This window comes from Metopolophium dirhodum, chromosome 1, assembly GCF_019925205.1.
Source record: "Metopolophium dirhodum isolate CAU chromosome 1, ASM1992520v1, whole genome shotgun sequence".
Lineage (NCBI taxonomy): Eukaryota > Metazoa > Arthropoda > Insecta > Hemiptera > Aphididae > Metopolophium > Metopolophium dirhodum.
The window spans coordinates 21,730,741-21,802,829 of NC_083560.1; the positions used below are offsets into that span (position 1 = coordinate 21,730,741).

Consider the following 72,089-nt stretch of genomic DNA (forward strand, 5'->3'; position numbering starts at 1 on the left):
AAAAATGATAATTTTTTGTATGACTTTTAAAGCACGTACGACGAATACGCTCCACTATAACATTTATGATATGTTATAATTAGGTACCTACAGAACGTAGCCCCCCCCCCCCCCATCCACGAAATGTCATCGACGACTTTTTTTTAGAATCTGAGTGGAACGAAATTTATTAAATAGTAGGTACCTACCTAAGTTAAGATACATTTGCTATATAATAATCATGATTGTCCTTTATCAACTGACTAGATCGTAAGTTTTATCTTTTATTGTTACACTAATCGTATCGCGTATACGATTTAAAGCAAAATGTAATATACGATACTCGCCTGTCGACAGTCGATGTTTGTCTACTTTCATAAAAACGTACCTACGGTAAATTTTATTTCGAGTCGATTTTGGCAACCTTTCCAGTACCTACAATTGAAGTTAAACGATCATTTTCAACTTTAAAAAGAGTAAAAACACTAATTCGAAACCAAATTTAAAATTACTGTTTAACAGGGCTGGACTCTTATTTTATCCGCTGATTGGGAAATATCAGTTTCACCAAAAGACGGGTTGAATATTATAATGGCAAAATCAAAAAGAAAATTATTATTATAAATTATAATTTTATTATACCTATGTTATATTTTATACCTACTTTTTTTTTTTATTCATACGTTATTTATATTTGTTATAATCCAATAATTATGACTTTATAATACTTACATATTTCACCCATTGAATAGCAATAATATTTTTTTATTTTTACAATATAATATACACACTATAGCAAAATATTCTGTACGTCATTTCGAATTTAATTTTTGCTTAATTAATAAGAATGGCTAACATTACTTATTATTTTTTTTTTTAACTTCCTCTCCCTCTGAAATAAAATCCTGGGTACCTATGCATAATACTATACAAAATATATTATATTTATTGTAAATATAAAATACTATTATTATATTATAATATTGTAATGGTATTAGGTATATTATATTATACCATTATAATCAGCGCTTGTAAACGTTATATTTGACGTTATATTTGAATGAAATTAAATTTGTAAACGTAATTATAACGGATAGCGATAGTCAAAAATAATTAAACACCGCAAAATACAACGCAAAACATAATTTATAGATTATCATTGAACAAATAATATTGCAAAACGAAATAATTTAAAATCTATTTATTTAAAAGGTCTATTGGTTTCTTAGAACATTAATTATTTCATGCAAACAATCTAAGAATTGATTATAATATTATATTCCGTACCTGGTCTATTACCTACCCATATTAGTTATTATTTTTAAATTTAATGGGTATTGACACAATTTTTAAAAAAAAAAACGATAAGCGCATAACTTGTATAACGTTTTTTGTTCTAAATAACGATAAACGCAAAAATCGTGTAATGTTTTAATTATGTAAATAATATAAAACGGAATTTTTTTTTTCAAATGCAAGCAGTAGTATGAAATAGCTGGTTCTGGCTCCCCCCGCTTCACCATCCTCCCGCCCTGTCAAAGCGCGCTTCCTCCTCCCCCCCACTCCCTCAGCCAATACTGCACTTCTCACACCACTCCCCCCATCTACACTGCGCTTCCCTACGTCATCCTACGCTTCCTACCCCACTTCCCCCACCTGTACTACGTCATCATTCTTCCCTACGTCATCATGCTTCCTTCCCCTCCACACTCTCACACCTGCGCTACATCATTCCGCCAATCCTCTCCCCCTCCCCTCCAAAACTACGTCATCCCGCGCCTCCTACTTCATCACCTATATACTCTATACATACTATAGTATATACCTATATATACTAAAGTATATACTCTATACAAACTATAGTATATACCTATATATACTAAAGTATATACTCCATACATACTATAGTATATACCTATATGTATATACTCATGTATATACTCTATACATACTATAGTATATACCTATATATATACTAAAGTATACACGGTATACCTATATATAGTAGTACCATTTATATATACATACTACTTAGCTTTTTCCCCCTTCCTCCCTCTTTCACGCCTACACATACTCCTCGTATATATATGTATATATGCTATTATGAAAGCATTGAAAGCATCACCCATATATTTTGCGGAATATTCGCGCTTACCGCGGACGATCTATTAACTAAGATAATTATTATTTTTAATTCGCATGCGAACGTCATATACACTGCCAAGATATATGATAATCGTAGATTATGTTAACGGAAGGTTAATTATGACGGAACGTGACGTTCAACTGCGACTAGATAATCGATACCACTGATTTTGTCATGGACTTTTTAGGCCGCAAGTCTATCAGCAACGGGCTCGACCCGTCTAAAGATTTTAACGTATCTATCCGGATAATCACACCATCGCGGTTCGTATGTATAACAGCCGATTTTTTACGTCGCCTTTACTCGTTGATGGGACATATTCTGTCGATTATAACCGATCCACCGGTTAAAAGCCGCAAGAAACTGTTACTCCGGGACGAGACGATCACACTGTCCAAAATTAGTTATCGCGGCAATAATATGCTGGTAAACGAATCCCACCACCAACAAGGACGCCGTTTATTATTGATCAGACGAAATCTATTAAAGCTCCAAGACATGCAATGGATTATCAACGAGGGTATCGCCCAAAAATCTAACATTATACGTCACGTCATGGTGATGGGACAAACTGATCTTATGGCCGCATATTTATACGCAAATGTACCCGTGGAAAAATCCTCGTCAGTTGAAGAAATTACAGCGATCATCTGCAATATCCACAGCGATTTATCGACACTGAATATCGTCCCGAAAAATGAATACAGTTTCACGAACCAGACCAAATTCTTTGCACACAAACAACTCACCGAGTGTTGGCACAAGAAAATGCGTGAAAACGGTACAGACTATCCGATCAACGGCGATGACACCGCCGCCGCCGCCGCAGCCACCTCCGCTGACGTCATCGAATATATTAATATATTATTTTATACTATATTATAATTTATAATATATCATACGTTATTTTTACAGCCGATCAGACTCGAAGAAATTGACGGGTCAACGATGTTTTCTTATACAAACTATTGATGTGCTGCTGTCCACCGAATTCCACACGGTGCATTCAACCGCCGGCCAGGGATATAGGAAAAATAGTCGACTAGGCATAATATAATATATTATATACATATATATATGTATATTGTATACGTTGTTATATTATTACATAACATTGCATTCATATTATTGTACGTTACTTGTATTATTGTGAAATAAGATTTCTATACCTATTATTACTATACACATATACACTGTCAAAATCACTGTATAATACATTATGATTGAAGTGTGATCCACCGTCGAATGACGTTAAACCGTAGGTATTGGTGTTAAATAAGTAACACGTAGATTACGTATACTAAGATTACCAATTTATTAAATTAGACACTTGTTGTAACAATGTATATAATGCTTTTATAAATTTATATTAATACTAAATATTTCAATTGAACACAAAATAATTAATGTATATATAATTTAGGTAATGAATCTATATAAATACTGACACTGAGAGAGGTTCTGATTAAAACTATATGAGGCTCTGTAATAAACTATAAAAGATGCTCTGACCAGTAACTCAACACATTTATCCCTATATATGTATTACATACATACATACATACATACATACGTGTGCATGCATATACAACATGATATTATATAGGAAAAACCAAAACGCGTTATATTTATTATTATTATTATTTATTCCAGAAACATTATTAATACGGATATCAGATTTTTATCGAAACTTTCGTTGAAATCTTCATACGGGTATTCGACTGAGTTAATATAATATGCTTTGACGTTTGTCATCGAGCACGCATCGTAATCGACGTTATAACCGTCTGCCACGGTACCAGGTACATTCATGAGAAAAGCTATTATTAAGCACCTAGGTGTACATGAATTATATTTTTCTCACTTCGCACGTAAATGGATTATATTGAACAATGCGATATATATGTATATATTTTTAATAATAATATAATTATTGTTTATCGGTTAAAAATTTCAAACATTTGAAAGTATTGTAGCTTGATGACGTTCATAATTATATTCCATAACACAGCCTTTGAAATACTTCACTAATTGTGGCGGCGGGCGAAGGTCTCCGTAGCTGTCGTAATAAAAAACTGATTTCCCGATTTTTTTATAACACACCCAATGCGTGCCTTTATTTTTTTCAAAGTCGAGGTTAACGACCGCGCTTTCCGTGTGATTAGGTCCGGCGGTTGGCAACCTGTCTATGCAATATACACTCTGAAATGACAATACGGTTTTTATCCCATAACGCCCGGACTTATTGTGGCTCTAAGAATACAGTTTTTAAGATACCTATTTAAACAAAAATAATAACTTTTAGCATAGGTAACTATGCATGTACCGGTTTTATAAGACAAAATATTAGTTATATATATATTTTTTCAGTGAGATTATGATAGTTATAATTGAATTTATGAAAAGTTTACATGTTTTAACATAATATAATGTATGAGCCATAAAACTTGATATACTATCATATTAGAATGTAGATTGGAGAGATGTAAGTCAGCCATTTAGAACTGAAATGTTCTGTTATAGTGTAGAGTTGTATTTAATATCTAATTCGATATGATTGATGGATTGATTTGCAAACTAGTTATATTATGTTATTATTAATATCTTAGAAATGAACTTGATATGGAAATGATATTTTTACCGATTTTCACTAAAAAATCATGATTTTTTCAAATATATTTCCAAGCTTGTAATGGTAATACACTAATAAACATGTGATTTCATAATTATATATTTTATAAATAAATTCTACCTACGTATTTAACGAAAAAATGAGTAAATTATATATGAATAGGTACTATATTGCATTTAATTGCTGTTTATTGGTTATCATTGAATCAGTATGCACGACGATGTTCCATGAATGTTGTTTAAGTAAATATATATGTAAATGTATGTATGTGTGGATGTAAGTAATATATGTATATGCCTATAGGTAGGTGACTTATTGATGTGTATATAATATATATGAATGTTTTATATACCTATTGTAAAGGTTAGGTTGTATGTAATCTATATAATATGTTTAGGTGTTTGTAATGTTGAATATGTATATGATTTAATGTGGGTTTGCATATCATACTATGTTTCACATGTTCATTATGTAACTGTAGAACCAAGTGATGGGTCAATAATAGTTTCTAATATTGTTATATTATTCCAACGTATGTATGATTGATTAAAAATATAAGTATGTATTTATAATATTTTTCAGGATAGGTTAGCCTAATAGTATTGTGTATATAAAGATACAAGAATAAGAATGTATGTATGTTCCCACCTATTTATGCTCATTGTAGCATGAACCTGTATGGAAAATGGCTAATAATATGACAATTTATAAATGTTTAGTTGATAAAGATGTTACCATAGTACTACAAATGTAACGTCAATTATTGTGTATATCGAGATCTTTTCCGATATTATAACTTATACTTGCAATGATATATGGCGGAGGTGATATGCCTGTGTGTATACACACAATAAAATAAAAATATTATACAAGTGATAAGTATGACTGTTATAAGTAGGTATGAGGTGATAAAATATAATATGTGTGGGTCACTTTAGTGATATGAATGTGCATACGCGTATGCGTTTTCTCATACGTAAGCGTGAAACAAAACATTTTACTCGAGTCGGATGGGTTTTGTTGGTAGTGACGGTGACTGGTAAGGCATGTGTATTTTCCTTATACATTTATGAATTAGAATATGAATATATATATCAGTAGTCATATGTAAGTTGTTGTATTATTTAATAGCGTCAGGTAGTGAGTTTGGTTTATGAAGAGTAACATTATATTACCTTTGATAAAAATACTTACGCATCCAGACGTGTTGTTCATAGTATTTTACTTGTTTGGTATTGTAACGATTATCGTCATCGACATCGTAAATTACTCTCTACGTTGAGCACAGCTAATATACTGAGTGTTAGTTATGGCAAATGTGTATATATGTATGAAATATATATATTATGCTGACGCGATGTTTAGCTCACATCCGAACCGACCGGGACGCATGGCGGTAGATAGTTATGATAAAGTCTACAGTGAGGTAGTCGATAGAGTCTATAATTGGCGGTTGATAGTTGGATAGTCAAGAATGAAGAGTCATAGTCGGCGGTCGATAGTGGAACTCGAGGGCTGACAGCGATCTGAAGAGGACCTGCGAACGACCAGCCCAACCCACATTTGGACATCGACACCCACGACACACCATGGCCTGATCGGTAACCCGGAGCTGTAATTTATAAGTATACTTTCGATGTTGTAACTTGTAGTAGATAATAATAATACATTAATATTTAATAACAGATATACATATATTACATTGAGTACTTTGCTTCACATAAGGTAACCCTGATCCCTAGTTATAATATCACACACCGAGGTCGAGTCTTCGAGACCTCGTTAATATAAACAGAACGACATCTGAATGGGTAAGAGCCCAGGTGAAGAGTAGTCGTTACTACGTGTTTAATTCAAAAATAATAAAATAACTGTTGTATTATTCCTAACATGAAATGTACTGTATCAACGGTCAAGTCGAACTATGATTTTATTTTTGCATTTAGTGGTCTAACTATACTCGAAGACGACGTTTAATACACTCAGGGTCGATATCCTTTATTCTCCTTAGTCAGTTTACCTACTAGTTACATACATTTATAATATTGTGTGACATAAATATATAATTTTTAGTATGTTGTCGGGTATCCTCTGGGCTGAATAAAATATATGTAGATCTACAAATTTAAATTGAGATATTTTTCTATATGCGTGTTTAAGCTTAGGTACTATGGTCTCGTCCAAAGAAATTTAACAATCGAGATGATTATTAGACATAACAATTTTGTAGTAGTAGGTATAACCAATTGATGAGCGATGTCGTACTTTTGAAAATACTTATCAAGGTCGATTTATTAGAGTGTTTAATGCATCTATGTAAATTCGACTTAGTATTATGTATGTATGCCTTTTATGTGTGAGTGTGCCTATATGTAATAATGTATATTCTTTAACTAAGTGTCTTATATTGATATGTAAGCTGTAAAATAAGATAAGATGTGTGTAGTGGTCTATAAAATATGAAAGTACCTTATTTATGTATGAATACTGCATATATGTACCATATTTAGTGTCGTATATTGTTGACAGACGTCAAAATAATATTATTTAATATATATGTAATATAGATGGGAATATTTCAAATTGTAAATTATTTACATAGGTCAGGCCAGCGAAGCAATAATGTGCTAAGGCGACGATAATATTTTCTATATAACACCGCCGTACTCGCAGGCACGGCCCCCCGTTGTTGCTGAGTGATTCAGTGAGGACGTAGCTACGACGTGCGTGTGAAACGCCGATCGTAGTACGGGCTAGGCGATCTGATTTTGCTAAGTGTTTTATTTTTGTTTGTTTTAATACAATAAAAGTGTTTCCGACCTGAAATCCCGAGTTAAACATTATGGTGGTCATTGTATTGAGGTGGTCATGACGTAGGTATAGATAGGAGGTGACGTGGGGTGGATAGCACGGTATGCCCCACGTTACCGATGTATGGGTGGAGTGGGTTGGTAATGACGTAGATATAGGTAGGAGGTGAGGCGTGGGGTTATCAAGCGTGGCAAACGTTGCCGAGGTATGGGTGGGCTGGGATGGTCATGACGTAGGTATAGGGAGGAGGTGAGTCGGGGGGGTTATCAAGCGTGGCCAACGTTATCGAGGTATGGATGGGGTGGGATGGCCATGCCGTAGGTAATGGTAGGAGAGGAGGCGGGGGGTTATCAAGCGCGACCAACGTAGCCGAGGTATGGGTTGGGTGGGATGGTCATGACGTAGGTATTGATAGGCGGTGAGGTGAGGGGTTATCAAGCGCGGCCAACGTTGCCGATGTATTGGTGGGATGGTCATGAAGTAGGTATAGGGAGGAGGTGAGGTGGGAGGGTTATCAAGCGTGGCCAACGTCGCCGATGAATGGGTGGGGTGGGATGGTCATGAAGTAGGTATAGGGAGGAGGTGATGTGGGAGGGTTATCAAGCGTGGCCAACGTCGGCGGGGTGTTTAGCACGGTAAAATATTTAACTTTATTTAATTGGACTTACAATTATTTCATCAGTATCTGCTATGTAGGTACCTACTAACAAAACATCATTTTAAATTACATTAATCATATTCTGTACTTTATTATATCAACCTACCCAGACAGCAAATGTTTTACTAAAAATATTATTTTAACATTGTAATAATATTATTCGTGATTATAATTTTATTATAATGTTATTATAATATTATCATTTCAAAATGCTGTCTGGGAACCTACCTACTTTCTTATATGGGTATCGCCAGATCACCTAATCATTGGTTTAAAATTTCAAAAATTATTCTCCTACAATAATATTGTATAAATTATATATTAACTATCTTAGTGGAATCAGTGGGTATAGTAGTATAATTAAAAATAAAAACAAAAAAACACACATCATTGTAAAACCAATAAATTCTTTGCTCCGCTCAAAAATTATAATTACGTACCAATGGTAAAATAAATGTTTAAGCTACACTAACATAATAACATAATGTTACTCACTTACATTTTTTTTATCAATAATTTATCGTTACAAAATTATGACGCTTAAACCAGAATTTCAAAAGAATGAATAAACATACACCTGATTTATACCGCTGTTTGTATAAAATATAAACATTATTTGATTGATATTTACAAACTTTTATACATTTTTATATTATTTAATTTTCACACTTCAACGATATAAATAGGATTTTTTTACACAGTTATTACATTGTAACCTACACGTAACAACGACATATTATTTTTTTTATTTTAATTTATTTTTTTTTTCATAATTGCTATATTATGTTGACATTTTATGTGTTTTAGAGGTTTTTGAAATTTTGAGGAGTGATACTTAAATTTACGCAGTTTTGCGAAATATTCATTATATACAATATATTGTAAAGGAAATTGATAGCTGTTTGAAAATATAAACATTTTTTGCTTTCAGTTTCAACAGTAATTTACAAAAATAGTTTTCTTTATAAATATGACGTAATACTGTAAAGACCACGATTTTTATATTATTTAGTTTTCTCACTTGAAATGAATAAATTTTATTTTTTATTTATACAATTGTTATATAATAATTGGCTTAAATGTAATAATGAAATATTCATAATTTTTTTATTTATTTATTTTTTGTACTTGTTATAATATATCATGTTGTTTGAATAATTAAATATTAAGTGTTTTAATGATTTTATAGAACTTTGGAGAAATGATACTGAAATTTACGCAATTTTACCAACTATTCAATACATACATATTGTAATTAAACATTTGTTGCATTCAGTTTCAACAGTCATTTACAAAAATGGTTTTCTTTAAATAAATATATCGTGGATATTATTGAAAAAACAGCTATCAATTTCCTTTAAAATATGGATGTAATGAATAGTTGGTAAAACTGCGTAAATTTAAGTATCACTCATCAAAAGTTCAAAAATCACTAAAACACTTAAAACGTCAACATAATATAGCAATTACGATAAAAAAAATTAATTAAATAAAATAATAATATGTCGTTGTTACGTGTAGGTGGGTATACAATGTAATAACTGTGTAAAAATTTCTATTTTTATCGTTGAAGTGTGAAAATTAAATAATATAAAAATGTATCAAAGTTTGAAAATATCAATCAAATAATGTTTATATTTTATACAAACAGCTGTAAGTCAGGTGTATGTTAATTAATTCTTTTGAAATTCTGGTTTAAGCGTCAGAATATTGTAACGATAAATTACTAATAAAAAAAATTAATAATTTTTTAGTTTAAAAAATGGTACTTTTGGCACACTAAATTCGTGTTTCATCCCACTGTGCGCCCTGAAGGTATTTTCCATAGTATCACAATAATTTTGTACACCTATAAAACAACGGGATTTATTGAAAATTACTCTGCGTTTGCAGGCGACTACCAGCTGGCCCGCCAATAAATATATTATTTATTTTAGGTCTATCGCGTCAAAAGAGTAGGAGGAATAAACTTACGTAAATCCAGTGGCGTAGATAAAGTTTTTTTCTGGGGGGGCTTAAAGTATATTTATGATACGAATTATTGGTTAAACTAAACGTCATTTTTATTTTGAATTAGTATTAGTAATTAGTGTATTAGTGTATTACATTAACCGATTTTATAATTGGTTTTCATAAAATAAAAGTGTAACTACTCGGATAATTTCTATATAAACAATTTATACCCCCCCCCCCCCCGCGCAACTACGCCATTGCGTAAATCATCAATTTTATTCTTCCGGCAAAACAAAACGTACCCTTTAAGAGCGTATAAAATTATTGTGCAATTTGTCAGAGCGCCACCTGGGGAAATGCAGCGCACGCGTTTTCATCTGTGACCCAAATGTTCAATCCGGAAGTATTGAGATTAATTAATATTACATTTGTGAAAATAGCTCAACGACCAAAATGGAACGAAATAATAAGTTAGTTATGGAATCGTTGTTCGTGTCTGACGATTGTCATTTGCCATAGATCATATTTTGTAACCTAGGTAACCGATGGATAATTTCGCAGTGTTTTCAAAAACTAGAACCATTTTTAAAATAGATTTTACATTTTAAAAATTATTAAACAATTAAAGTGTAATACTAGGTAATTATGTAAATAAATATAATAATAATAATTTAAATGTTGAATAAAAATATACATAATAATATAATTATATACAATTAGAAAATATATAGGATTTATTAATTGTGCTACAAGGAGGCCAAGCCCAGATTAAGCAGGGGCAGGAGGGCCATGTCCCCGGGCCCACAACAAATATCAAACAATAGTAGGCCCCTGGCAGATTGTACAATACCTATTGCAAATTGTTCGGCTGAAAGAGCTTTTTCCAAATTAGCTCGTGAAAAAACAAGTATTGAGCAGTTCTCAAGAAAATTTAAATAGTTTTATGGTCTTGTGTTCATAGAGTGATGTTTTGGACGTAATTAATACAGATGATATAATTAAAATGTTAGCTTCCCAAAAAGTAAAAAAGTAATAGATAAATTTATAGTTTTAATTTTTTTAGATTCTGAGCGAAGCGATGAATGTATTGTTTTACAATGATGAGTGTTTTTTTTAAAAAAATTTTTTGTGTCTGTCATCACCTTTTAGAATAGTAAAAATATTCGGATTTTCTTTAACAGTAACTTTTGTGGTAGGAAAGTGAATCTAGTTGGTACTTTGGGGGGTCAAAAGTAAAAATAGTTGAAAAATGTGACATGTAAAACAAAAGAAAAATTAAGGAAAAACGAGAATTCTTACGCAACATCTGTTTTCGAGAAAATCGATTTTGGTTCTTGGTAAGGGTCTAGAAAAATATTAAAAATCCTTAGTCACAGTTTTTATTTATAAGCGTTGAAAGTTCAAATACTGACAAAATACGTAAAAATAATGAAAATTTGCAAATAATATTGAGTTGAGAATCCATACAAATTTTTCTTTTTAATTCTAAGATTTGGAAATGTAATACAAGATTATCCATAAGTTTGTCAACCTTTATCAAAAAAAAAAATGTCTACAAGAAACTAAAATTAAATTTTCATAAGCGTTTGAAATTCATATTTTTACAACATTTGATATTCACTCGATATTTCATGTACCGATTTTCTTATTTTGTTGTTATTAAAAAAAGTATGACTGTAGATACTTAACAGTTTCACTGAATGTTTGTATTAGCATTTTCTATACACCATACAAATTTGAAAATAATTTGATAGTTTTGAGCTGTTTACGGACATTGTCGGTTTTAAATTGTTTAGTTGGTTTTTCAATAAATATCAAAAAATAATTGATGGGTAAAAAAGAGTGAAAATTTAATATAAGGCTTTTGATACATCGTTGTAAAAGCAGTTGAAAAATATTAAAAATACATAGGCACAATTTTTTTATAAGCATTTAAAGTTCAAATTTTGACAAAATTTATCAAATTTATAATTTTATAATTATTTTGTAGTTAAAAATTTATAAAATGTTCAACTTTTATATTGTAAAAAGTGCCCATGCAGCGGAATGCCATATACGCCGGCCATGCTCGTTCCTACGGCGGATACATAGTTACATTATTATTATATATGTCAAAGAAATTATATTACAAATACATATGTATATAAATGAATGTTATTGTGTAGATTAGACCTCTGGAAAGAATATAGACTATTTTAAATTTGGTATATTTTTATTCGTCGGATCTTAGTACGGTTAGGTTAGGTTAGAATTTTGCATAAATTGATTATGTACTGTAGATGGAATTAAGTAAAAACGACAAACTTGGTATAACTTTGATACTTTAGAGTTAAATCATACACCTACGTACAAACAGACTATATTTTATAGTCAACGCAGTTTTTAATTTTTGAATTCACTAAAAAATATAGTTAATATAGCATATTTCAGTTCGAATAACTATAACAACTTGACTCTAATATTTTAGTAAATCTGATTAATCTTATAGCTATCGCTATAGCAATTATAATGTACAGTCAATCCTACTATTTTTATAAAACAATCAACTGTTTAGTTATTTCCGTTGGTCCACGATCTACCACCGGTAGATTGCCTATACCTGATAATATACTGCTGCGAATAAGAATTTTTATTCCGGGCAGCAGAAAAGTTAAGATAAATCTAGAACATCGTACACCGAATATTAAATAAGGCATTGAACAAAGTTTGTGTCATATAATACGGATCGTACATTTAACGGGTAACGAAAGTGACAAAGGTGACTTATTTTCGGGCAAAGCCGGGATGACGGCTAGTTTGTTATAAATTATAATAGTTAGTAATTTTTATTCCGGCAAAAGAAAAGTTAAGATAAATCTAGAACATCGTACACCGGATATTAAATACGGCATTATTGAACAATGTTTGAGTCAAATATACAGTTCCGGTGCATACTAGTTGCCTCCCAAAATGTACGAATTGCCTCCCATCCTTATCGTTAATAAAAAGGTTAATATACACTAGTTGCCTCCGATGACGAGGTAATTCATAATTATATACGAGTTGCCTCCCAAGAATTTTCGCACTAGTTGCCTCCAGTACAGAATTATGTAGTGGTTCATAAACTTCACAAAAAAAATCGACATAAATAGATAAATTTATAAAATTAACATTATTAATAAATATTTTTTAAATTTTAATTATATTATATAGGTACAAAAAAATAATAATATAAACAACAATAATAATATAAAAGTAATATTAATTGATAATTTTATATTATAGGTATACATTATAATTTACTAAGTCATTAGGCTCTTCAAAAAATATAGTTCAGTTAAAAAAAATAAGTCTAAATAGGTATAATATACAAATAACACAACTATAAAAATAATTAATCAATTAGTCAATAAGTCAAAAAAATAGGTAAAAAACAAAAAATTATTTATAATATATAGCTTAGGCCTATATTTTTTAGCCAATATTTGTTGGTTCTCAAAATTTGATATTTTTTTTTCATTCAGTTTTTTTATTTGAGTATCAATGAAAATTATTTTGTTTCTAATTTGTAATCAACCATGTAGTTTCGGCTTATTAGAACTTTGTATTACAATTACAGTCTCAGTCTGAATTAGTTTTAAAACTTCGATAAATGTATATATGTATTAGGATGCGGAGACTCAAAATAGCTATTAAATTTGCTATGGAAAGATTCGTATGCATTGGTTGTACGCTGAATGCTTGAACTTTTTTCTGCCCATATATGAGGTTGAAACATTGAATACTCTGATATATATGTATCTACTAAATAGTCCGAAAATTGAGTTATTTTATCATCTAAAGGCTGCATGGCTGCTAGTTCCATCGAAAACATATCTCCGAGTTCCGCTGGGTTAAAAAATTATAGGCCAAATATGCACGTTAAATATTCTCAAAATCGAATCGTCATTACAGTACTGCGAAGCTAATCCAAGTGACTGGACTTTACGCCACCAAGTTTGGCCAAGATGAAATCGACATCCTCTTATAATTGGCCAAACAGATGTTATAGAACTGTGTATGGCTTTTTCAAAATCAATATAAATTATGTTTGGCTTAAAATGACTATCTATTTTTAAGCACAACGAATTTAATACATGAAACATACCAGTATAATATGTTTGTTCAAATTTATCTTTTAACAAAAAAAGCAAGAGGTATGTAATAGTTATTTATTAATCCATGAATAGTAAATAATTGACTGAAACATTTGGTGCAATATTGAAATGTTCAATCTACATATAAAGTATCGATTTTTACGAAGAATTCCAAATTAGTTTTAGTAGAAAATAAAACGATTCCGCTTTCTATATCATTGTGTAATAAAAATTGTTCATTTTCGTAAATAATATCTATCTCATCTAAAACATTATGAGCTTCATTTCTCGTTTTAGGTAAGTTTGGCCAAATTGAACTACGAGCTCGATAGAAATTTTTTTTATGTACAATACATCGGTAGTTGTAATAGTATCTATTTTATGCTGTCTGCATGTAATAATTTTGAAGGTCTTTCACATAATAATGTTTCAGTGACTGCTTTTCTTTTTAAAGAGTTACTAATTTCTTGTCTTTTGAGTACTTGTTCAGATAATGGTACATGATTATTATGGTTCAACTTACTTTCGTTAAATATTACTTAGTCATTTTCTACTTTTAAAAATGCTGTACATATTTTTGTTGTACAGTTCCACCGTTGTTTGTCGAAGTCTAACTTCTTTTGAAAACTAAATTTAAAAAAATGTAATAATTTTAAGACGTTTTCCCTTTTCACTAATCATGTTTCACACTTCACATTGATCCATTCTAAAAATTACGTACAACTAGTACAACGAGAACGAGTGTTGGAAATCTACTAAATGTTACTCGATCAAGTATATTATATACTATAGTCTGACTCAGGTCTAGTTTGCATTATTTCTTAACATTACATAAAAGAGTATATTATCTTAATGTTTAGTCGTTAGATATAATCGTATCAAATATCAAACATAACAAAAGTTATAAATTACAAACTTATTTTGATACATCATACATGATATTATGTTTGAAAATGTTTATCACCACTTGTATGTTTATTACCTGGCTATTAGAACGTTACTGGCAGACCCCCTTACTTAAAGGGTCTAGCTTTTCGTGTACGATAAATTTTAGGGTACGTCGGGAGGCAACTAGTATATAGTCGGGAGGCAATTCATATAAAAACATTGATCTTTTTGATTTCGGGAGGCAACTAATGTGCGCCCTACAGTTCGTACATTTAACTGGTTACGAAAGTGACAAAGGTGACTTATTTCCGGGCAAAGCCGGAAGGGACAGCTAGTAGGTACATTATAATATTATGATATTATAAATTCAGGGCTTGCATTTGAAAAAAAAATTCTGTTTTATATTATTTACATGATTAAAACATTACACGATTTTTGCGTTTATCGTTATTTAGAACAAAAAACGTTATACAAGTTATGCGCTTATCGTTTTTTTTACAAAATTGTGTCAATACCCATTAAATTTAAAAATAATAACTAATGTGGGTAGGTAATAGACCAGGTACGGAATAAAATATTATAATCAATTCTTAGATTGTTTGCATGAAAAAATTAATGTTCTAAGAAACCAATAGACCTTTTAAATAAATAGATTTTAAATTATTTCGTTTTGCAATATTATTTGTTCAATGATATTCTATAAATTATGTTTTGTGTTATGTTTTATTTTGCAGTGTTTATTTATTTCTGACTATCGCTTTCCGTTATAATTACGTTTATAAATTAAATTTCATTTTTTGTCAAATATAACGTTTACAAGCCCTGATTATAATGGTATAATATAATATACCTAATACCATTATAATATTATAATATAATAATAGTATTTTATATTTATAATAAATATAATATATTTTGTATAGTATTATGCATAGGTACCCAGGATTTTATTCCAGGGGGGGGGGGTAGTTAAAAAAAAAATAATAGTAAGTAATTTTAGACACTCTTATAAATTAAGCAAAAATTAAATTGGTAATGACGTACAGAATATTATGCTATAGTGTGTATATTATATTTTAAAAATAAAAAAATATTTTTGTTATTCAATGGGTGAAATAATATGTAAGTATTATAAAGTAATAATTATTGTATTATAATAAATATAAATATCGTATGAATAAAAAAAAAAAATGTAGGTATAAAATATAACATAGGTATAATAAAATTATAATTTATAATAATAATTTTCTTTTTGATTTTGCCATTATAATATTCAACCCGTCTTTTGGTGAAACTGATATTTCCCAATCAACGGATAAAATAAGAGTCCAGCCCCGTTAAACGGTAATTTCAAATTTGGTTTCGAATTAGTGTTTTTACTCTTTTTAAAGTTGAAAATGATCGTTTAACTTCAATTGTAGGTACTGGAAGGGTTGCCAAAACCGACTCGAAAAAAAATTTACAAACATCGACTGACGACGGGCGAGTATCGTATAATATATTTTGCTTTAAATCGTATACGCGATACGATTAGTGTAACAATAAAAGATAAAACTTACGATCTAGTCAGTTGATAAAGGACAATCATGATTATTATATAACAAATTTATCTTAACTTAGGTAGGTACCTACTATTTAATAAATTTCGTTCCACTCAGATTCTAAAAAAAAAGTCATCGATGACATTTCGTGGAGGGGGGGCTACGTCCCTGTAGGTACCTAATTATATCATATTATAAAAGTTATAGTGGAGCGTATTCGTCGTACGTACTCTTTTTGTACATCATTATTCATTATGAATATAATATAGTTGTTGAGGGTCTGTGATTTTTTGGCATAAAGGTTCATAAAAAATGTTTGACATTTTTAACTATTCAAAAGTTTGTACGCATTATCTATTTATCTGTTTAGACTTTTAGAGTATACAATATAAAAACGTATGTACTATAATAGCTAATAGCTATATTATGTTATATGATTCGAAAATATAATATATTATTTATAAATATGAAATATTTTATTTAAATACTTCCGGGAGGTATTTAAATGACGAAAACCAACGAACAGTCAATGAATGTATAATGTATTATATGTTATTAAATCCAACGCATACATTATAGTTATCTAGTCCGTTATCCACTGTTATTCGATTTTTAATTTTTAATTTTTGCATGATAATTTTCTCTTTTTAGGCAATTTGATCAATCAAGTTTGCAAGAATAAATATAATAATTCTATCTACCTATATGACGACAACGGAAATCTGCAAAATAATATAATAATTTGTTAAATACATTTTTTTTTTTATAACATACATAATTTTATTTAAAAAAAGCAATATCACTTAAGTGAGTTATATAGACATATAGTTAAATAACTGAAGCAATACACATCACTGATATAATATTAATTTTCCCGTATTTTATTTAAATATTGGTTATTTTTTTTCATCCATATACTATTTATCTATTTTTTACCTTATAAACATATTTATTTCCTCGCTTCACACGATGATTTACCAATCAAAAAAATTTATTTTTGAAATTTAGTCTACCTATTAATGTATGATTTTATGTGTTTAAAACGATAAAAGGTTTAGAAATTCAATATAACGTTTAGTTTTTTAAATATTAATAAATCTTTAGAGTGATAATTTCGTTAAACGGCGCGTCATTGCCATTTAAATTTTATAAGCATAAAACAAAAATTCAAATAATATATCTGTTTTAAGATTTTTAATATTTAAAAAACTAAAAATTATATTGAAATTATGATACTTGTATCTGCTTAAAAACATAAAACCACATATTTATATGTAAAATAAATTTCAAAAATAAAATTTAAGATATGCAATCACGATGAGCCTGACCCAAGGTATTTTTTTAATTGATCATAATTTATTGAATGATGTGAGTAAAAACGTAAAACCTATACCATTATTCTTAGAAATGAAGATTCTTAAATTTTTTTTTAAATTTTTAAATTTTATTTAAATTTTATTTTTATTTTTGTGTTTGTCATTAGATTTAAAAAAAAATTAGGGTATGTTCTTTATGTAAGTACAGTGATTTGTGATTGACAAGTATATAATTACCTATATCAATTATAGTAAAAAAGTATTATATTATACCTATTAGCATAAATTAAGTATATAGTATGTAAAATATTATATTTAGCACACAAATCTTATAGTCAGGTAGATAGAAATAAATTGACTGCAAATGGCACGCAAAAGGTGCCGACCGCAACTGTCCCGACCGCATCGGTTCCGACACCTAAAAAAAACAGTTCCGCCGCAACTGTTTTTGTTGGATTATATCAACTAATTAATAATTTCTGGTTACAATATAACTGCAACCATATCAGTTAAATCGTATAAATATTAGTGAAAAACAACTAGAAACAAGCAAAATTATTATATTACAAAATTAAAAATTACCTAATCATGACTAAATTTATAAAATATATTGTTAAAACCTATATAGGTTATGTTAGCCATAGAGCGTATATAGTCGTATATTGGTATTTTAATAAAAGTAGATAATATATGTATCTAATTAAATTGTATTTATAATAATTAATCAAGCTTAAATTGTTTTTCAGGTTATAACATGCAGGGGAGGCCCTCTATCTATACTGTTGCAATATTGTTTGTTTAAATATTTTTTAGATTCTGAGCGAAGCGATGAATATATTGATTTTACAATGATGTGTGTTTTTATTTTTATTTTTTTATTTTTTGTGTCTGTCATCACCTTTTAGGACAGTAAAAGTGCTTGGATTTTCTTCAATAGTAACTTTTCTGATAGGAAAGTGAATCTAGTTGGTACTTTGGGGGGTCAAAAGTAAAAATTTCCCAGTAGTTTTCAAAAGCGACGAGAAAAAAAAAAGAATAATATGGTTTTTGGTGTAACTCTAAAATAAATGACCGTAGGGACATGAAATTTTGACTGATTGTTTATATTAGCATTTTCTATACACCATAAAATTTATTTGATGAGTAAAAAAGCTGAAAAATTTAATAAAAGGCTCCTATGTTATTGTTTCAAAGGCAGATGAAAAAAATTAAAAATCCTTAGTCACAGTTTTTATTTATAAGAATTTAAAGTTCAAATTTTGACAAAATACGGAAAAATTACGAAAATCAGAAAATTATTTTGAGTTGAGTATTCCTAAAAATTTTTTTTTTTAAATCTAAGATTTGAAAATGTAATATAAGATTACTCATACGTTTGTCTACTTTTATCAAAAAAAAATGTCTATAAGAAACTTAAAACTTTTATGAGCGTTTGAAATTCATATTTTTACAACATTTGATATTCACTCGATTTCTCATGTAACAATTTTCTTATTTTATTGTAATTAAAAAACGAATGACTGTAGATACTTGAAAATTTCACTGAATGTTTATATAAGCATTTTCTATACACCATTATATGAATCACATTATTTGAAAATAATTAGATTTTTTTGAGCTGTTTACGGACATTGTCGGTTTTAAATTTTTTAGATTGTTTTTCTATAAATATCAATAAAAATTTTTTTGTTGGGTAAAAAAGCAAGAAAATTGAATATAAGGCTTCCTGATATATCGTTCTAATAGCAGTTGAACAATATTAAAAATACATATGCACATTTTTTTTTTTATAAGCATTTAAAGTTCAAATTTCGACAACATTGATCAAATTTATAATATATTAATTATTTTGTAGTTAAAAAAGTATAAAATGTTTAACTTTTATGGCTAAGGATTGAAAATTTAAAACAAGGCTCCACGTAAATAGGTTATATATAAATTACTTTATTCACAATAATATCATCAAATATACTTAGTAATATCATAGGCTGACTGATCATTTTCGATTTATTATTATTTTGTTATAATTCAATTATCCTATTAACCTATTTACGTGGATCCTAAGAGCCTTGTTTTCAATTTTAAATCCTTAACTATTGTTATAAACCCATTTCATTAGTAATATAAGTATTTGTAATACAAGCATTTCTTTGACATATATAATAATTATGTAACTATGTATACGCTGTAGGGTAGGTTATCGTAATACATATATAAAATAATTGTTTATAAGTTATTTGAATTTACTTTTTAAAATAATATTATATATAATTTATATGTTTATCATTGTGATATTATTTATTAAATATATTATTATATTGTCAACAAATTCTTAATCGTTCTTGTTATTATTTTCACATTAACGGTTGTTATGGTAGGTAGCAAACACGTGTATGTGTGGCAAGGTTTTTAACTAGTATGAACCCGTGTGGTCACCCATCCGGTTGCTAGTAGTTGTAGCACTGGTAGAAGCCAACGCATCACGCCAAGCCACCAAAAATGGTTTGTTAAATATTCTGGATAGAAATATAGCGAATAAAACAGCATCCAGAAAGATTTCAACAATGCAATGAACAATTCACTGTAGTCATTAAGTGTGAAGAGAGAGTATATGGTCAAGTACTTGAGTGTATGTTTGAATTGGCATTTGTATCATTATTATAAAAATTAAAATCATATTTATATGTTTAGATTTTGAAACTATTCAAAGTTTTGGCAATAAGCTAGTTCATGTCATCAACATAAACATTCAAGACAATCATGAAGAAGTAACGATTGGATCATTTTTAATTTGAGAATTTGTTACTTTGGTAAGATTTTTTTTTTGTTATAGTTTATATAATATCTATTGAATATTTATGTAAATTTATTTCCATTTTAGTTGTCCAGAAGTGAAGATCTTGAAAATAACATTAATCAATTAGTTGTTAAATATGAAGAAAAATGTCAAAGTCACTACTCACCTGTGTACTTTTCTATTAAATATTAGGTGATTAAATAAAATTTAAATTGTGAATATTATTTATAATTCTTTCCCTAAGTAATGGAAATAATAAGGAATATTTGAATCGATTGTCGTATAGTATATTATGCCATATTGAGCAAATACGATTTATATCAAAAATTATAATGTATACTATATTTTCTTTTATCGAAAAAACAATTACTCCGATCCTATTGAACCGCATAATTTTATATTTTTTAAATAATTTTTATTAATTTTTGAGTGGAATGTCAAATGTTTTGGTCTTACAAATATGTCTGATTTTAGATTCTGAGCGGAGCCAGGGATCTTTTGGTTTTTCAATAGTGTTTTTACAAATTTCACTTTTACTTATACAAAATAAGGTTAACACAATTAAAACAGATGTATATTTATTTATAAATAAATAAAAGTAATAATTTTTAGTCTTTTTTATTAATTTTAAATATAAATAATTATGATATAAAAATAAAAATGAACACACCATACATTGACCTGCTATTAGAATTTTTGAAAAAAATAGGGAAATATAGAATTCAACTCTTCCTTGACAACCTCGACAATAGTATCAGCTATATCTTGAATTGACATATTTTTTAAATGGTTGGTTTGAAATTTGGAAGATAGCTCTTGATTATAATAAGTTGACGAGTCAAGTCAGAACTGTAACCTCTTTATTATATTTGGTAATCGAGTCATAATTATGAAGACTTAACAATCAACTCGTCAGCCATTGATGTTAATATTTCAGGCATTATAGTAACAGCAAATATAGTAACTCTACAATTATCATCAGTAACTGTTGTAGTAAGCCAAAGATCACTGTTTTCATATTTTTTTCTCTTTTCTTTTTCTTTTCTTTTACTTAGAGTGGCATAATTATTTATTGTATAGGGTGTCAGACATCAGCCGTAGTAGCTCATCGACAGACAGACACTGACACTGACTTAGACTGACTTAGACTATCGAAGATTCCATCTTTTCAACGTGCAATATACAAGCGAGCCCGGTCGCGTTTATTCCTCTCATAAGCAATAATTGAGACACGTCACATACACTCATACTTGGCCGCTTAAAGGAGCACAAAACACAAAAAATGAGTTTTTTAATTTGAAAGAATCTTCATTTCTAAGAATAATGGTATAGGTTATACGTTTTTACTCGTCTTATCTTGACAATAATATTGATCAATTAGTTATTAAATATGAAGAAAAATGTCAAAGTCTACTACTCACTTGTGTACTTTTCTATTAAATATTAGGTGATTAAATAAAATTTAAATTGTGAATATTATTTATAATTCTTTCCCTAAGTAATGGTAATAATAAGGAATATTTGAATCGATAGTCGTATAGTATATTATGCCATATTGAGCAAATACGATTTATATCAAAAATTATAATGTATACTATATTTTCTTTTATCGAAAAAACAATTACTCCGATCCTATTGAACCGCATAATTTTATATTTTTTAAATAATTTTTATTAATTTTTGAGTGGAATGTTAAATGTTTCGGTCTTACAAATATATCTGTTTTTAGATTCTGAGCGGAGCAAGGGATCTTTTGTTTTTTCAATAGTGTTTTTACAAATTTCACTTTTACTTATACAAAATAAGGTTAACATAAATAACACAGATATATATTTATTTATAAATAAATAAAAGTAATAATTTGTAGCCTTTTTTATTAATTTTAAATATAAATAATTATGATATAAAAATAAAAATGAACACACCATACATTGACCTGCTATTAGAATTTTTGAAAAAAATAGAACAGTAATATGCTAATAATATGTAGGTACTGTTCTCATCTCAAAAAATTCCTTTTTGTTGGCAAAATTATCTATTATATTTTCTATGTTCATAGTTTGTTTTCTTTCAATATTATTCTATAAAACTATACTTGAATGTCTATCTTGTCTGTTTGTGTTACGTAAATATTTTTTTATAAGTTGAAGCTTTGAAAATTATTGCACAGGTGAGGCATATATATTGTTGTAGTACATACCGATAAATACATAGATAAATATAGAATTCAACTCTTCCTTGACATTCTTGACAATAGTATGAGCTATATCATGAATTGACATATTTTTTAAATGGTTGGTTTGAAATTTGGAAGATAAATAGCTCTTGATTATAATAAGTTGACAAGTGAAGTCAGAACTGTAACCTCTTAATTATATTCAGATTATATTATTAGATATTATATTTATACTTAACAAACAACTCGTCAGCCATTGATGTTAATATTTCAGGCATTAATTTAATAATATATCAAAATCATCACACACAGTTTTCATTAATATATATCTAACTCTTAATTGTAATATTGTCTACAATTGGTAAAATATTGCAACTCTACAATTATCATCAGTAACTGTTATAGTAAGACGGCGATAACTGTTTTCATATTTTTTTCTTTTAGCTGCTCTACTTAGAGTGGCATATTTGTTGTAGAGGGTGTCAGACGTCAGTTGTAGTAGCTCATCGACAGACAGACACTGACACTGACTTAGACTGACTTAGACTATCGAAGATCCCGTCTTTTCAACGTGCAATATAAAAGCGAGCCCGGTCGCGTTTATTCCTCTCATAACCAATAATTGAGACACGTCACATACACTCATATTTGGCCGCTTAAAGGAGCACAAAACACAAAAATTGAATATTTTTAATTTGAAAGAATCTTCATTTCTAAGAATAATGGTATAGGTTATACGCTTTTACTCACATCATTCAATAAATTATGATCAATTAAAAAAAGATCTTGGTTCCGGTTCATCGTAATTGCATATCTTAAAGTTGTAAAAGTTCTTTGCTTCACACAACAATTTACCAACCTAAAAATTTAATATTTGAAATTTATTTTACATATAAATATGTGGTTTTATGTAAAGACTTTTATCGTTTTAAACACATAAAATCATACATTAATAGGTAGACTAAATTTCAGAAATAAAATTTTTTGATTGGTAAATCATCGTGTAAAACTAGGAAATAAATATATTTATTAGGTACAAAATAGATAAATAGTATATGTATGAATAAAAATAACTTATATTTAAATAAAATATGGGAAAATTAATATTATATCAGTGATGTGTATTGCTTCAGTTATTTAACCATATGTCTATATAACTCACTCAAGTGATATTGCTTTTTTTAAAAAAATTATGAATGTTATAAAAAAAAATGTATTTGATAAATTATTTTATAATTTTGCAGATTTCTGTTGTCTTCATATAGGCAGATAGAATATATTATATTTATTCTTGCAAACTTAATTGATCAAATTGCCTAAAAAGAGAAAATTATCATGCAAAAATTAAAAAGCGAATAACAGTGGATAACGCTCTAGATAACTACATTGTATGCGTTAGATTTAATAACATATAACATTATACATTCACTGACCACGTTCGGTGGTTTTCGTCATTAACTTTTGAATAGTGAAAAATTTCAAATTTTTTTTATGTACGTTTTTGCAAGAAAATCACAGACCTTCAACAACTATATTATATTCATAATGAATAATGATGTACAAAAATGATAATTTTTTGTATGACTTTAAAAGTACGTACTACGTACCCTACCGAATACGCTCAAATATAACTTTTATAATACATATGTTATAATTAGGTACTTACAGGGATGTAGCCCCACCCCCCCCCCCCCCCCCCAACCCACGAAATGTTATCGACGACTTTTTTTTAGAATCTGAGTGGAACGAAATTTATTAAATAGTAGGTACCTACCTAAGTTAAGATAAATTTGTTATATAATAATCATGATTGTCCTTTATCAACTGAGTAGATCGTAAGTTTTATCTTTTATTGTTACACTAATCGTATCGCGTATAAGATTTAAAGCAAAAAATATTATACGATACTCGCCTATCGTCAGTCGATGTTTGTGTACTTTCATATAAACGTACCTACGGTAAATTTTTTTTCGAGTCGATTTTGGCAACCCTTCCAGTACCTACAATTGAAGTTAAACGATCATTTTCAACTTTAAAAAGAGTAAAAACACTAATTCGAAACCAAATTTGAAATTACCGTTTAACGGGGCTGGACTCTTATTTTATCCGCTGATTGGGAAATATCAGTTTCACCAAAAGACGGGTTGAATATTTTAATGGATAATTTTATTATACCTATTTTATATTTTATACCTACATTTTTTTTTTTATTCATACGATATTTATATTTATTATAATACAATAATTATTACTTTATAATACTTACATTTTTATTTCACCTATTGAATAACAAAAATATTTTTTTATTTTTACAATATAATATACACACTATAGCATAATATTCTGTACGTCATTACGAATTTAATTTTTGCTTAATTAATAAGAATGGCTAAAATAACTTATTATTATTTTTTTTAACTCCCCCCCCCCTGAAATAAAATCCTGGGTACCTGTGCATAATACTATACAAAATATATTATATTTATTGTAAATATAAAATATTATTATAATATTATAATGGTATTAGGTATATTATATCATACCATTATAATCAGGGCTTGTAAACGTTATATTTGACAAAAAATTAAATTAAATTTGTAAACGTAATTATAACGGAAAGCGATAGTCAAAAATAATTAAACACCGCAAAATACAATATAACGCAAAACATAATTTATAGAATATCACTGAACAAATAATATTGCAAAACGAAATAATTTAAAATCTATTTATTTAAAAGGTCTATTGGTTTCTTAGAACATTAATTAATTCATGCAAACAATCTAAGAATTGATTATAATATTATGTTCCGAACCTGTTCCATTGCCTACCCACATTAGTTATTATTTTTAAATTTAATGGGTATGGACACAATTTAAAAAAAAAAACAATAAGCGCATAACTTATATAACGTTTTTTTGTTCTAAATAACGATAAACGCAAAAATCGTGTAATGTTTTAATTATGTAAATAATATAAAACGGAATTTTATTTTTCAAATACAAGCAGTAGTATGAAATAGCCCGTTCTGGTTCCCCCCGCTTCACCCCCCTCCATCCCTGCCACAAGCGCGCTTCCCCCTCCCCCACTCCCTCAGACAATACTGCGCTTCCCACTAAAGTATAAACTCCATACATTCTATAGTATATACCTATATATATATACTCATGTATATACTCTATACATACTATAGTATATACCTATATATATATACTAAAGTATATACGCTATACCTATATAGTAATACTATTTATATATACATACTACTTAGCTGTTTCACCCTTCCTCCCTCTTTCACGCCTACACATACTCCTCATATATATATATGTCCGGATAATCACGCCATCGCGGTTCTTATGTATAACAGCCGATTTTTTACGTCGCCTTTACTCGTTGATGGGACATATTCTGTCGATTATAACCGATCCACCGGTTAAAAGCCGCAAGAAACTGTTATTCCGGGACGAGACGATCACACTGTCCAAAATTAGTTATCGCGGCAATAATATGCTGGTAATCGAATCCCACCACCAACAAGGACGCCGTTTATTATTGAGCAGACGAAATCTATTAAAGCTCCAAGACATGCAATGGATTATCAACGAGGTTATCGCCCAAAAATCTAACATTATACGTCACATGGTGATGGGACAAACTGATCTTATGGCCGCATATTTATACGCAAATGTACCCGTGGAAAAATTCTCGTCAGTTGAAGAAATTACAGCGATCATCTGCAATATCCACAGCGATTTATCGACACTGATTAGTACCGACCTACCCACATTAGTTATTATTTTTAAATTTAATGGGTATTGACACAATTTTTAAAAAAAAAACGATAAGCGCATAACTTGTATAACGTTTTTTGTTCTAAATAACGAAAAACGCAAAAATCTTGTTATGTTTTAACTATGTAAATAATATAAAACAGAATTTTTTTTTTTCAAATGCAAGCCCTGAATTTATAATATCATAATATTATAATGTACCTACTAGCTGTCCCTTCCGGCTTTGCCCGGAAATAAGTCACCTTTATCACTTTCGTAACCAGTTAAATGTACAAACTCTAGGGCGCACACTAGTTTCCTCCCGAAATCAAAAAGATCAATGTTTTTTATACGAATTGCCTCCCGACTATATACTAGTTGCCTCCCGACGTACCCTAAAATCTCTCTCTTATACCTGTGAGCATGTTTTCACCATCCAAAAGTGTTTGCTCGTCTGTGGTAAGTTGGGGTGCTCACACAACTCCCAGTTCCTAAAAGCACAATTTAGCATTTTTTTGCTATCAACGATTTTCAACAGTTTCAATCTCTCTCGATCGTCGACTTTAATAACAGGTATTTTCCATGACACTCGCATCAGCTGTACTCTGACTTCATTCACAAGAGTCTTAAATGACGTGCTAGAAATTTCCAAAGTAACAAATAAAAAATTACTATTTGTTTGCGATCAAGCGTAAAAAATTACGATTATCGAGCGTCGGCGAATTGTTCTTTTTGTTTTTATTATTACGATTAATTTTTTTACGAACAGCTGTGACGTGTTGTAGTGTGTGCCTGTCAACGGTCGCGGCTTTAATGCATGCCTCACCACTGTTCACAGCATATTTACCGTCATTAAATTTCAAGCCCATTTTTTATAAGCAGTCTGATGTTTACAGCTTCGCTGCGAAAGTTAATTGATTTCCCGTTTTGATCGGTCAATGAAACTCGTACGAAATCAATCGTATTTGTTTTCAGTTTATACAACACACTATATTTAGGTATTTCAACTATTTTATAACCGGGTGGCACGATCGGATAAAATTCATGTATCGTATGCGATTGCCGTCCGTTGTTGAATGATGCTAAATCCAAGTTACATTCGACTTTTATCGTATTAACGTTCATAATTTTCACTACGCGATCGGACTCGTGTCTATGATTGCGTACCAAAATACGCTTATCGAAGCCTAATAACGACGCGATGCTATCTTCGACGTTTAAATCGATATCACTAATACAATGCATAGTACATTTCAATGTGTTGCTATTAGTCGACAAACTGAAATAATGCACGCCGATGTCCTTTAAGAGTTCACGTATTTTAGTTTCTAAAACAATTATTTCATAACACCCAGTAGGTATTATAATCTTAGTTAGGTATCTCGAACTGTTCACCGTGAATGATATGCAGAGTATCGCACCCAGTCTCGACGTTAGGTATTGAATTATATGTTTGCATGCTTAGAAGCCCGATTTCAGATTTGTCACCAACTTCTATGGGTGGGAAAAAATGACATTCTAATTCGGAGCTGTTTCGGCACAGTGATAGTGTCTGAGACGGCATGTTGTCGACGATAATATTACAATTAATATATATATATATATATGTATATATTTTTTAATTATAATATAATTATTGTTTATCGGTTAAAAATTTTAATCATAAATGTCCACAGTTGAAAGTATTGTATGCTTGATGACGTTCATAATTATATTCAATAACACAGCCTTTGAAATACTTCACTAATTGTGGCGGCGGGCGAAGGTCTCCGTAGCTGTCGTAATAAAAAACTAATTTCCCGATTTTTTTTATAACACACCCAATGCGTGCCTTTATTTTTTTCAAAGTCGAGGTTAACGACCGCGCTTTCCGTGTGATTAGGTCCGGCGGTGGGCAACCTGTCTATGCAATATACACTTCTGAAATGACGTATTTTCTTAAATTTAGCGTATTTAACAATTTCGAAATCATAAAGAGCGCGATTGGGTAAAATCAGTTTTTTGTTCTCGACGATTTTCTAGCAGTATTTGTTTTTGCCGATTTGCGCCGAACTGTGGATACTGACTTTTTATTTTTTAATTTTGTCGATGATATTTTTTTCCTTTTAACAGCGACCTTCTTAAGTCCATTACCGATGCTTTTGCGCGAACCACGAACACTCGATTTCCGGGCAATAGTATACGAACCCCCACCACTTTTATGTGGATTTAGATACATGCCTTTGCCTAATTGTATAGGCGATCCGCTGTTCGATCTAATACTGCGTCCGAAAGTCTAGCCAATATAGGAATTAACGCTAGCGCTCCACCGATTTTAGGGACTTTGATCACACGAGGTAGTTTATTTTTAGTTTTTCTCGATCGAACGCCCTTGTTTGTTTTCACATGTTTTCGTGCAACACATACCGCAGATTTAATTAATTTACTCATGTTCGGCGTCGACGGGCACGTTTTAATCGATTTTTAATCGCTTTTTTACACGTACCGACAATATTACCGAACCCGCATCCAGCACCAGTTTTACGTTTAGCCTTCATACCAGTGGTTACAAGCCACGCGGCAGCTTTTTCCTTATAACCAGCGTCTTTCGCGCCCACTCTGCTCCAAGCTGGTTCTTCCAAAATACTGTCGGCCGCACTACGTTCGGATAAGGAATTACTTTTCTCGTAAGCTATATCGTGGTCTCTACACGGAGAATCTAGACCGTTTATGCCGGTCTGTCCGAGAGTAAGTATTTTTCCTAAATTAGTCCCAGGTCCGCAGTACTGATAACCTGGTAAATGTAATTCGAATGGTAAACTATTTATTATAGTGTTCAACAGACCAGCACCGCTATTGGACTTGACCTTCCGACGTGGTAACATTGTATGGGCACATCGCACGGTCAGCACGCGTATTTATACAATGTGATTCATCAGGCAAGACATAAAACTCAAAGTGGATAATATCGATCCGTTACCGCTATGCAATAGCGATATCGAGAATCTACCGCCTAAGCATGGGCCGCTGTTTCCGAATTCTATCAGGGCGTTGATTGTAGGACCGTCGTGGTGCGGGAAAACGAATCTTATTTTCACGTTATTGGTTCACGAGAACGGGATCAAATTCGAAGATGTATATATTTATTCGAAAACACTGCATCAAGCCAAATATATCATGCTAGATAAGATTTTATGCGACGTTCCGTTTATAAGTTTATTCAAAATCAATGACAACGAGACGGTGACATCGCCCGAGAAAGCTCTACCTAATTCAGTTTTCCTATTCGACGACGTGATAACAGAGAACCACAATATAATTCGATCGTACTTTTCGAGATCCAGGCATAATCTAATAGACGTGTGTTATTTAGCCCAATCGTATTCACGTGTACCGAAACAATTGATTCGGGACAATGCTAATTTCATAGTTTTTTTTCAAACAGGACGAAATGAACCTGAAACACGTTTACGACGAACATTGCTCGGGTGATATCAAATACAACGAGTTTAAAGATTTTCGCATGACGTGTTGGCGTGGCGGTAGATTTGAATTTATTGTCATCAGCAGTGAACACGAGCGTGATAACGGTCGCTATAGACCCGGGTTCGACACATATGTTATTATATAATAAGCCGGTACGTCGAAATATAACACATTTGCCCGGTACCACGGGAAAGGTAAACAACTTGCCGTCGGTGTCCCCGGCGTCACCGTCGTTATTGGCGGATATTATTCAACCGAGAATGAATATAAAAAAAAAATATCATGCGCTGAAAACCGGCTGTTTTGAAACTGAATCATTAGTAAATAATACACTCAGTTCTATTATCGATCCTCTTAATAAAATACGCGACAATATCGATACCCCCCGCACGCATTTATCGGTGCATCAGCCACAACCCCCGCACGCGTCTTCGTCATCACGACAGTCATCACCGCGATCGCTACCGGATGTCTATAAAAAACTAATACTTTGCATTTTAAAAACCGGTACATGCATAGTTACCTTAGCTCTACAAATATTTACTATACATATGTATATATTTATGTATTATATTTAATCGTATAACCAAGTATCATAATTTATAATTATGCATATAGCATTAAACTGATGACATTTACATGCACATTTGTACATAATATACCTACTCCAAACTTGGTCCTACATACAAAATTGTCGTAAATAACACGCGTTTCGTGTTTATATTACTAGCGAGATGTATTTTGTATTTCTTGACTAAAAAAATTACAAACAATTAAAAATTATTTTATCGGACATAATATAACTATCAATAGTCATTAAAACTACTTAAAACAAATGGTGATCGCACGCAAGTATTTTCAAATTTTAATAATAATTGTAATATTCTTACAAGGTAGGTACATTGTAAATATTTATATTAAAACTTTTTTAAATGATTTATATTGGTGCCTATATTATAAATATAAAAAAAATATATTTAGTGTGTGTATTGTGTATGTTGTGAGAGAAGAAGTTGTACACCAGACCAAACCAAACCGTCACGTCTATCCGTGGGACTATAAATATGGAATAAAAACTTTCACGTTATTTGTAATTTGTACGACGCTGTAACGCACAATACTCACAATTAAGTATCAGTTTTTATAATATAACATAGTATAACATAATACAAATTAACATAATTTATTAATTTGCAAATATATGGGTCGTTAATAACATATTATGTAGACAACACTTGCCTATTATTCTCTGATACATTATGGTAATTTGTATATACTAAAGCATCTACTGGGGTAAGCCAAATTATTTCAAATTCATACATTTTTATGTATTACTTAAGTCTTGTGTCGATACAATTATCTGTTTTTCAAATAAGAACCTTCGCTCTTTTACTGTAAATTATTTAGGGAAAAAATACTGTTGTCAATTCTATAGTATTATACTATTAGATACTCTGCATATAAATAAACCGTATTTTCAATAGAATATTTAAAGAAAATATGTAGATCGTTTAGTTAGAAGTTTATTTAGAGATAATATAATAGAAAATTTAAATAATTTAAAACCATTTTATTCAAACATTCTGTCGTATACACCGATCACAAATAAACGAACAAATTAATTATAATAAGCTAAAACTTATATTAAAACTTCGACGTCCAGTGGCGATCAAAGTGGCTTAATACAAAATTCACAAAATCAAAAATGTAGAAAATACTTAACACGTGTTCATGAATTATAAATTAATATGAATATAATATATACAACAACCAACAAGGAGACCATGCATAAGCTAATATATTCTCAAATGTGATGGCATATCAAATATTACTGCCTCATAAACATTCACTAAACTTCTCGGCCATGGTTCCAAGATCCAGGTATTGGTTTTAGGGTCATAGATTTCTACAGAATCCAAATGTCACGTATGCTTATTATATATTATTGCTATCTATGCACTTTAATGAGTACCTGGTCGTTATCAGTGTATTTTTGTCTTATTATTAATGTTAATTGTCGCTAGATCGGTGTCTCCCTCTTGCACTGCTGTTAGTCGGACGTGAGCACTGTGTCTAGCATAATATCGTGTAAAAATAAAAATAAAATTTACAGTCCACTAAAGAAAATGCGTTAAATTTATTAACCAGCGTAACATTTGGTCCTTCGGGCCGGATCGCAAGAGTGTCGTGTATTATCTCATGTCGATTTCAAACGGGTTATCGTGTCAGTGAAATTCAAAAAGAGGTTCGTGTTGAAAATTCACATCGCGGGATGAGCTAACGAATAAAAATCAAGGTAAGAGAGTCATTCCTATCGTATAAAAATTATCATAGTTCCCTTATTCCTTAAACTACAAAATAGACACGTATTCAAGGGTTAGGTAGCGTTAGCAATTCGTAGTTAGTAAAATTAATTATTTATAAATAATAAAAACTAACAGAGTCCGCCCATAGCAGACAGGTACAAAGTACAACTCGTAGCAACAATCATATAGATTATATAATTATTGGATATTCCATTATTCAATAATTTTAAATAGGGTCGATACATTGAACGGTTGGCAATTATACCTATATACAAGAGCATTAAATATGGCTGAAAACATATCAGCACTGATAGCGCGAAGAGGCCAATTAAAGGCAGCGATAACTAGATTCTCAACTTATATACAATCAGAAGGACGAGAAGTCGTACAGATTGAGATTCGTAAAGCAAAAATAGAAGAGAACTGGTACGAATTTGAAAAGGTACAATCGGCAATAGAGGACAACGACGAAGAAATACGAAATACAAGTGAACATTATCCCTACCGAATAGAATTTGAAAACTTGTACTTTAAGGTCATGTCAGAAGCCGAGATATGTATAAGAGTGTCAAAAAGGGAAAATTCGAAGGTCGAAACAAAAAATTTGATCGATTGGGGTCAAAACAGCGAAGAAAAAACACAAAGAGGCAGTACGAAATCAATAGTTAGATTGGCTCCATTAAATATTCCAGTTTTTTCAGGAAAATATGACGAATGGATGTCATTTAAGGATATTTATATGTCTGTAATGCATACTAACGAGGACTTGACTGCCATAGAAAAGTTTTTCTATTTAAGGTCATCTCTGTCAAACGACGCAGCAAGTTGTATAAAATATTTGGAAACTACCGCAACAAATTATGATATAGCTTGGAAAAGTCTGATCAATAGATACGATAACAAAAAAATTTTGATACAGACGCACGTAAAAAATATTGTGGATTTGCCTCCAATAAACGAGAGCACCTCGACAAAATTACGTCAATTTTCCGACGATCTCGTCAGCAATATGAAAGCTCTAGAAACGCTTGGACAGAAGCCGAAAGAGTGGGGTCCACTGTTGTTGCATATACTGTGTTCAAAATTAAACAACGAGACGTTGAAAGAGTGGGAGATTAAATCGGTCAAGGACAAAATACCGTCCGTTACGGAATTAATCCAGTTCATAGAGGATCGATTCCAAATATCCGAATCCATTGAATCGTCGAAATATATAAATACAGAGTCTGCAAAAAAGGAAAAAGGTCTTTCAAAGTTTATTAAAAATAATAAATACAAAGCCGCAACAAGTTCAACGGCATTTACATCGACAGCTACGGCTATATGCTATGCGTGTAATCAGCCGCACACTATTTATAAATGTCCCGTATTTACTTCTTTATCGGCACGTGATCGTATTGACAAAGTAGTCCAACTGGATCTGTGCAAAATTTGTTTACGCAAACACAGCGGTAGTAAATGTTTTGGTAAATATTGTTTTAAATGTAATAAACCACATAACACGATGTTACATTTAAACCAAAAACCTAATATCAACGAACAAGTAGTAAACACAGATAAAGGTGAACAGATGGCTACGACGTCAACGACAGCACATGTCGCTAACGAGACAGATAACGTGTTGCTAGGTACCGCAGTAGTAGAAGTATTCGGCTTAAACGGCGAGAAGACTTACGCCCGGGCATTGCTCGATTCGGGGTCTACTAATCATTTCATTTGTGCGGAGTTGGTAAACAGTTTAAAATTAATTAAAAATAAGACTAATCATATTGTTTACGGCATTGGGAATTCAAAACAAAACGTGACGGCAACGGTATCGTTAAGAATCAAATCGCGTGTGAGTGATTATGAAATAAACACGCAATTATTAATTGTTCCAAAAATCACGGGAGAGTTACCTGCGCGGAGTGTGTCTAAAAGTAAGGTGAAACTCGAAAAGATTACACTTGCGGATCCGTCATATAACGTTCCGCAGAAAATTGACATATTAATTGGAGCACGTCATTTTTATGATATTGTGGGAGCTCAGCAGTATAAACCGGAGTCAAATGGCCCTGTATATCGCGAGTCTAAATTTGGATATATTATTTCTGGTTTAACATCAAATGACACAAACATAAAAAACACGATTTCCTGTTATGCATCAAACAGTCATGAAAACAAATATGAGTCTTTAGAAAATGTAATACAACAGTTTTGGCGCGTCGAGGATTATGGCCAAAGCAAACCGTACACGATGGAAGAACAAACTTGTGAACAACATTTCAAGCAGAACGTTAGTCGCAGCGAGAGCGGTCGATTTGTCGTACATCTACCGTTTCGCGGAAACGTCTCAAAATTAGGCAATTCCTACGACATCGCAAAAGGGAGATTATTCGCAATAGAAAGGCGATTTAGAAAAAATCCCTCGCTGAAAAGGGATTACGTAAAATTTATGAACGAATATGAAAAATTAAACCATATGACACAGAATATGGATAACGAAGAAATCGAATTGCCCGGTCGTATGTGCTATCTAGCTCACCATTGCGTCCAAAATGAAAACAGTCTCACAACAAAATTACGCGTAGTATTTGATGCATCAACAAAAACAGAAAGTGGGTTTAGTTTAAACGACGTACTACAAAAGGGACCGTCAATACAAGAAGAATTAATTCACATATTAGCCAGATTTCGCACGCACAATTTTGTGTTAACTGCCGATATAAAAAAAATGTACCGACAGATACAGGTCTGTGAGCAACATCGTGATTATCAGCGTATATTGTGGAGAGAGAACGATAATGACCCTATAAAGATATATCGATTAAACACTGTCACCTATGGGACAGTACCTGCGTCTTATCTCGCGACGGCTTGCTTACAAAGATTATCGGAAATCGGACAAGTTCAATATCCAACAGTAGCACCATTAATTGCACATGATTTTTATATGGACGATTTTATCAGCGGCGCAGCTACAAAGAAAGACGCAATCGAGATACGCAATGCACTTATCAAATTAATGTCTACAGCTAAATTAGAGCTAGGTAAATGGGCGTCTAACGATTCGGATATAATTCGAGATGGTTTCGACAACAATGATGGCTTAGTGGATTTTCAAGAGACAAGTAATGATTTAACTAGAATACTTGGTCTATATTGGGACTCTCACACCGATGAACTTAAATATAAGATTAATGAAACGTCGTTAGTAACGCCTCTTACTAAACGCAACATATTGTCCGATATTGCACGTATATACGACCCACTCGGCTTAATTGGTCCGGTAATAGTATGTGCAAAATTAATCATGCAAGAGTTATGGAAAGAGGGTTTATCTTGGTCAGAACCGGTTTCGGAAAAGATAAGCAGTGAGTGGTATAAATACAAATCCGAATTATCGCATCTAAATGCAATTAAAATTCCGCGTCAAATTACGATAAACGATAAAATACACTCGATACAAATACATGGTTTCGCGGACGCGAGTATTAAGGCATATGGATGTTGTTTGTATTTACGTTGTACGGACATGAATAACAAACATAAGATACAATTAATTTGCGCAAAGTCAAAGGTAGCACCACTAAAAATATTGTCGCTACCACGATTGGAATTGTGCGCCGCTCTATTGCTAGCAAAGGTAGCAAATAAGATCGTACCAAGGTTGAAATTGTCAATCAGTAAAGCATATTATTGGACTGATTCCAGCGTCACATGGTGCTGGATTACGTCAACGTCGAAAAAATGGAAAACCTTCGTAGCACACCGAGTTGGTCAAATTCAAGAGATCACGTCTCCCTCAAACTGGTTTCACATTAGCGGTGTCGATAATCCAGCTGACGTGATTTCACGCGGTTGTTGTCCCACCCAATTAGCGAGTTTATCAGTCTGGTGGAACGGGCCAAGTTGGTTGTCACGACACGAAAACGAGTGGCCTGATACAACGAACCGCTCATTAGATTGCAACGAGGAGAGCGCAGAAACAAAAATAAATGAGATAAGCGCTCTATGCACTACGGCAAGGGATATAAATATCATAAATCGGTATTCGTCTTTCGGTAAATTGATAAGAGTCGTAGCATATTGTTTACGATTTAAAGCTAATTGCTTACGTAAAACCGACAAACCAGGCGATCGGTGCCGACTGATTGGTAATTTAAGTGCTGACGAAATAAAATTGGCAAAAACGGCATTAATTAAAGTTGTTCAAAGAAATGAGTTTGCTAATGAGATAAAATCTATGCTTAACGGAGAGGCAATATCAAGTAAGAGTAAGTTATTTCGTCTGTGACCGTTCTTAGATAAGAATAGTATAATACGCGTGGGTGGACGATTAAAACATGCAGCATCAATTTCGATATTCCAGCGTAACCCTATAGTGTTACCACCAAATAGTAATTTCACGAAATTATTGTTATGTAATGAGCACGTAACACTAATGCATGGAGGTCCACAAGCTATGTTATCGTCGGTACGCATGAGCTACTGGCCAATTAACGGTCGCAATTTAGCACGAAACATAGTAAATAAATGCGTTATTTGTTTTAAACAAAAACCTATTATAATGCAACCGATAATGGGTGATCTGCCTAAACATCGGGTATCTCCAGGCCGCGCGTTTCTAAGATGTGGAGTAGACTTCGCCGGGCCCTTCATGGTTAAAACTAGCACTCGAAGAAATGCCCCGAAAGTGAAGTCTTATGTAAGCGTTTTTATTTGTTTAGCTACGCGAGCTATACATCTCGAGCTCGTCAGTGACCTGAGCACCGATGCTTTTATACGCGCATTAAATAGATTTTTTGACCGTCGGGGAAAAAGCATGGTAATATACTCAGATAATGCAACGAATTTCGTAGGGGCCAACCGGAAACTAAAGGAATGGTACCAATTATTTCATAGTGACGAAAATAAAAAAAGGACTATGGATACGTTATCAGATTTAGGCATTGATTGGAAATTCATACCTGCCCGTTCACCTCACTTCGGCGGTCTATGGGAAGCAGGTGTAAAATCCATGAAATCTTTATTATCCAAAGTCTTGGGTGATTCGTACTTTACTTACGAGGAGTTGCTAACTATTATAACCCGAGCAGAGGCGTGTCTAAATAGTCGTCCTTTAACACTTATGTCCTCCGATCCTAGTGATATGTCTCATTTAACTCCCGGGCATTTTCTCATCGGTGACTCTCTCTCCGCCATACCAGAAATTGATGACACAAACGTACCAACAAATTATCTATCTCGTTGGCGACGCGTGTCACAATATTCGGATATTCTATGGAGACGGTGGAGCAAAGAGTATCTGTCCCAACTTCAGGAACGGGCAAAGTGGGCAAGCGAAAAGGGTGTCAAACTGAAGGAAGATTCCATTGTACTCATGCGCGATGAAAACCTTCCACCAATGAAATGGCGTTTAGGTCGGATTATCAATGTCATACCAGGGCAAGACGGTGTTATACGCGTGGCTGACGTTAAAACGGCGAATGGAACTTTTCGTAGAGCCGTCAGGCAATTATGTCCATTGCCATTTGTGGGTAATTGTAATTTGTAAAAAAAAAAAATATATTTTGTTTATTTGGTTTGTATAATATGCTTATTAGATGTAATTAAATTTTGTTTATATAATTTGAATTATTATTTGAAATGTTATTTCAAGGCGGGCGGCTTGTCACGTATGCTTATTATATATTATTGCTATCTATGCACTTTAATGAGTACCTGGTCGTTATCAGTGTATTTTTGTCTTATTATTAATGTTAATTGTCGCTAGATCGGTGTCTCCCTCTTGCACTGCTGTTAGTCGGACGTGAGCACTGTGTCTAGCATAATATCGTGTAAAAATAAAAATAAAATTTACAGTCCACTAAAGAAAATGCGTTAAATTTATTAACCAGCGTAACACCTAAAATTCATCAGATCCGCCAATAACATAGAACAAACCCTTAAATGTCACAACACCTATATTGAAAATTCAATTTAAATTCAATAAGTTCATTAGAAAGATTTTCTTAAAAAATTAATATTTATAGTTACTTGAATTGAATCTGGACAAGTGCATATCTTTGATAGGAGACAAAACTTTAGTAATTGGTGAATAGGTCTCAACACTTTTAAGATACACTGAACTTCCGAGTTCCTGACAGGCACCACCAATAGCATACATTACACCGTCTAAGACTCCTATAACAGGGGCACGGCGTTTTGTAGACATTTGTGTGACTGGTGTCCACGTGTCAAGGCTGGGATTATAGCATTCAAACCAGGGTCCCCTCTCTCAGTAGACATATTAGATATTAATCGCCATTCTTGAATACTCCTGTCGAAAACCTCTGCACTATTTGAATAATCAAAAAAGTATATGAACTTTTATTAAGCTGAGTTATGTTAGTATTTTTTTCCGTAATGACTCTAAGCTTGTTGATTCAAATTTAATATTTTTTGACTGTGAACTTCTAATTTATTATCTAAAGTGGACGTTACACAGATATTTATGGTAACATTTTAAAAATGTACTCTCAGTAAATAACGTTTAGCTAGGTTAGCTTAAAAATTAGAGGGAATTATTATCTTTATAAAATTTAAAGGTATCTGATTAAATTTTAATTTTAAAGCGAGTTGAAATTATTAATTGTTTGCATATCTTATAATACTCATAACTTCTTTAAAATAAAATATTACCAAAAGCCTATGAGATGTCCTAGATAATAATCTAACCTTTAGAAATAGCTTTAAAATTAAATACCTAATTTAATAAACTGCCAAAAACTATTAAATAATGCAAAAATTTACATAATTATTTAGTTATATCCTCTTCCCAAATACCCATCCCCCTGTTATTAGTATTTGTGAATCATACGATTCAATTATATTCCTCGCAATCCGCATAAGTTGATTTTTCAACAATAATTAAATACAACAATTACAAATTTAATAAGGCATACTTTTTCTTCAAATAGACCGTTAATGTCATCACGAGAGATTAGATTTATCATTTCTTCAGAAGACAAAGATAGGAATTCACCAGCATCAACCAGTTTTCTGAAAATTATTATCATTATATCAATACAATTTACTGACAGTGTCAAATTTAATCAAGCTTACAAAAAATTTGTTTATATGTATTCTTCAGAACTTGAAGACAATTCCATGCAGTTATAAAAGTCAGCAAATCCTTTAATACCAAAACAATTTGAAGGATTCAGATGTTTTTGTAAAAAGTCAACAGATACACATTTTACATGATTCAACTGTAAGAGATTAGCAGCTGGAAACAAAACTTAAACAAATAAACGATAATAATGAATTTAAATAATTTTGATTATAATATAAAATAACTAGGGTTTAAATCATTTAGTCTTGTTTATGTAATTACAATTGTTTTTAGTCGATTCAAAAAAGAAAATAACAGTTTAGTTGAAAATTCATGAACATTTTTCTTCAAATTGTAAATCAATGATTTCTAATAAAAAAACAGCCATGGTTTTGCTTCAGAAGCATTTTAAAAGCATAGTTTAAGAATTGAAAATTTAAAACAAGATTTCTCATAAGTACCTATTTTAGTGTGAAAACAAAAATTTAAAAAATAATTATTTATATTATATAAACAGTCTTTTTAATAGATATTTTAAGCTCAAATATAAACTAAATTAGATATATTTTAAACAGAGAATAACGATTTTAGTTATAAAAATTTCAAAATATAATTATGATTATTTAAACTGACTAAACGTCTTCGCTCTGAATAGTTATTCTTATACAATGAATATATATAAATTTATTTATTTTGGAATAAACACTAATTTGAAACAACTATTTGGGCAAATAATATAACATAAATTGAACTTAAGAATAGTATAACAATATACTATCTTCAATAGTGAAATGATATACATTGAATTCAAATTTAACACAATCCATTACTGTGACCTACTAGACTCAAAATGCGTAAAGCAGAACAGTGCCCTCTTGCCCACCTTTTTATTTTTTGAATTTGTATTACCTATGGTAGGTATACCGAAAATACCATATAAAAATCTATATTGTGTTGCATTTCATCACCATAAGCAAATGTTTCAAAGAATTGTCTAAATCTACAACATCTCCATCCCTTTTAGCAAAATTGGTGAACATTGCACGGAAGTATGGACTAGCTGATACTAAAACAACTTTATGTACATACACTATTACACCGTCTTCTGTTTCAAACTTAATAGCACATAACACTCCTTCTCTAAAAACATAGAACGTGTTATTATTATTTATTTTTATAGCAGTTAAAATTACTAAAATGTCATAGGTACCTGTGTAGACTTTGTAGGACTTGAATTAAACTGGGAGTATGACAGCTGTTTATATATAATTTAGATTCACATCAGTTGGATTTCAGAACTTCCTTTTGGCCACTTATCCATGGTATAACATGTTTTACAGAATCCATCTCTTTTACTATGTTATATCAATTTGTAATTACTATTATAACTGCAAATAATATCAAATTTGTCGTACTTCCCAAAATGTTATTCACTTGGTTTGCAACCTATTAATGATTAAAAATTAAATTAAAATTTAACAAATTACATTTTTGTACTGCATATTATCTCAATATCTGTACTATTTTACTTTTTGTTAATAAGAATTTTAATAAAGTTAATAAATAATTAACGCTGCAAAATTGAAATTTAATCTTGCATGTTTTGTATTTGGAAAATATATGGCCCGGTCAAAGTCGAAATAACTGGGGAGCGGAGACGAAGAAAGAACATAGAGCTGGCAATACTGTATGGTAGTGCAGACATATTGGAGGTCATTAGAAGCAGAAGACTACATTGGGCTGGCCACGTTTGGAGGAGCCAAAATCCACTTTTACATGCAGTGATTGAACAAAACCCTGTAGGGAAAAGGCCTCTGGGAAGACCAAGAATGCGTTGGAAAGATGTTGTAAAGAAGGACGTTGAGCAGTTGGGAGGTTGTTCCAATTGGAGAAATCTAGCATTGGATAGAGAAGGATGGAAGCTTGGTTGTGAGACGGGATGGTCTTAAAGGCCCAATAAACCCCCCAAAAAAAATAAATAAATAATTAACGCTGCAAAACTGAAATTTAATCTTGCATGTTTTGTATTTTTTTCTTGCCTAATTTAATTTTTTTCTTGCATTTTTGCATGCATATTTTACAATTCAAAATACATATAAATTTGGTTTTTATATATTATAATATGTTTTAAACATTTAAAACTGTTTTTAAGTTAATTTATCATTGGTCAATGTCTAGAAATAGTATAATACATTCATATTTAGTAATGATTAGATATTAATAATTAATATAATGAGGTATGCTTTGTATTTATACTATATCAGCAAAAAATAATAAAATTGATCAAATAATATTTAAATATTATTTATAAAAGTGCTCGTGCAGTACGCTATCTACCGCCACTTTGTTGGTGTAATAATGTATATAATATAATTGTTAACTACTGAAAAATATGACTTATTCTTATAAATGTTATATTTTTATTATATTTTATTATTATAGGAAAGTACTTGCGACTTGAGTCGTTACAACAAACAATATTAACATATTTTATGTATTTAATGGTTATAAAAAACTATACCTAAATAGTAGATACCAACCTAATCGATATCGGTTTAACCTCCAGTCTTTTGGAATGTAGTATACTATACAAGAGCACCTTATTAAAATATGATAAAATATTCAATTGACTACAATACGCACATTGTGTTATGTACGTAGGTACTTACTTATTTTGTTTTGTAGTTAACTTCAGTTAGTAGGTATTATACGTATCTGTAGATGCGGTAAATTATATTCCGTGGTCTATAGAAATATGGAATCTAGTGTACCATAGCACGAATACGCATTAAAGATACTTAAAGTTAGTTATACTTATTAGTTCATGTAAAATATATTAAATGGCAGGACGCGAGAAGCAACAATTTGTGCGTTGAGTAATGAGTAGGCCGCTAATTCACGTCTGACCGACCGGCGACCGTTGTTATCAATTATTTTTCTTATCAATTATCATAAACCGCGATCACGAACTATTTATTATATAGAGGCAAATATGTACTATAGATTAAAATACGAGAAGCTCTGTAGAAACCTCCTGGCGTCATAGTGTTCCAAAATGTATGTGATTACAGTGTCCCCTAGCAAATCTAAAATCTGCCCGTATTCTAATCTATAGTATTTGTTAGAGGTATCGAGTTATATTTGTTCAAATTTTATTTTTCATAACACAGAGACAACTTTCAATAGATAAAATATTAAAATAATAAATAGGTGGTACGTTTTTTTTTTTATTATAAAAAATATTTAATTACAATCTATACAATATGTGTACAATAAGTAATTTTGATTTAAGATATTATTTACATAGCCTAATTTCAATTTTGCTACGTCTACTAAAACATACTGTTTAACACTGAATACTAAATTTTGTCACCCATTGCATACTGCATGTTTCCCTGACCTGACTAAAAAATCACGATACTAGATACTTGGATTTGGATTATCGAGAAACTAGATATTCGATACTTACATTTTAAGTATTTAGACACTCGATACATTTAAATAAAAATAGGTCATAGGTTTTTTAAAAATTTTATTTATACACAATTAGGTAGGTATATTAGGTAATTAGTTAATATAGACCGCAAAATGTAATGACTTGATAATAATAACAATCCACAAGACAGTTAATTATTATTCACGTACATTTAGTTATTTAGATAGACATAAACTACAGAAGCAATAAGTAATAACTTAATTATTAAACTAGTTTTATATAATATATTACATCGATAAAAACCGCAAATACTGATTATTATAATACTGTAATCAACAATTTTACTCATTACTATTATACTAATTAGTAATTACTTAGTATTTAATTATATTTATAAAATTATACTAATAATTTTAGAACAAGGTACCTATGTTATAAATGTTTAATTATATAAATGTGCATTGTATAATAACAGTCACTAATCAGGGTTGAATTTGATTTATATTGTAAATTTTGGAAGTATCTTCGATACAAACATCTAAGATACGTATATCTTAGATACAGTTGTATCTTGTATCTTGTTTCTCGATACAATTATAATATGAAGTATCGAGTATCTTGTATCGCAATACACAGTGTCAGCCTAATACTTACCTAAAGGGCCATTAAAAATTTTTTTAAAAAAACAATAAAAAAAGTTCTGATAAACAAGTAGTTACAAAATCGGGAAAGTCGTTACTTCGACGTCTCCTCGACCGAATATTCGTGTTATCAATATGAAAAATGAAACGTTCACTAAACTGCAGAATACACATTAGTACGAAATTCGATTAACTCTAAACGCTCCGTTTATTTCTACAGCAACACGGCTAAACATTAAAAAACAACAACTAAAAAATTATCGGTTCTTGCTATCATGTAAATATTTTAAAAATAGTCATTTTTATTGTTATAATCTGTTTTAAATATAGTTAGGTTGTATAAATCATAGGTATTATTTAAAAAAAATTAATTGATCATTTAAATATATTGGTTCTATTACTTATAATGACTTTTGCCATTTAAGGGGTGAAAGTCTTGATGGCTCGTATATATTACAATGACCAAATTGTAAAAAAAAAATCCTTTTTTGTTGGCACTTTTTTAAGATAAAAAAAAGAACACAGAACATAAAGGCATAGTATGTAGTTTTCAAGAAGTAAGAAACATTGTTGAAAATTTACTTTTTTGTAAATTCTACCGTTTTTGCTTCTGTGTTTTTTGAACTTTAATATTTAAGTTAAAAATGTAGGAAAAAAGTTTTTAATTGAAAATATTGTTCTCTTCATTTTTAAAAATCTCAATAATTGTTTCTATCTACCCTTCAGTTGGTAATATAGAAATGTAATAGTACGAATATTCAATATATTATATTATACCTATACAAAATCAAACTATGACTAATTATTTAATATCTATTAGACATGGTAAGATATATCCTAACTTGTGACGGCAATATACATGCGTTTTACATTATTTATAAAGTAAATAGAATAGTGTATAAAATAATTATGTATATAGTCTAAAAACATAAAAATAAATTCCTAGTATTTTGTGTAAAAGATTGTTAGGTGATGGATATAAGATATTATAATTTGTACCTACCCACCTATAATATGATTTATTATAATATAAGCGATCGGGTACGGTTTCAGCATAAATACCCGCATGTATTTAACGATAATTGGAGACAAATATATGATTTATATGTTATGTTGATGGAAAATCAAAAAAATATAGTGTTCTTATATTTAATCTGAAAATCAATGCTTTATTCTTGACCGGGGTGTTATAGGTTTGTGTATTTCGAGACAGGTATAGTGATGAAAATCAGTGAAAATTGTAATGATAGTATAGGTGTTATATTATTTAGCTGATGAGTGTGGCTCTAAGAATACAATTTTTAAGATATTTAAACAAAAATAATAACTTTTAGCAACTATGCATGTATCGGTTTTTAAAGGCAAAATATTAGTTATATATATATTTTTTCAGTGAGATTATGATAATTATAATTGAACTTATGAAAAGTTTACATGTTTTAACATAATATAATGTATGAGCTATAAAACTTGATATAATATCATATTAGAATGTAGATTGGAGAGATGTAAGTCAGCTATTTAGAACTGAAATGTTCTGTTATAGTGCAGTGTTGTATTTAATATCTAATTCGATATGATTGATGGATTGATTTGCAAACTAGTTATATGTTATTATTAACACCTTAGAAATGATCTTGATATGGAAATGATATTTTTACCAATTTTCACTAAAAAATCATGATTTTTTCAAATATATTTCCAAGCTTGTGATGGTAATACACTAATATACATGTGATTTCATAATTATATATTTTATAAATAAATTCTACCTACGTATTTAACGAAAAAATGAATAAATTATATATGAATAGGTACTATATTGCATTTAATTGCTGTTTATTGGATATCGTTGGATCAGTATGCACGACGATGTTGTGATATATTTTATGTATCTACTGTAAATGTATAATAATTAATATATATTTAAGAATTTAGGTATCAAATAAATTATATATCGAAAATATTTGATGTAAATTATTATTTGAAATAATCGATCGAGTCTAGGCATGCATGGATGTTGTTTAAGTAAATATATATGTAAATGTATGTATTAATACTGTTTAAATATATAAGAATATGTAAGGATATATTATACATGTATGTGTGTATGTAAGTACTATATGTATATGCCTATATGTAGGTGACTTATTGATGTGTATATAATATATAAGAATGTTTTATATACCTATTGTATATATATATATTTAATATTTATGTAATCTATATAATATGTTTAGGTGTTTGTAATGTCAAATATTTTGTAAGTATGTCTTTTATGTGTGAGTGTGCCTATATGTAATAATGTATATTCTTTTACTAAGTGTCTTATATTGATATGTAAGCTGTAAAACAAGATAAGATGTGGGTAGTGGTCTATAAAATATGAAAGTACCTTATTTATGTATGAATACTGCATATATGTACCATATTTAGTGTCGTATATTGTTGACAGACGTCAAAATAATATTATTTAATATATTATATGTAATATAGATAGGAATATTTCAAATTGTAAATTATTTACATAGGTCAGGCCAGCGAAGCAATAATGTGCTAAGGCGACGATAATATTTTCTATATAACACCGCCGTACTCGCAGGCACGGCCCCCCGTTGTTGCTGAGTGATTCGGCGAGGACGTAGCTACGACGTGCGTGTGAAACGCCGATCGTAGTACGGGCTAGGCGATCTGATTTTGCTAAGTGTTTTATTTTTGTTTGTTTTAATACAATAAAAGTGTTTCCGACCTGAAATTCCGAGTTAAACATTATGGTGGTCATGGTATTGAGGTGGTCATGACGTAGGTATAGATAGGAGGTGACGTGGGGTGGATAGCACGGTATGCCCCACGTTACCGATGTATGGGTGGAGTGGGGTGGTCATGACGTAGGTATAGGTAGGAGGTGAGACGTGGGTTTATCAAGCGTGACCAACGTTGCCGACGTATGGTGGTGGGGAAGCATGACGTAGGTATTGATAGGAGGTGAGGCGGGGTGTTTAGCACGGTAAAATATTTAACTTTATTTGATTGGACTTACAATTATTTCATCGGTATCTGCTTTGTAGGTACCTACTAACAAAATATCATTTTAAATTACATTAATCATATTCTGTACTTTATTATATAAACCTACCCAGACAGCAAATGTTTTACTAAAAATATTATTTTAACATTGTAATAATATTATTCGTGATTATAATTTTATTATAATGTTATTATAATATTATCATTTCAAAATGCTGTCTGGGAACCTACCTACTTCCTTATATGGGTATCGCCAGATCACCTAATCATTGGTTTAAAATTTCAAAAATTATTCTCCTACAATAATATTGTATAAATTATATATTTACTATCTCAGTGGTATCAGTGGGTATAGTAGTATAATTAAAAATAAAAACAAAAAAACACACATCATTGTAAAACCAATAAATTCTTTGCTCCGCTCAAAAATTATAATTACGTACCAATGGTAAAATAAATGTTTAAGCTACACTAACATAATAACATAATGTTACTCACTTACATTTTTTTTATCAATAATTTATCGTTACAAAATTATGACGCTTAAACCAGAATTTCAAAAGAATGAATAAACATACACCTGATTTATACCGCTGTTTGTATAAAATATAAACATTATTTGATTGATATTTACAAACTTTTATACATTTTTATATTATTTAATTTTCACACTTCAACGATATAAATAGGATTTTTTTACACAGTTATTACATTGTAACCTACACGTAACAACGACATATTATTTTTTTTATTTTAATTTATTTTTTTTTTCATAATTGCTATATTATGTTGACATTTTATGTGTTTTAGAGGTTTTTGAAATTTTGAGGAGTGATACTTAAATTTACGCAGTTTTGCGAAATATTCATTATATACAATATATTGTAAAGGAAATTGATAGCTGTTTGAAAATATAAACATTTTTTGCTTTCAGTTTCAACAGTAATTTACAAAAATAGTTTTCTTTATAAATATGACGTAATACTGTAAAGACCACGATTTTTATATTATTTAGTTTTCTCACTTGAAATGAATAAATTTTATTTTTTATTTATACAATTGTTATATAATAATTGGCTTAAATGTAATAATGAAATATTCATAATTTTTTTATTTATTTATTTTTTGTACTTGTTATATATCATGTTGTTTAAATAATTAAATATTAAGTGTTTTAATGATTTGAACTTTGGAGAAATGATACTGAAATTTACGCAATTTTACCAACTATTCAATACATACATATTGTAATTAAACATTTGTTGCATTCAGTTTCAACAGTAATTTACAAAAATGGTTTTCTTTAAATAAATATATCGTGGATATTATTGTAAAAACAGCTATCAATTTCCTTTAAAATATGTATGTAATGAATAGTTTGTAAAACTGCGTAAATTTAAGTATCACTCATCAAAAGTTCAAAAATCACTAAAACACTTAAAACGTCAACATAATATAGCAATTACGATAAAAAAAATTAATAAAATAAAATAATAATATGTCGTTGTTACGTGTAGGTAGGTATACAATGTATAATAACTGTGTAAAAATTTCTATTTTTATCGTTGAAGTGTGAAAATTAAATAATATAAAAATGTATCAAAGTTTGAAAATATCAATCAAATCATGTTTATATTTTATACAAACAGCTGTAAGTCAGGTGTATGTTAATTAATTCTTTTGAAATTCTGGTTTAAGCGTCAGAATATTGTAACGATAAATTACTAATAAAAAAAATCAATAATTTTTTAGTTTAAAAAATGATACTTTTGGAACACTAAATTCGTGTTTCATCCCACTGTGCGCCCTTAAGGTATTTTCCATAGTATCACAATAATTTTGTACACCTATAAAACAACGGGATTTATTGAAAATTACTCTGCGTTTGCAGGCGGCTACCAGCTGGCCCGCCAATAAATATATTATTTATTTTAGGTCTATCGCGTCAAAAGAGTAGGAGGAAAAAACTTACGTAAATCCAGTGGCGTAGATACAGTTTTCTGGGGGGGGCTTAAAGTATATTTATGATACGAATTATTGGTTAAACTAAACGTCATTTTTATTTTGAATTAGTATTAGTAATTAGTGTATTCGTGTATTACATGTACCGATTTTATAATTGGTTTTCATACAATAAAAGTGTAAATACTCGGATAATTTCTTTATAAACAATTTATAACCCCCCCCCCCCCCCCCCCGCGCAACTACGCCACTGCGTCCATCATCAATTTTATTCTTCCGGCGAAACAAAACGTACCCTTTAAGAGCGTATAAAATTATTGTGCAATTTGTCAGAGCGCCACCTGGGGAAATGCAGCGCGCGCGTCTTCATCTCTGACCCAAATGTTCAATCCGGAAGTATTGAGATTAATTAATATTACATTTGTGAAAATAGCTCAACGACCAAAATGGAACGAAATAATAAGTTAGTAATGGAATCGTTGTTCGTCTCTGACGATTGTCATTTGCCATAGATCATTTTTTGTAACCTAGGTAACCGATGGATAATTTCGCAGTGTTTTCAAAAACTAGAACCATTTTTAAAATATATTTTACATTTTAAAAATTATTAAACAATTAAAGTGTAATACTAGGTAATTATGTAAATAAATATAATAATAATAATTTAAATGTTGAATAAAAATATACATAATAATGTAATTATATACAATTAGAAAATATATAGGATTTATTAATTGTGCTACAAGGAGGCCAAGCCTAGATTAAGCGGGGGCAGGATGGCCATGTCCCCGGGCCCACAACAGATATCAAACAATAGTAGGCCCCTGGCAGATTGTACAATACCTATTGCGAATTGTTCAGCTGAAAGAGCTTTTTCCAAATTAGCTCGTGAAAATACAAGTATTGAACGAGCAGTTCTCAAGAAAATTTAAATAGTTTTATGGTTTTGTGTTCAGAGAGTGATGTTTTGGACGTAATTAATACAGATAATATTATTAAAATGTTAGCTTCCCAAAAAAGTAAAAAAGTAATAGATAAATTTATATTTATAATTTTTTTAGATTCTGAGAGAAGCGATGAATGTATTGTTTTACAATGATGTGTGTTTTTTTGTGTCTGTCATCACCTTTTAGAACAGTAAAAATGTTCGGATTTTCTTTAACAGTAACTTTTGTGGTAGGAAAGTGAATCTAGTTGGTACTTTGGGGGGTCAAAAGTAAAAATAGTTAAAAAATGTGACATGTAAAACAAAAGAACAATTAAGGAAAAACGAGAATTCTTACGCAACATCTGTTTTCGAGAAAATCGATTTTGGTTCTTGATAAGGGTCTAGAAAAATATTAAAAATCCTTAGTCACAGTTTTTATTTATAAGCGTTGAAAGTTCAAATACTGACAAAATACGTAAAAATAATGAAAATTTGCAAATAATATTGAGTTGAGAATCCATACAAATTTTTCTTTTTAAATCTAAGATTTGAAAATGTAATACAAGATTATCCATAAGTTTGTCTACCTTTATCAAAAAAAAAAATGACTACAAGAAACTAAAATTAAATTTTCATAAGCGTTTGAAATTCATATTTTTACAACATTTGATATTCACTCGATATTTCATGTACCGATTTTCTTATTTTGTTGTAATTAAAAAAAGTATGACTGTAGATATATCTACGGACATTGTCGGTTTTAAATTGTTTAGTTGGTTTTTCAATAAATATCAAAAAATAATTGATGGGTAAAAAAGAGTGAAAATTTAATATAAGGCTTTTGATACATCGTTGTAAAAGCAGTTGAAAAATATTAAAAATACATAGGCACAATTTTTTTATAAGCATTTAAAGTTCAAATTTTGACAAAATTTATCAAATTTATAATTTTATAATTATTTTGTAGTTAAAAATTTATAAAATGTTCAACTTTTATATTGTAAAAAGTGCCCATGCAGTGGAATGCCATATACGCCGGCCATGCTCGTTCCTACGGCGGATACATAGTTACATTATTATTATATAATTTTTGAATTCACTAAAAAATATAGTTAATATAGCATATTTCAGTTCGAATAACTATAACAACTTGACTCTAATATTTTAGTAAATCTGATTAATCTTATAGCTATCGCTATAGCAATTATAATGTACAGTCAATCCTACTATTTTTAGAAAACAATCAACTGTTTAGTTATTTCCGTTGGTCCGCGATCTACCACCGGTAGATTGCCTATACCTGATAATATACTGCTGCGAATAAGAATTTTTATTCCGGGCAGCAGAAAAGTTAAGATAAATCTAGAACATCGTACACCGAATATTAAATAAGGCATTGAACAAAGTTTGTGTCATATAATACGGATCGTACATTTAACGGGTAACAAAAGTGACAAAGGTGACTTATTTTCGGGCAAAGCCGGGATGACGGCTAGTTTGTTATAAATTATAATAGTTAGTAATTTTTATTCCGGCAAAAGAAAAGTTAAGATAAATCTAGAACATCGTACACCGGATATTAAATACGGCATTATTGAACAACGTTTGAGTCAAATATACAGTTCCGGTGCATACTAGTTGCCTCCCAAAATGTACGAATTGCCTCCCATCCTTATCGTTAATAAAAAGGTTAATATACACTAGTTGCCTCCGATGACGAGGTAATTCATAATTATATACGAGTTGCCTCCCAAGAATTTTCGCACTAGTTGCCTCCAGTACAGAATTATGTAGTGGTTCATAAACTTCACAAAAAAAATCGACATAAATAGATAAATTTATAAAATTAACATTATTAATAAATATTTTTTAAATTTTAATTATATTATATAGGTACAAAAAAATAATAATATAAACAACAATAATAATATAAAAGTAATATTAATTGATAATTTTATATTATAGGTATACATTATAATTTACTAAGTCATTAGGCTCTTCAAAAAATATAGTTCAGTTAAAAAAAATAAGTCTAAATAGGTATAATATACAAATAACACAACTATAAAAATAATTAATCAATTAGTCAATAAGTCAAAAAAATAGGTAAAAAACAAAAAAGGTGGATAAGTGGATGTCGCTCTGCTGTACAGTAGGTTACAAGTGGATCACTGTAATGGATGGTGTTAAATTTGAATTCAATGATATAATATCATTGTATAAGAAAAACGATTCTGAGCGAAAACGGTCAGTCACCCTATGATATTACCAAGTATATTTGATGATATTATTGTGAATAAAGTAATTTATATATAACCTATTAACGTGGAGCCTTGTTTTAAATTTTCAATCCTTAGCCATAAAAGTTAAACATTTTATAAATTTTTAACCACAAAATAATTAATAAATTATAAATTTGATAAATGTTGTCAAAATTTGAACTTTAAATGCTTATAAAAAAAAATTGTGCAAATGTATTTTTAATATTTTTCAACTGCTATTAAAACAATATATATTAAATTTTCACGCTTTTTTACCCAACAAATAAAAATTTATTGATATTTATAGAAAAAAAAATTAAAAAAATTGAAAACTGACAATGTCCGTAAACAGCTCAAAAAGAGTCAAAATATTTTCAACATTTTATGGTGTATAGAAAATGCTAATATAAACGTTCAGTGAAATTTTCAAGTATCTACAGTCATTCGTTTTTTAATTACAATAAAATAAAAAAATTGTTACATGAGAAATCGAGTAAATATCAAATGTTGTAAAAATATAAATTTCTGACGCTCATAAAAATTTAATTTAAGTTTCTTCTAGACATTTTTTTTTTGATAAAGGTAGACAAACTTATGAGTAATCTTATATTACATTTTCAAATCTTAGATTTAAAAAGAAAAATTTTTATGAATTCTCATCAAAATAATTTGCTATTTTTCGTGATTTTTCCGTATTTTGTCAAAATTTGAACTTTAAATGCTTATAATTAAAAACTGTGACTAAGGATTTTTAATTTTTTTCATCTGCCTTTGAAACAATAAACTAGGAGCCTTCTATTAAATTTTCAAGCTTTTTTACTCAATAGATAAAATTTTATTGATATTTATAGAAAAAAAAACTAAAAAAATTGAAAACTGACAATGGCTGTAAACAGCTCAAAAAGAGTCAAAATATTTGGAAAATTGTATGGTGTATAGAAAATGCTAAAATAAACATTCAGTCAAAATTTCATGTCCCTACGGTCATTTGTTTTAGAGTTACACCAAAAACCAAAATCGATTTTCTCGAAAACAGATTTTGCGTAAAAATTCCCGTTTTTCCTTAATTTTTCTTTTGTTTTTCACGTCGCTTGTGAAAACTACTGGGAAATTTTTACTTTTGACCCCCCAAAGTACCAACAAGATTCACTTTCCTATCAGAAAAGTTACTATTGAAGAAAATCCAAGCACTTTTACTGTCCTAAAAGGTGATGACAGACACAAAAATAAAAAAAAAAAATAAAAAAAAATAAAAAAATAAAAAAAAAAAACACACATCATTGTAGAATCAATACATTCATCGCTTCGCTCAGAATCTAAAATTATTTATAATATATAGCTTAGGCCAATATTTTTAGCCAATATTTGTTGGTTCTCAAAATTTGATATTTTTTTTTCATTCAGTTTTTTTATTTGAGTATCAATGAAAATTATTTTGTTTCTAATTTGTAATCAACCATGTAGTTTCGGCTTATTAGAACTTTGTATTAAAATTACAGTCTCAGTCTGAATTAGTTTTAAAACTTCGATAAATGTATATAATATGTATTAGGATGCGGAGACTCAAAATAGCTATTAAATTTGCTATGGAAAGATTCGTATGCATTGGTTGTACGCTGAATGCTTGAACTTTTTTCTGCCCATATATGAGGTTGAAACATTGAATACTCTGATATATATGTATCTACTAAATAGTCCGAAAATTGAGTTATTTTATCATCTAAAGGCTGTATGGCTGCTAGTTCCATCGAAAACATATCTCCGAGTTCCACTGGGTTAAAAAATTATAGGACAAATATGCACGTTAAATATTCTCAAAATCGAATCGTCATTACAGTACTGCGAAGCTAATCCAAGTGACTGGACTTTGCGCCACCAAGTTTGGCCAAGATGAAATCGACGTCCTCTTATAATTGGCCAAACAGATGTTATAGAACTGTGTATGGCTTTTTCAAAATCAATATAAATTATGTTTGGCTTAAAATGACTATCTATTTTTAAGCACAACGAATTTAATACATGAAACATACCAGTATATGTTTGTTCAAATTTATCTTTTAACAAAAAAAGCAAGAGGTATGTAATAGTTATTTATTAATCCATGAATAGTAAATAATTGACTGAAACATTTGGTGCAATATTGAAATGTTCAATCTACATATAAAGTATCGATTTTTACGAGGAATTCCAAATTAGTTTTAGTAGAAAATAAAACAATTCCGCTTTCTATATCATTGTGTAATAAAAATTGTTCATTTTCGTAAATAATATCTATCTCACCATCCATTACAGTGACCCACTTGTAACCTACTCTACAGCAGAGCGACATCCACTTATCTACATTTTTTAATTTTTAACTATCATGACCTATCTTAATGAAACATTTTTTTTAAACTGATATAGTTTTAGGCGTGTTTTAACACGAAAAATAAAAAAATTAATAAAAATAAAAGGAGAAAATAATATAAATTATTGTTTTATAATTTACCTGTTTACCTTCATTTTAATTTTTCACTTACTAATTATTTGAAATTATAATGTCAAGTCATTTGGTGTGTGTCTTTATGATGAACATGCTTTGAAATATAAGTAATTTAAGGTTAACTCAAACGAAAGTATAAATATTTAAATTTTTTCTTAAAGGTAAAATGATAAATGTCAAATATCTTTACGACAAAATAAGATTATCAGTAAAATGAAACATTAGTCAACATTTAGTTATCTAATATCTTCGCAGAAAGTTTAAACATAATGAAATATTTATGCTTGTGAAATAAAATACATTAAACATTTAAAACAAGGTTCCTCAAGTATAGTTAATACTGTAATAGTAAGAAAAAAATCTAAAAAATATTTTAACACAATATTTTCTTAGAGACGTTTTAAATTCAAATTTGGAAAAAATTATATATTTAAACAAAGAATGACGATGATAATTATTATTTTGTTATAATTAAATTGAAACTATAAATTATACTTTATTTCACTCTCATTGGAGATTGAACAGAGTCAAATTAAAGTTTTGATTAAAAAAAAGGCGGGTAAGTGGATGTCGCTCTGCTGTACAGTAGATTACAAGTAGGTCACTGTTATGGATGGTGTTAAATTTGAATTCAATAATATAAATATATATCATTGTATAAGAAAAATGATTCTGAGCGAAATCGGTCAGTCAGCCTATGATATTACCAAGTATATTTGATGATATTATAGTGAAAAAGTAATTTATATATTATAACCTATTTACGTGGATCCTAAAAGCCTTGTTTTCAATTTTCAATCCTTAGCTATTATTATAAATCCATTTCATTAGTAATATAAGTAATTGTAATATAAGCATTTCTTTGACATATATAATAATTATGTAACTATGTATACGCTGTAGGGTAGGTTATCGTAATACATATATAAAATAATTGTTTATAAGTTATTTGAATTTACTTTTTAAAATAATATTATATATAATTTATATGTTTATCATTGTGATATTATTTATTAAATATATTATTATATTGTCAACAAATTCTTAATCGTTCTTGTTATTATTTTCACATTAACGGTTGTTACGGTAGGTAGCAAACACGTGTATGTGTGGCGAGGTTTTTAACTAGTATGAACTTACTATAGTTTGTTTTCTTTCAATATTATTCTATAAAACTATACTTGAAAATCTTGTCTGTTTTTGTTACGTAAATATTTTTTATAAGTTGAAGCTTTGAAAATTATTGCTCAGGTGAGGCATATATTATATTGTTGTAGAACATACCGATAAATACATAGGGAAATATAGAATTTAACTCTTCCTTGAAAATCTTGACAATAGTATCAGCTTAATCATGAATTGACATATTTTTTAAATGGTTGGTTTGAAATTTGGAAGATAAATAGCTCTTGATTATAATAAGTTGACGAGTGAAGGCAGAACTGTAACCTCTTTATTATATTTAGATTATATTATTAGATATTATATTTATACTTAACAAACAACTCGTTAGCCATTGATGTTAATATTTCAGGCATTAATTTAATAATATATCAAAATCATCACACACAGTTTTCATTAATATATATCTAACTCTTAATTGTAATATTGTCTACAATTGGTAAAATATTGTAACTCTACAATTATCATCAGTAACTGTTATAGTAAGCCGGCGATCACTGTTTTCATATTTTTTTCTTTTAGCTGCTCCACTTAGAGTGGCATAATTATTTATTGTATAGGGTGTCAGACATCAGCCGTAGTAGCTCATCGACAGATAGACACTGACACAGACGACTTAGACCGACTTAGACTATCGAAGATCCCGTCTTTTCAACGTGCAATATAAAAGCGAGCCCGGTCGCGTTTATTCCTCTCATAACCAATAATTGAGACACGTCACAGACACTCATACTTGGCTGCTTAAAGGAGCACAAAACACAAAAAATGAGTTTTTTTTAATTTAAAAGAATTTTTATTTTTAAGAATAATGGTATAAGTTTTACGTTTTTACTCACGTCATTCAATAAATTATGATCAATTTAAAACAGACCTTGGGCTCGTCTCATCGTAATTATTGCATATCTTAAAGGTGTAAAAGTTCTTTGCTTCACACAACGATTTACCAACCTTAAAATTTTATTTTGAAATTTATTATACATATAAATATGTGGTTTTATGTTTTTAAGCAGATACAAGTATCATAATTTCAATATAATTTTTAGTTTTTTAAATATTAAAAATCTTAAAAGAGATATATTATTTGAATTTTTGTTTTATGCTTATAAAATTTAATTGACAATGACGCGCCGTTTAACGAAAATATCATTATAAAGATTTATTAATATTTAAAAAACTAAACGTTATATTGAATTTCTAAACCTTTTATCGTTTTAAACACATAAAATTATAAATTAATAGGTAGACTAAATTTCAAAAATAAAATTTTTTGGTTGGTAATTCTTCGTGTGAAGCGAGGAAATAAATATATTTATTAGGAACAAAATAGATAAATAGTATATGTATGAATAAAAATAACTAATATTTAAATAAAATATGAGAAAATTAATATAATATCAGTGATGTGTATTGCTTCAGTTATTTAACTATATGTCTATATAACTCACTCAAGTGATATTGCTTTTTTTAAAAAAATTATGAATGTTATAAAAAAAAAATGTATTTAATTATTATATTATTTTGTAGATTTCTGTTGTCGTCATATAAGTAAATAGAATATATTATATTTATTCTTGATTGATCAAATTGCCTAAAAAGGGAAAATTATCATGCAAAAATTAAAAAGCGAGTAACAGTGGATAACGCTCTAGATAACTATAATGTATGCGTTATATTTTATAACATATAACATTATACAATATTCATTGACCACTTTCGGTGGTTTTCGTCATACTTTCCGGAAGGTCTTTAAATAAAATATAAATATTTTCGTATCATATAACATAATATAGCTATTAGCTATTATAGTACACAAGATTTTATATTGTTTACTCTAAAAGTCTAAACAGATAAATAGATAATACGTACAAACTTTTGAATAGTGAAAAATTTCAAATTTTTTTTATGTACGTTTTTGCAAGAAAATCACAGACCTTCAACAACTATATTATATTCATAATGAATAATGATGTACAAAAATGATAATTTTTTGTATGACTTTAATAGTACGTACTACGTACCCTACCGAATACGCTCCAATATAACTTTTATAATACAAAATATGTTATAATTAGGTACCTACAGGGACGTAGCCCCCCCCCCCTCCACGAAATGTCATCGATGACTTTTTTTTAGAATCTGAGTGGAACAAAATTTATTAAATAGTAGGTACCTACCTAAGTTAAGATAAATTTGTTATATAATAATCATGATTGTCCTTTATCAACTGACTAGATCGTAAGTTTTATCTTTTATTGTTACACTAATCGTATCGCGTGTAAGATTAAAAGCAAAATATATTATACGATACTCGCCTGTCGTCAGTCGATGTTTGTCTACTTTCATATAAACGTACCTACAGTAAATTTTATTTCGAGTCGATTTTGGCAACCTTTCCAGTACCTACAATTGAAGTTAAACGATCATTTTCAACTTTAAAAAGAGTAAAAACACTAATTCGAAACCAAATTTGAAATTACCGTTTAATAGGGCTGGACTCTTATTTTATCCGCTGATTGGGAAATCAGTTTCACCAAAAGACGGGTTGAATATTATAATGGATAATTTTATTATACCTATGTTATATTTTATACCTACATTTTTTTTTTTATTCATACGATATTTATATTTATTATAATCCAATAATTATTACTTTATAATACTTACATATTTCACCTATTGAATAGCAAAAATATTTTTTATTTTTACAATATAATATACACACTATAGCATAATATTCTGTACGTCATTACGAATTTAAGTTTTGCTTAATTAATACGAATGGCTAAAATTACTTATTATTTTTTTTTTTTAACTAGTATGAAATAGCCGGTTCTGGCTCCCCCGCTTTACCTTCCTCCAGCCCTGTCACAAGCGCACTAACCTAACCTCCCCCACTCCCTCAGACAATACTGCGCTTCCCACTAAAGTATAAACTCCATGCATATTATAGTATATACCTATATATATATACTCATGTATATACTCTATACATACTATAGTATATACCTATGTATATACTAAAGTATATACGCTATACCTATATATAGTAGTACCATTTATATATACATACTACTTAGCTGTTTCCCCCTTCCTCCCTCTTTCACGCCTACACATACTCCTCGTATATTATATATGTCCGGATAATCACGCCATCGCGGTTCGTATGTATAACAGCCGATTTTTTACGTCGCCTTTACTCGTTAATGGGACATATTCTGTCGATTATAACCGATCCACCGGTTAAAAGCCGCAAGAAACTGTTACTCCGGGACGAGACGATCACACTGTCCAAAATTAGTTATCGCGGCAATAATATGCTGGTAATCGAATCCCACCACCAACAAGGACGCCGTTTATTATTGAGCAGACGAAATCTATTAAAGCTCCAAGACATGCAATGGATTATCAACGAGGTTATCGCCTAAAAATCGAACATTATACGTCACATGGTGATGGGACAAACTGATCTTATGGCCGCATATTTATACGCAAATGTACCCGTGGAAAAATCATCGTCAGTTGAAGAAATTACAGCGATCATCTGCAATATCCACAGCGATTTATCGACACTGAATATCGTCCCGAAAAATGAATACAGTTTCACGAACCAGATCAAATTCTTTGCACACAAACAACTCGCCGAGTGTTGGCACAAGAAAATGCGTGAAAACGGTACAGACTATCCGATCAACGACGATGACACCGCCGCCGCCGCCGCAGCCACCTCCGCTGACGTCATCGAATATATTATTATATTATTTTATATTATATTATAATTTATATTATATCATACGTTATATTTACAGCCGATCACACTCGAAGAAATTGACGGGTCAACGATGTTTTCTTATACAAACTATTGATGTGCTGCTGTCCACCGAATTCCACATGGTGCATTCAACCGCCGGCCAGGGATATAGGAAAAATAGTCGACTAGGCATAATATAATATATTATATACAATATACATATATATATATGTATACGTTGTAATATTGTTACATAACATTGCATTCATATTATTGTACGTTACTTGTATTATTGTGAAATAAGATTTCTATACCTATTATTACTATAGACATATACACTGTCAAAATCACTGTATAATATATTATGATTGAAGTGTGATCCACCGTCGAATAACGTTAAACCGTAGGTATTGGTGTTAAATAAGTAACACGTAGATTACGTATACTAAGATTACCAATTTATTAAATTAGACACTTGTTGTAATAATGTATATAATGCTTTTATAAATTGATATTAATACTAAATATTTCAATTGAACACAAAATAATTAATGTATATATAATTTAGGTAATGAATCTATATAAATACTGACACTGAGAGAGGTTCTGATTAAAACTATATGAGGCTCTGTAATAAACTATAAAAGATGCTCTGACCAGTAACACGGGTGTTACTCACTCTTTCGACCTTACACGACTGCCGTCCGCCGGGCGAGGCCCGCCGCAACGGTCCGTCCAGGCCTATAAGAATGTGCTGATCCAGCCCTTTCGGTCACGTAGACCATCGTGAGAACCGAATCGGTCACACACTCGTCTTACCCCGAGTCAACACATTTATCCCTATATATGTATTACATACATACATATATATACATAGTACATACATACATACATACATACATACATACATACATACATACATACGTGTGCATGCATATACAACATGATATTATATAGGAAAAACCAAAACGCGTTATATTTATTATTATTATTATTTATTCCAGAAACATTATTAATACGGATATCAGATATCGTACGATACATATTATATATTATAATTATAATTATTATAATTCAATCGCCAAATAATAGTAAACATTTTAATGGAAAAACATAAATACAATATATACATATATAATATAGGTGTACATGTATTATATTTTTCTCACTTCACCCGTAAATGGATTATATTGAACAATGCGATCGTGTATGACTAGACAGTAGGCGGACGTATGGGCTGAGAAATTATTGGATGCCTATATCTCAATACGTAAATCGATACTCGAAGTCTTGGCGTCATCGTTTTGACGCGAACAATCTATGCAGATAAATGGGCCCAACACTTTATACTGTTCCCTCGTAAGGCACTGTTGGGCGTTAAATTGCTCCAATAATGTTTCTGAAAATCGACGTAATTCTGGTAGAACATGGTGAACAGATTTTTATCGAAACTTTCGTTGAAATCTTCATACGGGTATTCGACTGAGTTAATATAATATGCTTTGACGTTTGTCAGCGAGCACGCATCGTAATCGACGTTATAACCGTCTGCCACGGTACCAGGTACATTCAAGAGAAAAGCTATTATTAAGCACCTAGGTGTACATGAATTATATTTTTCTCACTTCGCCCGTAAATGGATTATATTGAACAATGCGATATATATGTATATATTTTTAATAATAATATAATTATTGTTTATCGGTTAAAAATTTCAAACATTTGAAAGTATTGTAGCTTGATGACGTTCATAATTATATTCAATAACACAGCCTTTGAAATACTTCACTAATTGTGGCGGCGGGCGAAGGTCTCCGTAGCTGTCGTAATAAAAAACTGATTTCCCGATTTTTTTATAACACACCCAACGCGTGCCTTTATTTTTTTCAAAGTCGAGGTTAACGACCGCGCTTTCCGTGTGATTAGGTCCGGCGGTTGGCAACCTGTCTATGCAATATACACTTCTGAAATGACAATACGGTTTTTATCCCATAACGCCCGGACTTATTGTGGCTCTAAGAATACAGTTTTTAAGATATTTAAACAAAAATAATAACTTTTAGCATAGGTAACTATGCATGTACCGGTTTTATAAGACAAAATATTAGTTATATATATATTTTTTCAGTGAGATTATGATAATTATAATTGAATTTATGAAAAGTTTACATGTTTTAACATAATATAATGTATGAGCCATAAAACTTGATATACTATCATATTAGAATGTAGATTGGAGAGATGTAAGTCAGCCATTTAGAACTGAAATGTTCTGTTATAGTGTAGAGTTGTATTTAATATCTAATTCGATATGATTGATGGATTGATTTGCAAACTAGTTATATTATGTTATTATTAATATCTTAGAAATGAACTTGATATGGAAATTATATTTTTACCGATTTTCACTAAAAAATCATGATTTTTTCAAATATATTTCCAAGCTTGTAATGGTAATACACTAATAAACATGTGATTTCATAATTATTTATTTTATAAATAAATTCTACCTACGTATTTAACGAAAAAATGAGTAAATTATATATGAATAGGTACTATATTGCATTTAATTGCTGTTTATTGGTTATCATTGAATCAGTATGCACGACGATGTTCCATGAATGTTGTTTAAGTAAATATATATGTAAATGTATGTATGTGTGGATGTAAGTAATATATGTATATGTCTATAGATAGGTGACTTATTGATGTGTATATAATATATATGAATGTTTTATATACCTATTGTAAAGGTTAGGTTGTATGTAATCTATATAATATGTTTAGGTGTTTGTAATGTTGAATATGTATATGATTTTGTGGGTTTGCATATCATACTATGTTTCACATGTTCATTATGTAACTGTAGAACCAAGTGATGGGTCAATAATAGTTTCTAATATTGTTATATTATTCCAACGTATGTATGATTGATTAAAAATATAAGTATGTATTTATAATATTTTTCAGGATAGGTTAGCCTAATAGTATTGTGTATATAAAGATACAAGAATAAGAATGTATGTATGTTCCCACCTATTTATGCTCATTGTAGCATGAACCTGTATGGAAAATGGCTAATAATATGACAATTTATAAATGTTTAGTTGATAAAGATGTTACCATAGTACTACAAATGTAACGTCAATTATTGTGTATATCGAGATCTTTTCCGATATTATAACTTATACTTGCAATGATATATGGCGGAGGTGATATGCCTGTGTGTATACACACAATAAAATAAAAATATTATACAAGTGATAAATATGACTGTTATAAGTAGGTATGAGGTGATAAAATATAATATGTGTGGGTCAATTTAGTGATATGAATGTGCATACGCGTATGCGTGTTCTCATACGTAAGCGTGAAACAAAACATTTTACTCGAGTCGGATGGGTTTTGTTGGTAGTGACGGTGACTGGTAAGGCATGTGTATTTCCCATACACATTTATGAATTAGAATATATATATATATCGGTAGTGATATGTAAGTTGTTGTATTATTTAATAGCATTAGGTAGTGAGTGTTGGTATATAAAAAAAACCAATAATTTTTTAGTTTAAAAAATGGTACTTTTGGCACACTAAATTCGTGTTTCATCCCACTGTGCGCCCTTAAGGTATTTTCCATAGTATCACAATAATTTTGTACACCTATAAAACAACGGGATTTATTGAAAATTACTCTGCGTTTGCAGGCGGCTACCGGCTGGCCCGCCATTAAATATGTTATTTATTTTAGGTCTATCGCGTCAAAAGAGTAGGAGGAAAAAACTTACGTAAATCCAGTGGCGTAGATATAGTTTTTTTCTGGGGGGGTTCAAAGTATATTTATGATACGAGTTATTGGTTAAACTAAACGTCATTTTTATTTTGAATTAGTATTAGTAATTAGTGTATTCGTGTATTACATGTACCGATTTTATAATTGGTTTTCATACAATAAAAGTGTAAATACTCGGATAATTTCTTTATAAACAATTTATAACCCCCCCCCCCCCCCCCCGCGCAACTACGCCACTGCGTCCATCATCAATTTTATTCTTCCGGCGAAAAAAACGTACCCTTTAAGAGCGTATAATATTATTGTGCAATTTGTCGGAGCGACACCTGGGGAAATGCAGCGTGCGCGTCTTCATCTCCGACCCAAATGTTCAATCCGGAAGTATTGAGATTAATTAATATTACATTTGTGAAAATAGCTCAACGACCAAAATGGAACGAAATAATAAGTTAGTAATGGAATCGTTGTTCGTCTCTGACGATTGTCATTTGCCATAGATCATATTTTGTAACCTAGGTAACCGATGGATAATTTCGCAGTGTTTTCAAAAACTAGAACCATTTTTAAAATATATTTAATATAAGTAATAGATAAATTTATAATTATAATTTTTTTAGATTCTGAGCGAAGCGATGAACGTATTGTTTTACAATGATGTGTGTTTTTTTTTAGTGTCTGTCATCACCTTTTAGGACAGTAAAAATGTTCGGATGTTCTTCAACAGTAACTTTTGTGGTAGGAAAGTGAATCTTGTTGGTACTTTGGGGGGTCAAAAGTAAAAATAGTTAAAAAATGTGACATGTAAAACAAAAGAAAAATTAATGAAAAACGGGAATTCTTACGCAACATCTGTTTTCGAGAAAATCGATTTTGGTTTTTGGTGTAACTCTGAAACAAATGACTGTAGATACATACATGAAATTTTGACTGAATGTTTCTATTAGAATTTTCTATACACCATAATATTTTCCAAATATTTTGACTTATTTATAGCTGTTTACGGACATTTTCAGTTTCCATTTTTTTTAGTTTTTTTTTCTATAAATATCAATAAAATTTTATTTGTTGGGTAAAAAAGCTTGAAAATTTCATACAAGACTCCTACTATATTGTTACAATGACATTTGAAAAATATTAAAAATTCTTAGTCACAGTTTTTATTTATAAGCATTTAAAGTTCAAATCTTGACAAAATACGGAAAAATCACGAAAATTAGCAAACTATTTTGAGTTGAAAATTCATAAAAATTTTTCTTTTTCAATCTAAGATTTGAAAATATAATACAAGATTATTCATAAGTTTGTCTACCTTTATCAAAAAAAAATGTCTACAAGACAGTAAAATTAATTTTTATGAGCGTTTGAAATTCATATTCTTACAACATTTGATATTCACTCGATTTCTCGTGTACCGATTTTCTTATTTTGTTGTAATTTAAAAAACGTATGACTGTAGGTACTTGATAATTTCACTGAATGTTTATATTATATTGTAGGTAGGTACCTTTTTTCAAATCATTTTTAATCTTCGGTCTTATAGTAGTAATAAAAAACTAAAAAATAAGTAGGTATATAAACATGATGAAAATAGTTTATACACGGGTTTACTAATTTGAATACAGGTTATATATGGGTACATATATTGATTAATATGATGGACAGAGGACACTTGTTGCATGTTTTGGACATTTTTAAACTGTTGTGAAATAAAACAACTTAATTTTTACAAATATTGGCATACAATACTAGGTTAATAAATAAGTAATAACGAATAACGTGATATGCGAACACCGTGTTAAACGTATCTACTGATTTTCATTTCTTCGTACAATCTAGTATCTAGATATCAATTATAGTTTTAATACGGTTTTGTCACAAAGAGATTCATAAAAACTTACGTACCGTATGGCAATATAGTATATTATTCCATATTGTGAAAATACGATTTATATCATAAATTATAATGTATACTATACTTTCTTTTATCGAAAAAACAATTACTCCGATCCTATTGAACAGTATAATTTTATATTTTTTGAATAGATTTATATTTAAAAAGGTGAGAAAGTGGATGTCGCTCTGCTGTACAGTATGTCAGCCTATGATATTACCAAGTATATTATTTGATGTTATTATTGTGAATAAAGTCATTTATATATAACCTATTTACGTGGAACCTTGTTTTAAAATTTTAATCCTTAGCTACAAAAGTTGAACATTATATAAATTTCTAACTACAAAATAATTATTACATTTTAAATTTGATAAATTTTGTTAAAATTTGAACTTTAAATGCTTATAAAAAAAAATTGTGACTATATTTTTTCAATATTTTTCTCTAGCCCAACACACATACACTCATATACCGATAGGATAGTTCATTTAGATACTTTTACTAGATTGTTAAATTTTAATACATAGTTTACAAAATTCAAAATATTAACAAAAAGAAACATTTCACCAACAAAATAAGTCTAATGTATACAGATACATTTATTTCGGCATTCAGATTCGTCATTTTAAATTTAACATAGAAAAATGTAAATAGTGAATATATTATGTATAACGGTTTATAATGATAATAATAATAACTATATGTGTTTTTATTAAAATTACGATATTTGTATATGGATTTAGTATGAAAATAGTTTATATTTGAGGTATAAATATGTTTATATTTACGATCAATATGCTGATGTTTATGAGACTACAGAAATATAATGTATTTCTCGTGTGGATGCATCTAATATGATTTTTTAATACGAATATGAAGTTTGTATATATTTTCATTGAAAATATATATTATTACTAGCTGATCCCGCTGGCACTTCGTTGCCCGTTAAATGTACCAATTCTATAAGACTCAAACTTTGTTCAATTCGTTATTTAATATTCGGTGTATGGTGTATGGTGTTCACAATTTATCCTAACTTTTCTGTTGCCCGGAATAAAAATTCTGATTCGCAGCAGTATTTTATCAGGTAGGCAATCTACCTGCGGTAGATCACGAACCCCGTGCTGTTTGTACGTAAGTGTATGATTTAACTCTAAAGTTTGTCATTTTTTCTTAATTCCACCCACGGAGGATTAATATAATCAATTAATACAAAAGCCTAACGCAACCGTACCAAAATCCGACGAATAAAAAAAAAAACAAATTTAACACTTTTTAAATTAGTCTATCTTCTTCCCAGAGGTCTAATCTACACACAACCATTAATTTGTATCTATACTAACAACTCTCAGCATGCCTACCCCCACTACTATTTCTGTTGGAAAAGTCTGTGTGCGTCGTCGTCTCGTTGATTACGGCAAGCGTTATAATAGAATCATAAATGACACATGCCACCGTGTTATTTTAAAATCGAAATTAATAATATAATGTGTTATCGATAAAGTGTTGAGTATCCGAGACATAATATCTATATATCTTCTCGTCGTTCGGTTTATTTTCGGTTCAAGCTGGTCGGTGACGCGGCGGTGACACGGAAATTTCCGTCAAACGGTGACCAAAAATTTGGTTCAGAAAGGAACCCCGTAAAGAGATTTCGTTTTAGTTCTATGCAAAACCTATCTAATGGGCATTTTGACGTTTATTTACCATATGAAGATGAATTGACTAACTCTGTATCTGATGAGTTTGATAACATACCCAGCTCTCAGAAGCATACTAAAAAACGACGGAAGAGATTTACAAATAATATCAGAAAAAAACAGCTTATACAATCTGCTACTAAATATCAGCTCAAAAATAAAGAAGTTCATAAAGTAGCAGCAGCCAAGTATAAAAAAAATCCAGAAGTAAATAGAGTGCAAGTTCATAGATATGAACAAAATAATTCAGGAGGACGATCAGAAAGGCGAATCCTTCCATGGAAAATAAAAGCTTTTTCCGGCCTGAAATATGAATCGGAAATAGCTTATGAGACGGATGAAACTGTATCTTTGGGTACTATGAGTCATAAATGCGTATACTGCGATGCTCTTACATTCAAAGAAGAGGCGCCTGGAATGTGTTGTAGTGCCGGTAAAGTACACCTAACCTGTACGTATACAAAGACGCTTATTATTCAAAAATAATAAGTAAAACACCTTGTGTAACTATACGTAAACGTATAGGATATTTCACGACTTTACAGCGTGTGCCGAATACGGCAATGATATCAAAAATAATTTACAACAGAAAGATATCTAAGATCTCACGACTTCATGTTATTTTAATACATTTCAATTTTCAATATGTAGAAAAAGCCGTTCATGAAGTATGTAGGTAAGTGTGCGTATACGAAGACGCGTTATTATTCAAAAATAATAAGTAAAACACCTGAAAATAAAAAAACGCTAAAGACGTATCACAACTTCACAGCATGTGCCGAATACTACAATAATAAGTAAAACAGTTCGCAAGCCGTGAGTGTCGTTATACAAATGAAATATAAACGCTACGCGTATGTTGGTCAGTGGTGCGAGCGTAGGACAGCACGCCATTATCGTTTTATTCAGATCTAAATAGTGCCTATATGTGTTGGAGTATAAATATGCTTATATTTATGATCAGTATGTTGATATTTACGATCGAATATAGAAATAAAATATTATGAATATATATATATGACTAATTATTTAATATCTACTAGAGATGGCAAGATATATCGTAACTTGTGATGGTAGTATACATGTGTTTTACATTATTTGTGAAGTAAATAGATGAACGGGTATGGTCTCAGCATGAATACCCTCGTGTATTTAGCGATAATTGGAGACATAAATATGATTTCTATGTTACATTGATGGAAAATCATAAAAATATAGTGGTCTTGACCGACGTGTTATAGATTTGTGTATTTCGAGACAGGTATACTGATGAAAATCAGTGAAGATTGTAATGAGAGTATAGGTATACTATATTATATAGCTGACGAGTGAGGCTCTATGAATACAGTTTTTATGATGATTAATTAAAAATAATAATAACTTTTAGCAAAAGTATCTATGAAAATACCGGTTTTTAAAGGTACCTAATGTATTAGTTAAATATACCTATTTTTTCAGTGAGATTATGATAATTGAACACATTTTTATCGAACTTATGAAATGTTTACATGTTTTAACACAATATAATGTATGAGTCATACAACTTTATATATATCTAATGCGATATGATTGATGGAATGATCTGCAGACTATAGTTATATGTAATTATTAAGATTCTCGATATTTTAGACATGTCCTTGACATAGAAATTATATTTGTATAAGATTTTATCGACATTAATATACCTAATATAATGATTTGGCAAAAATTAAGATATTTTTATCAATTTTCACTAAAAAAAAAAAAAAATATATATTTCCGGGTGACTGTAAGTTGCGTCCCAATGTACCTTATTGATGTAAATTGCGTCCCGAGTATTTTTTGGGTATATGTAAATTGCGTCCCGGGTATTTTTTGTGTATGTGTAAATTGTAAATTGTGTAAAATGTTGGTATGGTCAAAAATATTGGTAATTAATTATTTATTAATATTAATTATTATATTTATTTATTATTATTTAAAATTGTATATTTGTATCGATACTAAGCTGTTGAATTTTTCTGTGCCAACTTTGTCCTTTATCAGTTAATAATTATTAACTTATTTAGTATAACTTATTTAAGTCTATATAGAAGTAGGTAAAAATTTGAATGACAATTGCCTCACAAATTCAATTTGAGTAATTTATTTTTTTAGTTTCTAATTCTTCCATTTTTTTTTTAATATATCCTTCTTTTTCAATTGTTACTCTATTTTTTGAGCCCTAACTTCGTAACGCTATATAAGTATCAATTTGTATATTTTTTAAAATATCTATAAAATTAAAAATATTAGGATGAGAAGAATTAAACGAACTATTTAATTTTCTATGGAAAGATTCGCAATTGTTAGTCGTGCGTAATGTCGATGATAAATATTCTGACCATATTTCTGGTGGAAAGTCAGCGTAATTTTTTATATATGAATCTAATATATAGTCTGTGAATTCTAATACTCGAGCATCTTGTGGTTGTATTGGCATAATGTCTTCAGTAAAACAGTTTTCAACATCTTGTGGATTTAAGAAAGGAAGTCCAAAAAAGAGTTTTAAAAAATTACTTATTTCTGTTCTTTTTTTTTTTATAATCGGTACTAAGCCCCAACTGTTGAATCTTTCTGTGCCAACTTTGTCCTAGGTGCAATCTACACCACTTTACTTGAATAGAAGGCCAGACAACATTTGCAGCAGTATGTATAGCCTTTTCAAAATCGACATACATTCGAAATGGATTGAATTGCATGTCATTGTTTCTACATTCTTCAACTAAATGCGGAAATGCATCGGTATAACAATTAGTTGACTTTGATTGCAGTAAAAATAAACAAGTGGGATATAATTATTATTTAACACACCATGAATCGTGAAGAGTTGATAAAATAATTTCGGGCAACTTTTGAAAGTACCGTCTACAAATATCGTGTTCAAACTGCACAAAGCTTGTAAATTACGAACTGTCGAGAAACCTAATATATATGTTTCATTATTATTCACTAACAAAAAGTCTTCACCTTTAATTGTCTTAAATTCAATATTTTTGAAAATCTCATGAATTAGTTGGTAATTTGGGTAGCTTTGAATATCGAGCATTATGTATATTTCTTTTTATTAATAAAACATCTCCAGAAGTTATATTTTCAATATCACCATTTTTCAGTTCAGAATGTAAAATTTTTGATGTTCTAATAAACATTTCATCAACTGCTTTCCGTTTTAAATTGTTACTAATTTTTGGTCTAGTTAAAATATTTTATGGTAATGGCTTATGTTTATGTTCATTAAAAATCTCAATTTCAGTATCAATAAGACTATTTACTTTTGCAAAGCACTTACACGTTTTGACGGTGCAACACCAACGTTCAACATAATTTATTAAAAACTTGTGAAAACGAAACTTTTGACCAGCAATCACTTTGAATGTTTTATTTTTTTCACTTAGCATTGTATTAAAATTGATCACATTCATTTTCTAAAATCTCCACGTGCACTCGTATATATAACGATTATCGGTGAACTAATATGTGTTCATCGTATGAAATATTACTACAGTAAAATTTTGCAGATAGAGAACTACTAGAGAATATACTCTTGATAATATCATCATAAATATCATCGATAAAAACATTATAAAGGTTAGTTTTACGGATTTTCCGTCGGATGCAATTAACGTATACATAACCTAACCTTTTTTTTGGGACGCAATTTACATTTACCGATATTTCCAAGCTTGTGATGGTAATATACAAGCGATTTCATGATTATTTTACAAAGTATGCAAATAGAATAATAATACATGAAAAGTATCAGTGATAAGCATCCATGTAGTATAGGTTATATATGGTTTTCTATATGATATCATAAGTGAAAGATTATCACAGCTCGACGTAAGCACATTTTATTTTGTTTTTGTTAATATGTGATGAAAATAACTATATAATATTATGTTTTTTATTATCGAAACCATGGAATTTAAATATGATTTTGTAGGTATTATATTGCATTTAATTGTTGTATTAGTATGCACAGCGACGTTGTGATATATTTCATGTATCTACTGTAAATATATAATAATTAATTTATGTTTAAGAATTCAGGTATCAAATAAAATATGTATATATCGAAAGTATTTTATATAAATTATTATTTGAAATAATCAATCGAGTCTATATGTATGCATGAATGTTGTTTAAGTAAATATGTATGCAAATGTATGCATATGTATGTATGTATGTATGTATGTATTAACTATTATATTATAGTGCAACGATATGTTTCGGATGTTGAGACTTGTAATAATGATTTGTTATAGCGATGGTCATGCATTTAGATACATTTAATAACTAAACTATATATATATATATATATATGCCTTTGATGGTAATTAGACATGGGTATGATATTTTTTATAATGTTACATATATTTAATGAAATTATGGTATTTTTCCCCATTTTTTTACTAAAATATTTTATTGCAATTTTGATATTTTTATTTATTTTAGCAAGATTTCTGTATTTACACACAGACAGCTATGTTTTTGCATTTATTTGTTGTATATTGGATATCGTTGTATCAGTATGCATGGCGACGTTGTGATATATTTCATGTACCTATCTACTGTAAATATATAATAATTAATATATGTTAAAGAATCCAGGTATTGAATAAATTATACACCGAAAATATTTTATGTGAATTATTATTTGAAATAATCGAGTCTATATGTATGTATGTATGTATGTATGCATGTATGTATGTATGTATGCATGCATAAATACTGTTTAAATATATAAGAATATCAAATATGTAAGGTACTAGGTATGTAAGTAATATATGTGTATTATGTAGATGACTTATTGATGTGTATCTATATATATATATATGATTGTTTATATGTATATGTAGTTATGTTAACTATAAAATATGTTTAGGTGTTTGTAATACGGAATATGTATATATGATTTAATGTGGGCTTTCATAATATCATACTAGGTATCGCGTACTCATGTAGGTAACTATAGAACTAAGTGATGGGTGGATAATAGTTTTTAGTATTATTTTTTTTTTTACTTATTGTTATATATATGTATATATATTATATATATTATAATTCTCACTACACTTGACGAATAATAATAACAATAATAACAGTTAAAAAGATTTATTTTTTCTCGTATATACCTATAATCAATGTATGTATATATAAGCTATGATTTAAGCCTAATATAATCTCATACAATATTTCAATTTATTATTTATTATATTTTGGTTCATAATAAATACCCGATCCATGTCCTTGGTAGTTGTCGATAATCGTCTCTTCTGTTTGCAACGTATCTGGTATAATCACGCTTAATGCTAGTACAATTGTAACTATTGCGAACATTTTACAATTTATTAAATTATAAAAATTAAAACGAAATGATTAATTATAA

General features: G+C 29.8%; 2 protein-coding genes, 1 long non-coding RNA gene and 2 pseudogenes across 6 annotated transcripts; 3 read left to right on the plus strand and 2 right to left on the minus strand.

Annotated features, from left to right (window-relative positions):
• The first annotated feature begins 18,040 nt into the window (after positions 1 to 18,040).
• Positions 18,041 to 21,021, plus strand: LOC132934201 (RNA polymerase II subunit A C-terminal domain phosphatase SSU72-like; annotated as a pseudogene).
• Positions 21,022 to 29,008: 7,987 nt separating this feature from the next.
• LOC132934209 (uncharacterized) lies at positions 29,009 to 29,646 on the minus strand (annotated as a pseudogene).
• A 3,193-nt stretch (positions 29,647 to 32,839) lies between these two features.
• On the plus strand, positions 32,840 to 36,829 carry LOC132934219 (uncharacterized). Its single transcript, XM_061000499.1, has one exon. The coding sequence runs from the start codon at positions 32,840 to 32,842 to the stop codon at positions 36,827 to 36,829; it is 3,990 nt and encodes a 1,329-aa protein (XP_060856482.1).
• Positions 36,830 to 36,976: 147 nt separating this feature from the next.
• Positions 36,977 to 38,089, plus strand: LOC132934227 (uncharacterized). The gene has a single exon (XM_061000511.1). The coding sequence runs from the start codon at positions 36,977 to 36,979 to the stop codon at positions 38,087 to 38,089; it is 1,113 nt and encodes a 370-aa protein (XP_060856494.1).
• A 353-nt stretch (positions 38,090 to 38,442) lies between these two features.
• LOC132935559 (uncharacterized) lies at positions 38,443 to 42,455 on the minus strand. 4 transcript variants are annotated; one of them, XR_009663268.1, is made up of 7 exons: positions 42,298 to 42,455; positions 40,839 to 41,074; positions 40,718 to 40,768; positions 39,640 to 39,814; positions 39,480 to 39,576; positions 38,572 to 38,718; positions 38,443 to 38,496 (listed from the first exon to the last, which is right to left on the minus strand). It is a non-coding gene; the product is annotated as an uncharacterized LOC132935559 (long non-coding RNA). The 4 variants fall into 4 exon arrangements; XR_009663265.1 differs by lacking the exons at positions 40,718 to 40,768; positions 40,839 to 41,074; positions 42,298 to 42,455 and having other exon boundaries at positions 39,640 to 40,502; XR_009663267.1 differs by lacking the exons at positions 40,718 to 40,768; positions 40,839 to 41,074; positions 42,298 to 42,455 and having other exon boundaries at positions 38,572 to 38,854; positions 39,640 to 40,502.
• Between the last annotated feature and the right edge of the window lie 29,634 nt (positions 42,456 to 72,089).

What these genes read in the sequence shown, in the direction of transcription:
- LOC132934219 (XM_061000499.1), top strand. Translation starts at nt 32,840, where the DNA reads ATGGCTGAAAACATATCAGCACTGATAGCGCGAAGAGGCCAATTAAAG.
- LOC132934227 (XM_061000511.1), top strand. Translation starts at nt 36,977, where the DNA reads ATGCATGGAGGTCCACAAGCTATGTTATCGTCGGTACGCATGAGCTAC.